General features: G+C 42.6%; 1 protein-coding gene and 1 non-coding gene across 4 annotated transcripts; both read right to left on the reverse strand.

The window, feature by feature from the left end:
- Positions 1-20,133: 20,133 nt before the first annotated feature.
- Positions 20,134-42,543, reverse strand: CFAP418 (cilia and flagella associated protein 418). 3 transcript variants are annotated; one of them, XM_060287320.2, is made up of 7 exons: positions 42,283-42,542; positions 38,275-38,362; positions 34,918-34,982; positions 34,320-34,385; positions 26,582-26,677; positions 23,042-23,215; positions 20,134-22,699 (listed from the first exon to the last, which is right to left on the reverse strand). In XM_060287320.2, the coding sequence occupies exons 1-7, from the start codon at positions 42,441-42,443 to the stop codon at positions 22,546-22,548; spliced, it is 804 nt and encodes a 267-aa protein (XP_060143303.1). In that variant the 5' UTR covers positions 42,444-42,542; the 3' UTR covers positions 20,134-22,545. The 3 variants fall into 3 exon arrangements, with proteins under 3 accessions (XP_060143303.1, XP_030718791.1, XP_060143304.1); XM_060287321.2 differs by having other exon boundaries at positions 22,562-22,699; positions 23,042-23,264; positions 42,283-42,543; XM_030862931.3 differs by lacking the exon at positions 23,042-23,215 and having other exon boundaries at positions 42,283-42,541.
- Positions 42,544-42,923: 380 nt separating this feature from the next.
- On the reverse strand, positions 42,924-43,005 carry TRNAS-AGA (transfer RNA serine (anticodon AGA)). The gene has a single exon. It is a non-coding gene; the product is annotated as a tRNA-Ser (tRNA).
- Positions 43,006-72,089: the final 29,084 nt, after the last annotated feature.

Consider the following 72,089-nt stretch of genomic DNA (forward strand, 5'->3'; position numbering starts at 1 on the left):
AATAAGTAAGCTATGCTGTGAGAAATGCTAAGAAGAAAAAGCAAGCAGGTGAGGAGGTAAGAAGTGTGTGTGTGTGTGTGTGTGTGTGTGTGTAGACGGGTGCTGACATTTGAGATAGTGTAATCACTGAGAGGCAAGCAAAGACTGAAGGGGGGGGTGCATGGCCACATGCAGGGAGAATGTTCCAGGCTGAAGGAACAGCAAGTGCAAAGGGCCTGAGAGGACAGCAAAGGTCCTTGGCCTGAGGCCTGGAGGAACACCCCAGAGTCAAGGTCAGAGCATCGTGGGGGGTGTGTGTGGGGGTGGTGGTTGTGTTAAGGCTGAGACCACAGGGTTTGTAAGGATTTGGGTTTTACTCTGAAGTGGGGAACAGGGAGGGTTTGAGCAGAGCATATGGTCTGCTGGATGTTTTACTCAGGCTACTGTGTTAAGAATGGGCTGAAGGGGGACTTCCCGGTGGTCCATACTCTGTGCTTTCAATGCAGGGGGTGCGGGTTCGATCCCTGGTCAGGGAACTAAGATCCCACATGCCTCGTGGCATGGGTAAAAAATTTAAAAAAAAAGAAAAGAGTAGGCTGAAGGGCAGAAACAGGAAGACTAGTTGGGAGGCTGTTTCAATAATCCAGGCAAGGAATAGCAGTGGCTGGGTCTGGGCTGGGAACGATGGAGGTGATGAGAAGTGGCTAAAATCTGCATGGGTTCTGAGGGTAGCGCCAATAGAATGATAATGTTGGGCCCACAGACTGGATGATCCAGACTCTGGGTACTGGTCCTTGTCTACTTGGACCATGCCTTCAGGTTGCACAGTCAGAGTGGGCTAGGGATTTTTTTTACCCTGAAGCAAATTGATATTCCCAGAGTCAATCATTATGGAAAGATGCTAATCCTGGGGTAGGAGTGGAGGCAGGCGCGGACTGGGGCTAGGGTGTCCATGGGGCTTGGATCCCCAGGTGTGGAGATTCTGGGGACATTCCTGGTGATGGTGATGGTGGTGCTGTTGGTAGTGGTGGCTTTGGAGGGGTGGCGGTGGCGGCTGCTTGAGTTAGTCCTGCCCTAGATGGGGCCTGGCCTGTTGAGGGACTAGGGTGCAGTGGGTTTTGTTGGTTTTCAGAGAAGCCACTTCGAATAGTGGTCAAACTTCACCTGCTTGTTGAACATTTGTTCTGTCAACGCAGACATCAGTGCCCTTGCTGGTGGGCCCTGGCGCCAGTGGGTCAGAGCTGGAGCCATGGCTCTTGGGTAGGCATGGCTCTGAGTCTGGGGGGTCCGCAGGGGCCAGGAGCGGGGAGGGGGGAACAGTGGATGCCACGTGGCCGCAGAGGTCTAGTTCAAGAAGTAAGTTCATGTAAGTAAGTAAGCTCAGGTGTTCCCTGGGATTGTGTGTGGGATGAGTCCGAGTTCCCTGGGAGTGGGGAGAGGCAGAGACAGAGAAAGCTGGTCCTGGTGACTCACCGTCACGTTCCTTTTCACTCCAAGCTCCTGTTGCCTGGGAAGTGTGCCTTCTAGTCAGCTGACTCCTGATCTCTCTCCAGGCCAGCCTTCCCTCCCAGTAACCGCACCTCTGGGCACCTTGGCTTCTGATAGCCAAGCTCTCAAACACAGCATGTCCCCTAATGAGCGCTTCGTCCCCTGACACCCTCTCTCCCTCCTGCTCTCAGTCTCCAGAGCTAGGCCCCCTTACCCTCCAGCCAGCTGCCCGGCCAGAGCCTGGAGTGCAGCTTGACTCCTTCTCTCTTTCTGTCTGTCACAGCCAATTAATCCTCTGACTCTGTGTGTCGCCTCCTAAACATCTCTCCACTCCCTCGTCTTTTTCCCAGCCTCGTAGCTCTGGCCAGAGTCCTGAGGTGGCCCCTGACAGGTTAATCTCCCCATCACGTCCTCCTCTCCATCCATCTCACCCCGCGGCCCCCCGGAGTGCTTCCCGGGGTGCTGGCTCCAACCTGCTCTCCTTTCATCAGTGGCTCCCCGTCGTCCTGGGGAGCTCAGCTCTCCCACTGCAGGGCACACGAGGCTCGGCTACCTGTCCAGCCTCGGCCCTGCAGCACTTCCCGGGCAGCCTCTCTGAACACGCGGTGGGTGGGAGGGTGGAGGCTCTGCCCAGTATCTTCTGTTTCCGTAGACCAGGAGGAATACTCACCAAGGGAAGGCGTGGAGGAAGCTGCCCTCCCCGCCGCCCTGTTCTCTTGGACTGGGGCTGGGCTCTCTGGGACCTGGGAGGAGGAGCCCAGCCCCCTCAGCGGGGGTTATCTCCCCGTTTGTCCCGCAGAAACATTCATTTGGTGCCGGTGCGGTGCCGTTTTGCCGGTGTTCATTGACTGGGCTGGGCTTTGCTTGGGGAATGGGGAGGCCTGAGGTTTGGGGTAGGAGAAATCCAGTTTAGAGTGCTATTTATTATTCTGCTAAAACCCGAGCCAAACCAGGCTCTCTCAAACCTCCATGCTTCAGCCTCTGCTCTTCCTTCCCTGAAATGGCCCATCCTCCTTGTGGCAAATTCCTCTCTTGTCTCCAGCCTCCCTCAGGCTCTGCATCAGCCATGGTGTCTCCCCAACCCCTTCCGCGCTCCAGAGCTCCTTTTCCAGGTGTCCCCCCACACTCGGTGCTTTCTTCCATTGTCACCAGTACCTAATGCTACTGCAGTGTTTGTGTGTCTAATGCAAATTGCCCCCCTACCCCCTTACTTCCTTCTCATTTTTGTATCCCTTGCTCCTAGCACAGGGTCCGGCACACAGTAGTTTGCTTGATAAAAGTTTACCAAGGGCTTCCCTGGTGGCGCAGTGGTTGAGAGTCCGCCTGCCGATGCAGGGGACACGGGTTCGTGCCCCGGTCCGGGAAGATCCCACATGCCGTGGAGCTGTTGGGCCCGTGAGCCATGGCCGCTGAGCCTGCGCGTCCGGAGCCTGTGCTCCGCAACGGGAGAGGCCACAACAGTGAGAGGCCCGTGTACCGCAAAAAAAAAAAAAAAAAGTTTTCCAAATAAGTCAGTTCAACATAGTCTATGCCACATATATTATGTTCTAGGCACTGTAAGGTAAGCACTGGGATACAAGATGAATAGATGGGGACCCTTGGAGTTGTACAGTCTACTGGAAAAGTGTACACACTTGCAATTAAGTCCTTATCAAGTAATACGATAAGTCCTACAATAAATCTATGAAGAATGCAGCTCTTGGGTAAAGAAGTATTGGATCTGGAGTTAAGACTGGGTTTAAATCTGCCAGCTGAAAACTGCCAATTGCCATCCGCCTCTACAAAGCTTGTCACTAACCACTGCAGTCTCTGACCTTCAACACAGCCTAAAAAGAGTTCAGGGTGGAGATCAGGAATGAGGCGCTCTGCTCTGGGAAAAACTGGCAGAACAGGCCTGCAGATAGTTAGATATTTTCAGAAGATTTTATGAGCCCAAATTCTTCCAGCTTCTCATATCTAGAGAAGCACTAAAATCATTAAAGGAGACGTCTGCTCCTCGTGACTAGCAGCAAAATGTGTGCATTCTGCCAAAATGTGTGCTTGGTTGCATGTATTCCCCTTCACCAAAATCACATATGTACTGACCTCACCCCTACCTCTTCGGAGCAGTTCCTCCGAGCTACCTGAGAAGCTGTCTCCAGGGCTCTGGTCCTCAATTGGCCCCAAATATAACTTAACTCACAAATCTCATGCCGTGCATTTCTTTTTTCAGTGGACAAACCCTAGCTCCATAACCTACTAGCCTTTGTTTTCATAACTGTACAATGGGAACAATAGTACCTATCTCAATAGGTTAAAGAGAAAATGAGATGTAGTATGTAAAAGCATCCTGCATAGTTACTGGGCACATAATATGTGCCCAATTAACATTTGCAGAATTGTCCCTGCTGCTAGAGCCTTTGATTTTGCCTGGGGCCGTTGTACAGACTTCGGGCGCTAGATTTGGGGAGGGCAGCTGTAAATTGCATTTCTGGACAGAGGTCTGGGAGCTGTGGGCTGTAACCTGGGGAAGCTGAGGCAAGGCATCTTCCAGAGGACAGGAGCAAGGGGATCTGTGGTAATGTGTCCCCGACCTGCCCCACAGCTGCCGAGTCAGGCCCAGGCCCAAAGGGCTCTGTTTTGTCTGAGGGAACGGGAGCTTGTTGCCGCAGGTCAGGCCTGGACAGGCCCTGGGTGCTGGGACTTGTGCCCAGCTGTTTCATGGGAGCAGCTCACAGCCTTGCCCAGCCCCTCCTGTTCCTCCCATCCCTGCAGGGAGGCCCCAGGGAGCCTCAGCCCAGATTCCTAGAGTGACTGCCAGCTGGGATTTAGAGTGGGGATACTTTTTCCTTGGGGCTTTAAAGTGCCGCCCCCAAAGCAAAGAACTCCTGCCCCAAGTGGTGGAGGTAAAGGTCAAGCAGCCCTGGGTGACATCCTAGCTCTTTGAGTTTGTAACCTTGGGCGTGTAGTCTGACCTCTTTAAGACTAGTTCCTTCATTTGTAAAATGGGGATAAGAATTCCAACCTCCCAGGGCTGCTACCAGAATTAAATAAGGAAAGCTGTACTTTCTTACTTTGCACAGTGAAGACCTTTGTACCTGGCGTTTATTGTTCACGGTAGCTGTAGGGGAAAGTTAAAGAAAGGACCTAGAGACTCACTCTGATCTAATCAATCATGGAGTCCAGAGAGTCCAGTGCTTCTCAGACTTTCCAGTTCAAATCACCCAGGGATCTATGAAATGCCAATTCGGACCCAGTGGGCCCGGGACAGCAGCTGTGAGCCTGCATTTCTAACCAGCTGCCGGGGATCCCATGCTGCCCGCCAGGACCACATGCGAGCAGCAGGGCTGTAGGTGCATCTCTTCACCTCCGCAGGGCCCTGCCCCGTTCTCCTGACTGGCCCGGCTCCTCCAGCCTTCCCCAGCTCCATGCAGGCTGCTTACTCTTGTCAGATGAATCTTCCTAAAGCGGAGGAGAAAACTTCTGACGTCCAGCCAAGAATGATTGCAGGAGCCGCTGCTTTTTTTTTTTTTTTTTTTTTTTTTGCAGTACGCGGGCCTCTCACTGCTGTGGCCTCTCCCGTTGCGGAGCACAGGCTCCGGACACGCAGGCTCAGCGGCCATGGCTCACGGGCCCAGCCAATCCGCGGCATGTGGGATCTTCCCGGACCGGGGCACAAACCCGTGTCCCCTGCATCGGCAGGCGGACTCTCAACCACTGCGCCACCAGGGAAGCCCCCAGGGCTTGTTTTTAAGAAGACTTTAAGTGGTATGAGGCTTAGCAAGAAAGGTGGCTGTTTCAGGCATGAGCTCCCTCTGGGTGGGGGATGCTTGCTCTTAGGCTCTTTGCTGGACTCAGTTTCTCTGTTGCGAAAGGGCTCAGCAGGTACCTGGAAGCCCTGGCTGATGGCGGTGAGGAGGGCCTGCGCGGGAAAGAGGCCAGATGAAGGGCCCAGAGCCGTCCTCTGTGCCCCATCTCCACGCAGCTCCAGTGTCTGCGGGGAGGAGGAGGGAGAAACAGTGGCCACACAGACATTCAGACAGATCAAGCCCTGCTTTGAAGAGCCGGCAGCCATCGCCTTAATGTGCCTGGAGACGCTCTGGAGAAAAGAGGAAAATGGGCAGAGGCGCTGAGGCATAGGGCTGGTGGGGGGCTCACGGCATTGTGGGGGGCTGAATCCCGCGGGAGTCTTCCCTCAGGTGGGAGGACTTCCCCGATTTTCTGGTAGTCACAGTGTCAGCCAACAAGAAGCTTTGAGCTGGCTTCACATAGTTCTAATGTCAAGAAATATAAAGTTGAGATTTACTATCCATACATTGCATGAAACTGAAGAAGGAGCCGTGCGCTGGCAGGGTCTGGAGTTGCGGCAGAGACTCGGCCGCCAGGGGTTGCGCTGGCAGAGCCCTAAGGTCGGATGCTAAGAGTAGGTCTGGAGGAGTGTAATTTTCGAGCTGATGAATGAGAAAATGCAGATGGCAATTACGGCACATAAACCACATTCAAGAGGACATTGGGGCCCTTGTGAGGCTTTATCAGCTTTTTTGTTTTTGCATAAAAGAGATGACGGGCATGAGCCTGGCTGGTCTGTTAGCTTAAACACAGATGTGCCTTTGCAGCTGTGATTACACTTGTCGGGCTGTCAGGAGGAAATTGTATATTGAGTATTAATGAACAACTGATTGAATAGAGGAAGCTGACTGTCCACCAGTTGCGGCTCTGATTCCACTTTGACAGCATAGATGTGAGATAAGGAAATGCTTTAAAACACGGGAGGGCCTGGAGTAGGTCTATAGTAAATTATTTTACACCTATGATGGCTCCGCGGGATTAAAAAAAACAACCCACTCTCATAATATTCTTCTTTCATTTATTTATTAATCTACTTCCAGAAAGTGATGGAGGCAACTTACAATTAAAAACACCTATGTAAACTGGGCAGCTTAAATATAAGTCAGAAAGAGCAGAAACTAGAGAGGAAATGGAGAGAAAATTCTGCCCAGAACCCAAGGTAAGAGGTACTGGGCATTAAATATAGGTCCGATGTTCTCTTGTCTTGCTTTCTTCACCTTCCTATACATAAGACTCTGAAGAAGTTGCATTTCCTGTGGCTTCCATCAAAGAAGTTATGAAACATTTCCCCAGGAGTTCAAAGCTGGATTCTGGGTCAGCTTGCAGCACGTTTCTGAGCCCAGAGAGCACTCAGGACCATCTTTTTGGTCCTGTGGCCCCCTACTCTGCTTCCCTCTCCTCACCCTGGAAGATTACTGCTAACTCCCCATGCTTGTTCTGGACCCCAGGTCCTGAGACAGCCGCTGTCTGGGCCTTAGTTTGCAGGGTGGGTGTCCAGTGGAAAGGCAGCCTCGGTGAGTACAGTGAGGCCAGGTCCTGAGGACAGGCTCTCAGCTGGTGTGCCCACCTGGCTGGATTCCCCTCCCAATACCCTTCTGAATTGGGGCCCGGGGGACCAACAGCGCAGGGAGAAGTCAAGAGTGGGAGAGACAGGAGGCTGGAGAGTGGGCGCGGCCTTGAAGGCGTGTTGAACCTGGAACTCTGTGTTTTAAAGCAGGGAAGTGACCTGCCCAGAGTTGTACCTCACATTCACGCAGCACTGGGTCTCCAGCTACTGTGCTGGGCGACAGGACTGAACACAGGGAATCCATCAGGCGTGGAGCTTGGCAGTGGACCATGGCTCGGGTTAAAGGTGGCAGGTCCATCCTGTGGGCTCCTTTCCCCTCCAGTGTCGGTCACTCCCCACTTCTGCTCTCTCGGCTCCAGTCATTTCGTAGATCTTTAAGTTCTGGGAAAGGGCTTCATTCTCTCCCGTATCTGGGCCTTCCCAAGATAGTTTTCCCTCCCATGAATATAAACCCATGAGCTTCACTGGCTGTTACCCGCTCCTTCCTTCGGGATAATGTCCCTGACGTCTCACCCTCCACGGCACCCTGCAGTTCCCCTTTGAAATAGTCACTGTGCTTGTAATTACATGGATGGAGTGGACACTCCCTATTTTTGTGGACCAGCAACCTATTTTGTATGTATGGCTATAGTACCCTTGTCTTATTTGGGGGTACCACCCCTCCTTCACTCTGGACCTATGTGCTTTGGGTAAAGTTGACCCCCGCCCCTGGGCACTGAGAGTAGAACATGTGACCTAGGCTAGACCAATCAGTATAGTCCATCCCTGTGGGCTTCAGTGATTGGTCCAGGAATGGGCAGGTGATCCAATTAAGCCAATCAGGGCTAAGGACACTCAGCCCCTGGATATTTGGGTTTGGGGCACTGACTCACTTCCACAGACCTGAGGCTGTGATGATGTGAACCTGAGTTTTCCTGGACCACCGTGACTGAGATTGAACCAACCCAGAGGGAAGACAGCCAAGAGATATCTCCTAGTGATATCGCTGAAGCTCTGAATCAAGCTGTACCTAAAGCCCGCTCTATCTTTGCACGTTTCAGTTACGGGAGCTAATCAATTCCCTTATAATACATAGACATGTTTGAGTTGGATTTTCTGTCCGTTGCAATTGAAATAGTTTAAATGATAGCATTGGTCTATGTTGTCTTCCTTTTGCCGTGAGCACAGGGACTATATCTGTGTCTCCGGGCCTGGCTTAGTGCCTGGCCCATAGGAATGTTCAACAAATGAATCAACCAATGAAGAGAGGGGTCTCAGAGCTTCCCCAATCTCACCCTTTTTTCCTTTCAGACCCGGAAATGAGGCAGTGGCTTGTGGTTCTTTCTGGGTGATGATTTTGTTACAGAGTCCCATTGCAACCAATTTTCTTTAGAGCTGGAAACTTCAGCTACAAGAAAGCAGCCACTTACAAGTCATGACAAAAGGGCGTCTGGGAAAGACCTGTTGCTCAATGAGATTTTCAAAGTGTCTAAAGTTCTACTGTTGGCAGGATTCCTTTGGTTTACAGTTCTGAGACCTTTTAGGAATTCTCTGTAAATACATATCTGTATCTGCTTATATGAGTATATAGAAACTCTGAAAAGATACACAGGAAACTAATGAAAATGGTTATCTGCAAAGACCTGGGATGGGAATTGGCTCAATGGAAGACAGGTGGGTGTAGGAATGAGAATTTTTACACTGTTTAAGTTTCGAGCCATATGAATGTATTACCTTTTCAAAAATTAAGAAAGAGAATATACATGAGAGTGCAGAACCACCAGAAGCCATTATCAGCTCTTAACAACTGGGGTGGGGGGCATTTATTTATAGCTTGTTTTTCAGCTGGTGCAGCTGGTTTTATTGCGGGAGGCCATGATAGACTGGGCAGGAGTGGTTTGTCCTTGTTGAGGAAGGGGAGTCAGAAAGAAGGATGAAGAATTCAGGGGACCATTTGGAGAGATTTGGCCTGGGCAGATCACACACCTGACAAGGTGAGAGGGAGAAGAATTAGGCAGGTTGAAGGGAGGGGTAGGGCATCAAGAATCCTCTTTCCCAGAGGCCCACCTGTCTCTGGCTGGACTTGATAATTTCCAAGACTCCTCTTATCTAAAAAAGTTCCTGACACCCCCATCTGTGTAGCTGTAGGCACGTCCTTTCAACTTTCCAAGCCTGTTGACTCGTCTATAACACAAAGGGGCTGGGGCTTCCCTGGTGGTGCAGTGGTTGAGAGTCCGCCTGCCGATGCAGGGGACGCAGGTTCGTGCCCCGGTCCGGGAAGATCCCACATGCCGCGGAGCAGCTGGGCCCGTGAGCCATGGCCGCTGAGCCTGCGCATCTGGAGCTTGCGCTCCGCAACGGGAGAGGCCACAGCAGTGAGAGGCCCACATACCGCAAAAAAAATAAATAAACAAAAAAAAAATAAAAATAAAACAAAGGGGCTGGATTAATGATCCAGTCCTAAGTCCTTTCCAGTTCTGATGATCTTATGCTAAGATGCTGTCTTCTCTCCCTGTGACCCCTGTGATAAAGCCCCACCCCTGTTCAGAAAAGACACAAGTTATAATCAGGGAATAACACATGTACCTTCAGGACATGCCAAGCTTAAACCCTGAAGAGAGCTTGCCTGTCAGAGCACCTAGCAAGCATATTCACGGTTCCTTCTTATGTTTAAATGTTGCTCGCTGAAGTTAAGTGAACGAGCAGGTGGTGAATCAGCTGACAGTGCAGTTGATGTGCTTCCTGCCCCACTCGCCCTGCATCCTGGGGACTCCCTTGCAGGCCCCCTAACGCCCTCGTGCTGCCGCGCGCTCGCCCACCGGCCAGTGGCCTTCTGCAGAGCTGAAAACCCGTGCCAGTGACCGTGACCCTTGAAAGGCTGCTGCCCCTCACCTCTGAGAGAACCCCCGTGAGAACGGGGAAGGCCCTCACCTTAGGAGCGCAGTGGTGGCAGTTGCTATGGTTGTCAGTGATCAGAGCAGCGAGGTGGGTGATAGGCCGCATTTGGTGATGACTGGAAGGACACTGACCTGGTGTGGGGTGATGGCGGAGCACCCAGGCTGGTCCGTGGGTCTGGAGGATGGGTGCCCCTCAGGCACAGGCTCTGTTGAGGGGCAGGAAGACAGGTGGCCCGGTGGGAACATTCACAAGGGCTCAGCTTTAGATTTCGATACGACAGCAAATGAGACAATAAATTCAGGGACACAGGTAGAGTGACAGGACTGAAAGTTGTTTGTCACATCACTGAAAACGGGCAGCTCCTGGCATCCAGACCTCATGGTAGGGCAAGAACAGTAGCAGCTGCTCACAGAGGGGCGGAGAGAGTGGGGGGCAAAGGTACCGTTCAAGCCCCATAGACCCTACTGCCTATAATGTGCTGTAAAAGAAAAAGAAAAGATATACAGTTTATATATTACATATGTGTCATTAAATTCTGTAATTATTACATGGCTTGTGCTTTTGTGTTAATACAGTAATTTGCTCAATGTAATCATTTAAATGATATCAGTATTTCTGTGACTTTGTTTGGAGCCTTCATTTCCTAACTGACTGGGAGTCACAGTATGTGGAGGTGGGCCAGGCTCTTCTTTCCCGGAGGCTCCGTGGGGAGCCCTCCTCTGAGGATGGTGGGCTCATGGTTGCCCAGGCAGCCAACAGGGAATTGGAACAGCAGCTGAAGAACTGACTCAGCTGTCTTCTGGCATCCTGAGCACAGGGCTTTGCCCTCCATCTCTTCACCTAGATCACCTGCCCCAGGTGCGGAGCATACCACTGGATGTCAGGTGCCTTTCTGTGCCAGGGGCTTCCGCACTGGGAGCTCCAAGTTCCTATCTCCAGGTGGATGGGACTGCATTGCCTGAACTCTCTGCCCAGGCGGTCAAAAGTTACACACAGATTTCTTTTAGGAATATGACTTTGGTTGGCTTCTCCTACTTGGCATTTCTCAAAGATTTTTCATTTCCCTATTTCTCCCTGACCTCCTCCCATGCTTAATCCTACCAACAGGAACCTCCTAACAACCTCATGTTCTCACTCCCTCCCAGCCTCATGTCCTGGCCCCCTTTCCCCATGAAGCCCTTTGCTGGTTTTGAAATTATGGCTTACGTCTTGTCAGCAGCCTCTGGTGGTGCCAAAGCAAAGGGAGTGGGGAGGAGAGGACCAGAGGACAAGCCAAATGTTTGTTCTTTTCCTTTTTTAGTTCTGTGGTCTCCAGAGGCTGCTCAGACAGTATGACCCAGAGTTTGAAACTTCCACTGCTATTTATCTGAATACAATTTGAGTTACACTGTGTGCGAAGGGAAGCTGGTAAATGAAATGAGTCTGGGCTTTGAAGTTAACCAAATTTGGGTTGAAATCTCAATTTAACAATTTAGCTGAATTGGGCAATTTTCTGGAGAAAAATAATTATTAAATTTGACGCAAGAAGTGATGAAAATATGTATGAACCACTAATCTCTGTACTTTCTCTGTACAGAGAAAGTATTCCTATTCTCTATACTTTACTGTATGTTTGAAATATTTCATAATTCAATATGTTTTAAAATGCTAATAATGATCAACAAATATAGAGTCTTCATCCCATTCCTTTAGGGAAGAAACTAGTCACCCTCATCCATAGTTCATACTAACATACAAGTTGAAGCAATCTTGTGAAAGAGTAATTTGACAATATCATCTAAATTAAAAATGTGCTAATTTGATCAAGCAATCTTTTTTTTTTTTTTTTTCTTAAAACCACCACCATTTAATCTCACAATTTTGTGGACCATGAATTCAGACAAGGCTTTGCCTTGGCAATTCTTCTGCTCCACATTAACTGTGGTCACTTGCTAGTACTGTATTTAGATGGCAAAGGGGCTGATTTGGATGGTCTAAGACAACTTCACTGAGTAGGAAAGGCGGGGCTCCACTGGCACCGTCAACCAGAGGGTCTATATACATGGCCTCTTTGGCATCTGGATATATCTCAGATTAGTTGGACTTTTTTTTTTTTTTGGCGGTACGCGGGCCTCTCACTGCTGTGGCCTCTCCCGTTGCGGAGCACAGGCTCCGGACGCACAGGCTCAGCGGCCATGGCTCACGGGCCCAGCCGCTCCGCGGCATGTGGGATCTTCCCGGACCGGGGCACGAACCTGTGTCCCCTAAATCGGCAGGCGGACTCTCAACCACTGCGCCACCAGGGAAGCTCTGGATCTGTTATTTGATGGACTACTTACATGACCTGGCTGCTCGAAATTTGGTCCATAGACCAGCACTATAGGCATCACCTGAAAGCTTGGAAATGCAGAATCTGACCAGAAATCCCATTTTTAATAATCTGTAGGAAATACTAGTAAGTGTACAGATATCTCTACAAAGATATTCCCTGAAAAAATATTGAAACAGAAATCTCCATAAATAGAAAAATAGTTAAATAAACCTTGGAACATCCACACCATGGAATACCATGAAGCCATTACAAATGAGATAAATCTATGTATACTGGTCTGGAAAGATGTCCATGATATACTATTTGGTAAGAAACAAACAAACAAATAGCAAGACAATATATCTATATCTATCAGGACTCCATTTTTGTTCAGAAAAAAATTTCAGGAAATATCTCTATCATCCATCCATGCATCTATCCATCCATCCAAAAGTTCAGAAGGATGGGCATCAAATGTATAAAATTTACCTTTCGGGATAGTGGAGAGATTTTCACATTTTTCTATATTGTATTTTAATGCACAAAAAAAAGTGAGAGTAGGAAAGAAGTTTTTATTTTCTGTTTTGCTTTCTCTATATTTAAATGAAAAAAACAAGCCTTAAAATAAAGCCAAATCACTGTATTTCGGGAACATTTGTGCTGAACAATCATGCTTAAAGGTCAGGAAGATATGGTTTCCCGGTCTCAGAAAGCCTGTCAGCACAAACACCCTCACCCTTGCAGTTTCCTCAATTGCTTTTGACAAGCCTGTTACCTTGATTTCCCATCTTTTGTTGCGAGGAGTCATTTCATTGAAACTCTCTAACTTTAGATCCTATTATATTCCTTGAAGTACTCAAGGAGTTGATTTTTGAAGTGAATCCGTTAGAATGTTCCACTTTTCTTCCTCACCTGGGTTCACAGCTCAAGACAAGTGCTTCCATGTAGAAAGGGCTGTGAAATATTCTCGGTAAGACTGATCTAGTGTTTGGTGCCTACCCTTTTCTCCAAAGAACAAAGACAGGTGGTTTAGACTAGGGAGGATTTCTATTTTCAGGCAGAGAAAGACATTTAACTCCACCACTACAAGATAACTTTAACAACAGCAAGCAGATTTTGATGAAAAACCGGAGTGCATGATGTTTGGGAATGTTCTTCTGGGTGCTTTTCCCAGAGACCAAAGCCCAACAAAGACATGAGATCCGGTCCTCAGTGCAGGTCTGCCCCCTATGGGCTAGATTCTCAATTTATTAGTTTCACTAAGTCAGCCTTACTCAGAAGAAGGGTCTTTTTAAATCACCAAGTAAGTCCCTGGAACAAAATTTGTCCCTTTCTTGTCCACTGTGATGAGCTGTTGCCGCGAAGGCTTCTTCAGGACTTCCTTCCTTTTCTGGTCCTTCAGGCCTCAGGGATGGCTGGTGTTGGGCTCATAATGTGGGTTGATGACTAGACAGCTGACCTGGAGTTGCAGCAGGAATTTTAGACTATGAAAGGGGAAGTTTAACGAAGTGCTTTCCTTTCTCCTTCCCTGGGGGCAGTGTATGTTTCTAGCACAAGCATTGACACATGGGTTAGCAGTTTCCATTTTGGTCACATTAGAATCAACGATGAGCAAACAGGGAGATGTCCAGCAGTGAATTTCGCTTGGCTGTGAAATCACCTCCCTGCACCAGCTCTGCCTGTAGATGTCGACACTTTGATGTTTGGTACCGACCAGAGTCAAAGACACCTAACTCAAAAGACCAGTTATCACCATTCATTAGGAAATGACCCATGTGTTACCAACTCTACTCCTGTCTGAAAACTATCACCTCCGGGCCCTGCTGCCACAAACCCGGCACAGTGCAGGCAGGCACTTTAGGTGAAACGTGCCTGTGCTTTGAAGCTCCTTTTAAACGGGTCGCTTTGGGTCTCCTGCTATAAGACAAAACTTGGTGGTACTAAAACATACTTAAGGCAAAATGGAGAACACTGAAGGAGAGGACCTATCTAGAACCATGGCAGAAAGTTATCTTTAAGGTGTGCATTTTTATATTGACAGAGATCTTAGCAAAGAATTCACACTTAGTGCCAGGCACATTAACCGTTTTATGTGGGTTATCTCACTCACTTCCTCTCAGCAATTCTGTGAGGTCAGCATTCTTACGGTCTCTGTTGCACAGGTCGGGGAGAAGGGGCTCGGGGTGGATTAGTGACCTGCAGAACACCATGTCCCCTGCATGCTGCACAGCCAGGATTCCAATCCAGGCCATCTGCTTCCAGGTCTGTGCTCCTTACCTCACCCACTTCAGCAGCTCATGTAGGGCACTAAATACTGATTAACTGGGCAAAGGCAAGGAGGCGCAAGGAGCCCCTTTGCTGAGGACACAGTGCTGGGCCACGTGTGTGCCTGCATAATCTATGCCTTTACGGGTGGAGCCATATAAATCCTTTCCTTCTCATTTCCTGGGTTTATTATTGGACCGGGTGTATTTCAGAATAAATGTGCTGGCAATTAAATTAAATATATAAACGTCTTCCACAGAAGCTGAGTGGAAAGAAGCCCGAGTGGTCTTTTGTGCATAGTCAGCTGCGGGGAGAAACCAAGAGAAGGGATCTGGAAGGCCCTTGCTGGGTCCTTCCGGGCTCCAGATGCTGAGGCTGGAGAGACTTATAATAGGCTATGCCTCAATCCACTGGGAAAAATCTTGTTTAATCCCCTATCCCTTAAGAAAAATGTAAAGGTAAAACATTATATCCTTTGAGAGCAAATCTTTCATAATTTCCCCTACACATCTTGTGGATGTCAATTTTAAAAGAAAAATCTTGAATACAAGATACAAGCCAATACATTGGCTTCTTAGCTCTGTAAAGTTTCTCTACTGACTTAAAATTGTCCTTCATCTCTTTTCTAGAGTCCTGTTTTCTACCTAATATTATTAGGGAGTGCTGCTCTTTGCAATGGAAGATGGTGCCAGTGGCTCACTTTCTGGAGGGCACATTTCTGAGATGCCTCTTCTAGTGGGCAAGGATCTGCACTGTCCACATTTGGAGGTTGCTATTCTTATCCATGTAAGACGAATGAGTCATTATGGGACTCAAATCTCAAACTCAGCACTGACCCCACGCTGTTTCTAGGTACTAAGAGAAATACTGATGACAATACAACCTGAACCCTATATGAAATAATTACTTTAAAATGCTTACATCATGGAAAGAGATCCATGAAAATTTAATCCTGGGACATTAAAAATCACTTAGTACAACCTCATAGTTTTATATTGGCAGTAAGAGCTCTTAGCAAATAATTTTTTTATTTTTAAGTGAAGATACTAAAGCCCAAAGAGCAATGAGACATGCTCAAGATCTTATCACTGCCAGTAGATTATCAACCCTGGCCGCGCACTGAAATAAGTGGGAGAGTTTTTTAAAATTACTGATACTTGGGCCTCACTGAAGACAAGAGTTTCTGGGTCTAGGGTCTGGTTACTGACACTTTTTTTTTTTGCTGTACGTGGGCCTCTCACTGTTGTGGCCTCTCCCGTTGCGGAGCACAGGCTCCAGACGCGCAGGCTCAGCGGCCATGGCTCACGGGCCCAGCTGCTCCGCGGCATGTGGGATCTTCCCGGATCGGGGCACGAACCCATGTTCCCCGCAATGGCAGGCGGAGTCTCAACCACTGCGCCACCAGGGAAGCCCTGGTTACTGACAATTTTTAAAGCTCTCCAGGCAACTAAACTTAAGCCAAAGTTGAGACCCGCTGAGGCTAGACAAGAACACTGGCCCTAATATTCTCCCAGGGTTATCAAAATTGGGGCAGGCTCTCATTTCTCATTCCTGAGCACATGGAAGGCTTGACTAATGAATTCTGGAACTCCTTCCTGCTGCGTCTAACCTGGCCTCCTTCTCATTGGAAGCTACCACCTGTACTTCAGTGTTGGGAGACGATCTGAAGCCTAGCTCCACCTGGGCACTCTACCTTGCGTCCTCTAAACAAAGTCATGGAAAATATCTGACAGTATTATTCTGGTAAAGCTGGGATTGTGTATTCTCACATCCAGTGTATTCATCAGTGAGTCGACCAGGGCTCTGCTGGGGAATACCAGGGTAAAAGCCCTGGGTTACTCAACTGAGGTTCTGCTTTAGCTCATCTGGCAGAAAGCAACTTCTCCTTTCCCTTTACACACAGATGGAGAGTCAAGTGGATCTAGGTTTGAATCCTACTCTGCTATTTACAACCTATGTGATTTTGGGCAAGTTCTTTGTGTCTCAGTTTCTTCATCTGTAAATAAGAATAATGATAAAACTATCTCCTGAGTCCAGCCTTCTTGCCTCTCCTCTGGTATTGATCTCTAGCAAAACTGAAGCCTGGGCCGGCAGGTCTTCTTTATCTGTCTGAATCTCGATCCTTTCAGGTCCCTGAAAATAACTTGTTTTGATAAACAAATCCTTGAGAAGAAAGGCCTTACTCACTAGTATTCAGAGTTCCTACAAATGGCCTTCTGATGACGATGACTACATTACAAAACATCTTTTCTTGGGTACTTTGTACTCTTCTAGGCAGAGATGAGCTCTGCAGTCTCCTAACAATTTGGATTTTATCAGAATCAGTTCTATTCAAACCTGAGAGTAAAGGGTAGACGGCTGACCGGATGCAAGACACAGCAGTCCAGCAGCCTGGGTCATCACTCAGGGACATGAGCCTATGTCATGCAGAGAAACCATCTTGCTTCTAGTTGGAACCAGAGTTTGGTTAGATCTGTGAGGCCAGCCAACCCCCCAGGTCTCTCTCCCTGTTGCTTTTTGGCTAAAATGTAAGTTCCTTCAGGCTCTCATCTTAACACTGCTCAACATCTCTAGCCATCCCCTACTCACTCACCTCCCCGCAGTGTTGCCCCTGGGCAACTTCATTCCCCACACCTTCCGGAATGCCCTTTTGTGGTGAACTCCACATGCCCTTACACTGCCTTAACTAACAAGGCTTTCTTGGAATGGCTCCCTGAGGTCCTTTCATTCTCAAAGTTTGAGATGTTATTCTTCTCCCCCTGAGTTCAGATGAGGACATGCAGTCCTCTTGGAAGGAAGGGGAAGATTAATTGTGAACAAAAGTTCCACACAAATAGTACGCGTCACTCGGAAGAAGTGTTCGTCATCTTTCTCCCTCGACTGCATCTTCCAATTAGTTCCATCTCATGGGACTACGTGGGACAGGTTCTTAATCCAATCCTACCTCTCCAGTGCAGCCTCTTATCTAACCACACCACTCTGCCATATCTGCGGTATAAATCAAGCCAAAGAAATTTACTTGCAGCTCTTTAAAAACAACTTAAGAATCATTACCTACAAGAAAGAAGAGGCTCCTTCCCTCCCACTTGGATTTCAATGCCTATGCTCTGTAAGGACGCTGTTTACTTCTCTCAGAGAGTATTCATGGCCTCAGCAGTCAGTGGTTCACTTCTTTCTGCCACTGACTGAAAGCTCCAAGGGGATGCAGATCATGCGTTTTGGAAACCTGCATCTCTCTGGCCCCAGAATCTGGGCTCTTCCTCACAACACGAACACCATCTCCCAACGTATGGCTAGCACAACACTGGACCCACAAGGCATTCTAAGAGGAACAGTATTCAAGTATCTCAAGCTGGAAGGAAACTCATATGTCATTAAATTCAACTCTCATTTTGAATTTGAAGCCCAGGACTCAGTGGCTTACCCACGATGCCCCAGGAAGTTAGTGGCACACGGTCCCAGATAGTTTCCCCTGTACCACTAGGAGATCATTGCAGACTATAAAGATACTGCAATCTAATCTCCAAGATGAATATAAAATAAGCACACAGATAATTATAATACAAGGCATTATATGAGAAATAGAAAGTTTGAGAGCAGATGGGAGGGGGAGAAATCACACCTTTAGGCTGGGGTGAGGTAATCAAGAATGTGCAACAGTCCTCAACCTTTTTGGTCACAGGACCCTTTTACTGTCTTAAAAATTACTGCAAACCCCAAAGAGCTTGTTTTTTTGTGATTATATCTATTGATATTTATATTAGAAATTAAAACTGAAAACATGAAAACCTATTTAATTAACTGAAATCCACTGCAAATCACTTGTTCGAATCACTACTAGTCTCATCAGTAAAGTCTCATGCTCAGATTGGTAGATACGAGTTTTCCAAAATTCTAATTTTTGCTTGAAGACTTACGTTTTATCATTGGCAACAAATACTAACCAGTAATTTTCCTGGAGGTGACTCACTTTGTTAATTTTTGAGAAAATGTATGCTAAGTAAGTCTGAATACCCATAGTTTGTCAGTTGTTCTTTCAAGCAAAAGTGGATTCCATGAAAAAAGTGGTTTGTGCAGCTCACAGATTGCACAGGTGCTTTTTGTGTACTCCCCATTAATCACACAGAATATTTAAAAGATATGCTTTATTAATCTTACTGCCTTTATGAAGGACATTCTTAAGTGAAACTGACTTTTTCTATTGCAAGTGCATGGTGCCACTGCTTTGAATCGTAAGGTGCCAGCAGTTTTTATTATTTGCACCACGAGTATAAATGTCAACAAAGTGAAAACGTGTAAAAGCACTAACGTCTTAGTGTTATGAAAATAGGTTTGACCATGTGCGCCCCCTGAAAGACTCCTGGGCACTCCTCTGTAAGTGGACAACACTCTGAGAACCACTAGTGTACAAGACACAGGCTTTGAAAAAATGAGTTGGATTTTGATAGAATAAGATGAGGGAGGGCAGGAACATTAAGACAGTAAGATGTGAAGTGTATCTAAGGAACAGTGGGGGGCTGTAGGTCTAGTTGGAAGAGGAGGGAAGAAAAGGCAGAAGAAGCCAAAAAAATACTGTGAAAAGCCTGGAAGGCCTTCATGAAGATCAACTAGGTTTAAACCAGACAGGAAGAAGAGGTTAGGGTGAGCAGGTGTTTTGTTTTTTTGTGTTTGAAAGTTATTTCAACTTATACAAAAATAAAGCTAGACATGTTTACATTTACTAGTTATAAAATAAAAGTGACAGCAGAGCTACCTTCCTCATATGGAATATTTAGGGAACGAATAAACAAACGTGGTGAAATGCTTTCCTATAAGAAACATGTTGTACCAATTAATTTAGATAGTATTACTTTTAGAAAGACGAATGAAGGAATTTATTAAGCACTTATTCTGAACTAAAAACTATACTGCTATATTATTTTCACGTTATATGATTTAATCCTTACAACAAGCTTACAAGAGAGGTATCACCACTCATATAGATGAGGCAAAGGAAACCCCAAAAGTTTAGTAACTTTCCACAGGACATGACTTTCAACTCTGATTTTGTAACACTTCATATTGTCACCCATTATCTTCGGGGAAAGTCTGAAAACAAATTTAATTATCAACCATATGTATATCTATATATTCCATGCAATATTTTTAAATAGGGCACATTTTGGTGTCACAAACCCAAATAAAAGTGATACAATGTAAAATCTCTAAAGAGATTGTATATTTTGAATTTTTTCTTTCCTTCTAGAATTACCTTAAACAGTATGTAAAGCTGATTACTAGCTGGTATCAGCTGATAGAAGTTTTGTTAAAACCTAACAGCTGAAAAAAAAAATCAACATTCGAGTTACTGTTGAGCTTCATCACAATACTTACTGGATTCAGGACCTTTTTCCCACCACATTTAAAAATATCAGATGAGTAAGAAAAGGAAGGAAGACGATTAGAAACCATAGTTTGATGCCATCTTCTTTGGCCCAAGAAAAGAAGTGTTAAGTGTACTGACATCATCGTACAGGTCTGGATGCACACCACCATATCAACATGGCTCCTTCCTGCACTTGGACCTGTTCTTTCAGCTACTACACTCTCTTACACGTGCATGTGCACAAATTCACGCTTACACCCACACTAAAACTTATGGCATGCCTCTCTTCCCCGATGAAAATAAATAAATTCTTTGTTCAACTGGATGGTTGGAAACATTTTGTTGACATTTTAAAGGAAATTATCAAAATTATATCAAATTAATCCCCAAATGAGTATTTTATTATAAAACAAAAAAATACACCTAAATACAGAGTAAAGCTACTTATTATTTATTCATTTCTAGGCAAGATAAGTGTCTGAGAGTACAATGCAGTTCAAATAAAGTAGCTACCTGGCTTGATAAAAAATACTCATTAAAGGTAGAAAATTATTATGAATATTGAAAATAAATATGCAAAACATCTTGAAAGTTTTACAGACTTTGTCCTTAAAAATTATAGTTGATTAGAAACTATACTGTTCTTCTACATTGATACTAAAATAGCTGCATTTTGGCTTAAATTACAACTGGTAATAATCTATACATTTGTATATAAACATAATACTCTTTCTACATTTTCGATTAAAAATTATACAATATTAAAAAGTTTATGAATTGCCAACAAAAATGTGAACTCATTTATACATTTCTGACATTAGAGAACTAATTATTATAATTATTATGTTATGGAATGCCAAACATGGGCAACATATCTAAGTTATAGAATAGTTATGATGAAATAATAAAAGAGGAAAAAAATTTCAAATCCATAATTTAGTAAATTTGCTCATTTAAATTAAAAAGAAATCACCATTATGATTAAATGTGCCAAATTCCATGAGGTTCTGAATGTGTGGATCTTGTTGCTTTGCTATTTTTGAAATAGGCAACTTCAATCCAAATCCCCATTTCCTTTTTTATTTTCTTTAAAAGGATCAATTTTTTTTTTTAATGTATGTATGTATTTATTTATTTATTTGACTGCATTGGGTCTTCGTTGCTGCACGCGGGCTTTTTCTAGTTGCGGTGAGCAGGGGCTACTCTTCACTGAGGTGTGCAGGCTTCTCATTGAGGTGGCTTCTCTTGTTGCAGGGCACGGGTTCTAGGCATGCAGGCTTCAGTAGTTGTGGCATGCAGGCTCAGTAGTTGTGGCTCGCGGGCTCTAGAATGCAGGCTCAGTAGCTGTGGGACACAGGCTTAGTTGCTCCGTGGCATGTGGGATCTTCCCAGACCAGGGCTCAAAGCCATGTCCCCTGCATTGGCAGGTGGATTCTTAACCACTGCGCCACCAGGGAAGTCCCCCACTATGTTTCCGACACAATTACACTGAGATAAAAGTTCAGGGGGTAAAAAATTTTTATTGAAAGATAAGATTGGTAAACATATTCTTAATACAAAAAATGTGAGCATCTGCCACAATGAGATTTATCCTGTTGGAATACTAGACTTACTGGAGCAAGTGATACACATATGCAAATGTGTCATGGTTAGGAGAAGGAGTTTAATGACCAGATCTTTCTTTGCCTGAGTAAAATGGCTGGAACAGATTCAGTATAAGACTACGCAGATCATAACTTTGCTTCAGTTCCTCGCTTTCAGCAAGCCTGTGTCATGCATTTGAACAATATATTAGACACAGGCGGTAAAGAGCTGCTGGCAAATTGGAATCTCTTGATGGGGCTGCGAGCTGGTAATTTTGAGGTAACCAATCTTCTGAATGTGCTGCTACTGTAGGGCTCCTCAAGTCTTAGTCATACTAAGAAGGAGCCCAACAGGCTACCTGTTGGTTCAGCTATGCTTTCTTTTTTCATGTACTCACCAATAAACAGTATGTCAACCTGATCCTACCAGAAAAATCTACAGGCTGCCTGAGAATATATTTTACTTGCTGTTCTCTTTACTTAATGGAGTTTTAGGGCATTAAAGGCAAGAAGGTACTTGGAAAATCCAAAACCGACCTGTCTGTATTAGGATTTTTCCTTGTACTTTTAGGTGCATCAAAAAAACCCACTTTTATATAGAAATGAATACTTGCTAAAAGAGCAAACTAAATAACTTCTGATATCTAAATGAACAAAAGGAGGAGAAATAAGCTAAAACTGGTAATATATACTTACTACTGTGCATAGTATTGCTTTGAATTGGTGAAGTTAGATCAGATACAGGCAGTGTTTTCACCTACAATATATACCTATACTCCCGAAAACCCTTCAATTAGCCACTGATCACATAGTTTCTGACATGTCTAAATTATGATCTTTGCTAACAACAGATTTGACTGGAAGAGGTGATGTGTACACCCCTCAATGACCTCTCTGCAGGGCCAGCTTTATCCCTTTTAACTGCTATAAAGAGGAATGTTTATGCTAAGTATACTAGCAGTCAGTAACACTGCAGTTGCTACTGAATGGCTATACATTTGTATGAAACTCCACAATGAAATTTCTATTTAACAGGGGACAGGCTAGCAAAGAAGTATTTGGATAACTTGTTACCTTACTTCCTAAGTGAAATGTCCATATATCAAAAAGGAATAATTCCAAAACATTAAAGCACATTATCTTCCCAAGTCCATTTGGTCTTTGAAAATTTATACAGCCATTAAATGAAATTTCCTGTCTTTTCCAAAAGGCATGATACTATGTACCTTTACCTAAATATTGTGACAGTTAATAGAGACTGTTCTCATGGATGCATTTGTCTGAATGTGGAAAGTCTGTGTTCTCAGTGTTTACCGCAAACCCAGCGAAGGTGATGATCCGTCTGAAGGTCAGTCAGCTCTTCAATGGTTCTCCAGCTGCACTGGCAGGCGTATGCCCGTGTTCCTTTCTTCTTTACCAACTTTGTTTTTAATTTGTGGAATTCTGGCATATTGTTCCTATTAGTAAAATAAGAAGGTTTTAGCATAGTAGCTTTGTTCAGTGCTTAATGACTTAAAAAAACAAAAAAGAAATTCTAACTGCTTTATTTTCCTATCTTCACAACATCCAAACGCTAAACTACCTGGTGCTCTCACATGAAAAACAGAAGATACACTTTGGCGTTCTCTTTCTGAGGATTTCAATGTTTTTAAATGGCAATCCTCTAGGTCTGTTTATTAAGGCTGTTGTAGAACACAGTGACCTAAAGAGAAGAATTATTGATCTGTCTTATCAGAGACTACATGATATAAGAATAGAGTGGAAAAGATGGTGGTTCATGTCCTACCTCAAATACTCACCTGTGCCATATTTTAAAAGCCTGCAGTGTGGAGGGGCTTCCCTGGTGGCGCAGTGGTTGAGAGTCTGCCTGCCGATGCAGGGGACACGGGTCGTGCCCTGGTCCGGGAAGATCCCACGTGCTGTGGAGCGGCTGGGCCCATGAGCCATGGTCGCTGAGCCTGCGCGTCCGGAGCCTGTGCTCCGCAACGGGAGAGGCCACAACAGTGAGAGGCCCGTGTACCACAAAAAAAAAAAAAAAAAAAATAAAGCCAGCAGTGTGGCAAATGGAGGGCATATAAGAGGCATAAAGATAACAGGCTTCTGATGGGTTAACTATAGAAATTTTTCATTAATAGAGAAAAAGTGCTTGTTATTTCTATGTGTTGAATTCATATTATATCTCATTTGTTTCAATGATCTGCTTATTTACGTACACTACCAGAAACAAAACAAATGCCTATCCTGAAATAAATGTCAGTAATTTTAACATAATTAAACCTATGCGCAGAACTCATGAAAAACGATAACCATCTGACTTGATGCTATTACAAAAAAGACTGCAGAAGTTAAATTTAATTAATAGGAAATCAATTATGATTTTCATAGTCCATGTACTGAATTTATGTAAATATTCCATGACAAAAGAAAATGAAAAAATTCAAAGTGAAATGATGAAAAAATACATAGTGAAATGATGAAATACAGTATAAGTACTTTTAAAGAAAGAAATACACTGTTAACTGTTGATGTCACTGCTACAGAAAGCAGGAAACAAAGTGCCCTCTGGTGGCCAATGGGCACCACATTCAGTACTGCACAAAATTCAGGCACAATTGAGGTTAGACCCTAACAAAACCTAAGAGATTTTCCAGGCCAACTGTCTGACTTCAGGAAACTGAGACTTTGACCAGCTGAACAACTTAGCTAAGGTTACAGTGAGATAGGGGAAGAACTGAATAAGTTCTACTGCAAAGAAAAAAGCCAAACAAAACTAAATGTGTTTAATGAAAACTAAATGGCTAAATGAAGGACTGTCCTTTATTCAATCTGCAATATATTTTGACAAACTTAACATGTCACACTTGATTGAATACTTAGAGATTTCAGGAGTAGGAATCATGAAAGCCAAGGAACTATCAATAATTAATACATTTCAAGTAGTGCATATTTTAAAAGCTGAGAAAGAAAATTTCATTATTTCCCATAAAGCAAACACAGTTTAATAGAAAAATAAGAGCATTTTATTTAGCTATCATGGCAGGATGGTCAAGTATAGCTTATACTTCTTTTAGAAAGTTCTAGAACTTCTCAAAGCTAGGATACACTTATTGCCCTCAAGTGTTTCCTCTCCCCTCTACTTTCAAGCAGATCACATCTTCCTTCACAAAATCAGGCAGTGAGATGTGAAAAGGCCTCCATTTCCTAGCTGTCCCCTTGAACACATCAGTATATGACCTCTTTCCACCCAGGCACAGAGGCGGCCTCTTCCTATCCAAGGCCCACTTTCCATCAGCACTCTAGACCCCAAAGCCTCCAGGACCTTGTTATTCACATAACCTTCCCTTCTCTTGTCTTCCCCACCCCCCCCCCACAATATAAACATCAAAGCATCTCCTATCTTTTTTAAAAAAATATTTATTTATTTATTTATTTTTGGTTGTGTCAGGTCTTAGCTGCAGCACGTGGGATCTTTCGTTGTGGCATGCAGGCTCTTCGTTGTGGTGTGCGGGCTTCTCTCTGGTTGTGGCACATGGGCCCCAGAGTGTGTGGGCTCTGTAGTTGCGGCATGCGGGCTCTCTAGCTGCAGCACATGAGTTTAGTTGCCCTGCAGCATTTCGGATCTCAGTTCCCTGACCAGAGATCGAACCAGCGTCCCCTGCATTGCAAGACTGATTCTTAACCACTGGACCAGTGGTTAAGGGAACCACTGGACCAGGGAAGTCCCAGCATCTCCTATCTTAACTAAATGATCCCTTAACTCTGCATTCACTGACAGGCTTCCAAGTCACCTTTCTGGGTAATATCATCCAGTTTCATGGTTTCATCTACCACTTTACAGTCTACATTTCTTAATCTGAGCTTCAGAGCCCCAAAGAGTACGGGCTCTTGACCTGGGATTTTGGGACCACACTAGGCTTTATTTGGGTTGGATACTATGAAATCTCTCAAATTGTAATTTTTCTATGTATCTGTATATTTGAATCTTTCTGTGTGTATGTTGAGAGGATTCAGATTTTCAGAACAGTTCTTGATGTGAAAAGTTTAAAAACTCTTACATTAACACTAGAGGAGACTCCTAGAGATTTACATGAGAATGGATGCCAGAGAGGTGTGAAGAAAGCCTCGCATGGTTTTCTTTATGCTACTGAAGAGTGCTGCAATAATTCTGATGACTTGTATCTGAAAATATAGTCTTTGCTTAGGCACAGGTTTGGGGGGCCAAAAATGCATGATATGTGTACTTTACTAATTTTTAGCCCTTAATTTTTATTTGAAAATGTGAATGTATAGTTCAGATACATTTTTATAACTTAAAAACATTAGGTATTCACTGAGTATTTAAGGATGTACAAATTACAAAAATATAAGTAAGACACTATCCCAACCACAAGGAGGGAGGCAGACATACACCAACCTAAGATATTTTCAGTCTTTTATTACAGTAAGTGCTATAACCGGTACAACATGCTGTGGACACACGGAAGAGGATGAGTTTACTTCCAAGTTGAGAGAGTGGTAAGGGAATCATAGAAGATGAGCAATGAACCATACCCTGAGGGACAGGTAGGGTTTAGGTAGATAAAATGGTGGGAAGGTAGCCCAAGAGGTGGAGAGTTTATACAAAGTCATAGGGAATGGGAGCATTATGGGAGCATTGTTTTTTTTTTTTTTTTTTTTTTGCAGTATGCGGGCCTCTCACTGTTGCAACCTCTCCCGTTGCGGAGCACAGGCTCCGGACACGCAGGCTCAGTGGCCATGGCTCACGGGCCCAGCCGCTCCACGGTATGTGGGATCTTCCCGGACCGGGACACGAACCTGTGTCCCCTGCATCAGCAGGTGGACTCTCAACCACTGTGCCACCAGGGAAGCCCCGGGAGCATTGTTTTGATGTAGCTAAAATCTTGCAAAGGTGAAAAGTATACCATGGAAAGACAAACAAAGCTGGGTAATAGATAGTTGGGGACTGGATTATGGAAGGTCTTGAATGCCATGCTGAGGAATTTGGACATTATTCTGTAAGCAGAAGGGTTTTGGGCAAGAGGATGGCATACTCAGAGTTATGCTTTAATTCTCAGCAAGTGAAGGGTGGTCTGGAAGAAGAGATTGTACACAGGAAAATCAGTGAGGAGGCTACTTCTGAACTCCTGTCCAGAAGTAACATGTCCTTAACTAGGCTGACAGCAGACAGATGGAAAGGAGGAGATGATGCGAGAAATATCAAAGAGGTGGAGGCCACACAATCTGGCCAAGGTCACCAAGAGGCATTACTGCACAGTAAGAAATATAAAGTTATATATTAAGTACATTTTTTCACAGAGTGAAGTTCTTTAGAAACATACCTGAAAAACAGGTAATCACATGATTTGTCCCACCCATAGTCATCGCAGCTTACTACCCAGAAATCACAGGCTATACAACGCAGATGGTCACATGCTCTGTTCAGAGAAAAAGAACTGTACGTTAGAAATTACTGTTAAATTTAAATATGAAAATATGCTGATTTATTCACAGACTATACCACATATTACAGATTACCGAGTAAACAACAGAAAAGTAAAGATGAATCTGAGTATAAATTTTTATACTATTGGTCTGATTACCTATTTGAACTTTCAGGTTAAATTTCTGCACAAACCTACCTATTTTACTAAGATCTTGCATACTGATACATATATGCACACATGTATATTTACATATATAAAAGAAAAAAATGGATGTGTAGATCTTTTAGTTCAATGGTTTTCAAATTTGTCTGAGGGAGATCTTCACTTAAGCTGCCTTCTTTACGTGTTTCCCTTCCTAATGAAAATTTCAGGATGCCTCTACCACAGAATTTGTCACATTGTATTGAAATGCTGGGACAATATCTTCTCTGTGCTGGGACAATAACTTATTTGTTTCTGTTTCCCCACTACTTGGCATTAATGTATTCATTCACTCACTTAAAAAGTATTTACTGAAAGACTACTATGTGCTGGCGAGATTCTGTCCTCAAACAGCTTAGATTCTAATTCGAGAAGAAATACTCATAAATTATGTAGCACGTTAGAAGGTAAAAAGTGCTTTAAATGAAATAAAAAGTAGAGTCGATAAAATTGAAAGTACTGGGAGGAAGTGTGTTATAATTTTAAATACAAGAGTCTGCATAGGCTTCACTGGTGAGGTATATCTAAGCAGTTTCTTTAAGTGGAGTGGTAGTTGGTAAAGGAAGTGGGGTTAATAGAAGGTTATATTTAAGAAGGAGAAAGAGTCGGTTTGTATACTGATGGCAAAGATGCAATGAAGGGAAAAATGCTGCTGATGAGAGAGGGTAGAACTGCTAGAACGATACTCAGCACATAACAGTTACTCAGTGACAACCTGAGGAACCAAAATGCCAAGCAAATCTCAAAATTCATATAGTACATAGTAACTTCAGGAGTAAAATGATAATATATGGTAAGAATTATGAATTGCTGCTGCAAACCATTTGATTTGTATAATAATTGTGATTTAAAGAAAACTTCTCCATTGTCTGAAGTATTTTAAAACTAGAATCAATGTAGATACATTTGATCATCTAAAAATTAAAAGGAAATAACAAGAGTTTTAAAGATACCAAAAACAAAGTGAAAAGACCAATAATAGACTGAAAGAAAACATTTTCAACACATAGTCAAATACTTATACTGATAAAGAGTGCTTACAAATGACAACAAAGAAAGAAACTCTAAAAATATAATGTCACTATGTCACTAATATAGGTAGCATAGATTAGTAGTTAAAGAGTGTAGATAAGATTGCCTACGTTCAAATGCTGATTCCCTAGCTGTGTAACTATAGTCAAGTAACTTAACTTCTGTGACTCAGTTTCCCTATCTGTAAAATGGGGATAATAATGCACACCTCATAGAAGAATTATGAGGAGCTAACCAAGTTAATATTGATAAAGTGCTCATGACAGTGCCTGGTATACAGCATTTATTAAAAAGTTAAAATACTACATAAAGAATTAAAATTTCAAGCAACCATGAAATATATATTTAAACCAATTAAGTTAGCAAAAATTAGCCCTCTCAGACATTTCTGGTGGGTATGTGAACTGCTATAACCTTTTGGGAAAAATCTTGGCATAATTTTACAATTAAAATTATACCTAGCTGCTGCACTAGCAATCCCATTTTGGGGAATATATTACATATAAATAAAAGCACCAGAGTATAGGCGTGTATCTCAAGAATAATTTCTACTGCAGTGCTGCTGAAGTGGCAAAAAACAGGATACCACCTGGATAGCTATCAAAGAGGGAAAAGACTGAATAACATTTGTACTATGGAATATTAGGCAGTTGATAAAAGAGTTAATTAGATTTAACTACTGACATAGAGGTGCACAAGGCAAGGTACACAATAACATATATAACATGATCCTGTCTTTGTAAAAACTACCCCACAAATTTTCCTGTATAGGTGTTTATAACAAGTTTGTAAGAACATGGAGAAAAATGTGGAAGGTAATATACCATGCAGCTATCACTGGTTGCCTCAGGAGGGGTGGGAATGGAGAGGAAGGAAGGAGAGTACTATCTTTCTCCTTATACATTTTGACTTTTTATCTTTTTCAAAAAGCATATAATACTTCTGCAATTAAAAAATAAAATAAAATCCATCACTATATTTTTTTTCACTTATTTCCCTCTAAAATTCAGATAACTTAACTTCAAAATTGCAAATATATTTTGGCCTGGAAGTTTCTTTGAGAATGAATGCTTTGTATTTCTAAAAACATTAATCACAACAATAATTAAACACTTAAAATCTTAAGTTTCATAAACAATTCCATATTTCCTTTTAAACTGTTAGCAATTTATGAAGTTGAATTTGTACATATGGAAATTCAACACAATTACATTTGTACACATTTGAACTTGGATTTTGAATGTACAAGTCAGGAAATGCAAAATGATGGTTCCCAAAGCTGCTATAACTTGCTTTCTTATGCATATGTATTTATTACATGATTGCACAGAGTGTTAACTTTAATGCCTTAATACATATGTGCAATTTGGCTGAATTACTGCTGTTGTGGGAACTATAATTTAGAATTTCCTGACATTCTGTATGTGTAAAATTTCAACCATAATGTTAAATACAGCTTTTTAATTTAAAATTTAGCAGTTTATTCAAATCTATTCACACTACCATATTTTCCTACCAACACTGTCCTTTGAGAAAAATAAAACTAACTTGCAGCTAAGAAATCATTCTGCTGCTACGATTCACTCTATTAGACCATTATTATACCAGTCTATGGAATAATCCAGGCTTGCAAGTAGTTTAAAAAATAACGAGGAGAGTAAAATTCAATTTGGCTTGAAAATAACACCTTGGTTTTATCTATATCTTATTAATGCCACCATGCTTTGCTACTGCTCTTCCCCTTTATACCAAGTGGGTAAAAGATTCAAATCTTTACACTCTAAAATCATTCGAGATTACTCTCAAATCAGAGCTTGATCCAAAAATTAAACAAACATAACACATGAAAAAGAGGCAGAACAGACCCGATTTCCTTCATGCCCTAGGCATGTAAATCAGTGCTTATTTTCAGGGCTTAAATATATTTTTCTTTTATAACTATATATAAAAGAATATCTAACATAAAGTCATGGTTCCAATGAAAGATAAATTGTCAGGTCTTTCCTCGAAAATGTGAGTAAATACAAACATGGAAGTGTCATCAACAGCTTTGTCCTTTTATCAGGCTAGTAAGTAAAATCTTTACTATTTTAAAGATGTTAGTGGTGGGAATGTCCCAAATATAGCCCAATATAGTCTTCTGCACAGACCCTGGTTCTCAGTCAAATCCTTCAGATCTACACAGTAGACTGGGGAGTCTTGCTGTTTGGGCAGCTGGAAAACAACAGCTGCAATAACAAAAGCGGCTTCCCTCTTACATACATTATAAAAGCGTCTGCAAATTGGTATACTAGAAGGAATAATGGACTAGGCGTAAAGTTACACGTTGGAGTCCTTGCCTTGGGCAAGGCACAGGGCTTGGGAGTCATTCTTGACAACTTTCTCTCTTGCCTCCAAGAGCCATTTAATCACTGAATTCTGTCAATTCTATGTTCTAATATCTCAAGTGTGACCCTTTTTCCCTACAGCCACTGCTACCACTTAGGTCACAGCTGCCATCCCTGTCTCTTTCCTGGACCACCGGTACCTACTGCCTGTTGACTGGTCTCCCTGTGTTCTCTCCTGTCTTGTCCCTCCAACTTCCAATCCATTTTCCATTCTGGAACCAAAATTTCTTTCTTTAGAAACACAAATATGATTATGTCATCCCTACCCGCTTAAAAAAACCCCCAAACAACCCAATGGCTTCCACTGCTATAGGACATATTTTTCTAAAATCCTCCAGGGGACCCCAAACCAAACGTCCCCTGACTACCTCTCCAGCCCCACCAGGAGCCATTCTTTCCCCCACTCACTACACTCCAGCTCACCTGGCTGCTCCCTGTTCCTCCCACACCCCTGGCTCCTTCCAGCTCAGGGATCGTCTAACGTGGTGGGTCCTCTGGCTCCAAGGCTCCCCTGTCTTTGCTTAATTCCTACTTATTTATCATATCATAGTCTGATTAAATGTTATTTGCTTAGGAAAGCATTCCCTAACACTTCATATTAGTTAGGATGCCAATTATCTATGCTTATAGTATTCTGTACTTACCCTTCACATTACATATCATGTGGAAATTAAATAGTTATTTGTGGAATTAAAGTCTCTTTCCTCATCTAGACTGAAAGCTCATTGAGGGCAGGGAAGTGTCTATTTATTTGTTCACCACAATGTGTTCACTCAAAACCTAGGACTAAGCAAGGACATGATGAATTAATACGTGTTTAATGAATTTAACATCAGTGCCTCAATTTGCTCATTTATAAAATGGGGTTAAAAATTCTTGCTCTACCTGCATCTTGGTTTTTCCCTGTGAAGCAGGTGAACCAATACACATATACTTACAAAAAAGTGCTCTGGACAGTATAAAGTACTTCATACATATAATATTTTACATGCACATGAGTATGTATGTGCTTATCTTTCTGTGTGTGTTGATCTATGCCATGAAGAAGGTGGTCAATGATTAGTATCTTTGTGATGGGTGAAGAAGATCTGTGAATATAAACATTTACCTGTGCATATATATGCAAATTGTATGTGTTTTCCCTTCTTGTCACTGTGCAAAAGGTAGGAATGGGGTTGAAAGATTGTGGTATTCTCATGGATCAATGTTATATAATAGGCATACACTGAAATTCCATCTGGAACGAGATTCTTCTCTGCTAGAACTAAATCAAAGTACATGTAAAAATATACTACATAAAAGAGAATCTTAATAAAATATTTACTCTTGGAAGTAAACCAGAACACATAGAGATATTTCCTGAGATAAAATGGAAAAGTAGTAGAATATAGGATTCTTGCAGCTGAGGTATAACACAATGAGAAGGCAGCACAAACAGACGAGAAATACCCACAAACAACTCCAAATAACTGTACCTATAGTAGCTAGCTGACCTGCAACATGGGCACAATTTTAATGTATTATCTCATTTAATCCTTACAATAACTCAGTTTCCTCACCCATAAAAACTAAAGTATTTATGGGTGAGGAAACTGAGGTTTTGTAAGATTATATCCCTTCTCAAGGCTTCACAGCTTGTAAGAGGCAGAGTGAATATCTGAACTTAGGTATTCTGTCATCAGAGCCCTTTTTCTTCATGCCCTGGGTATAATCATGTGTTTCTTTATCAGTTTCTCTACTGGCCAGTGTTTTACCTTTTTTGGTATCTAGTACCTAGGACATAGAGGGCATTCAATGAATATTTAAAAAAAGAAAAGGAAAAGGAAGTTCAAACAGAATGACAAAATGAGTCTACAGTAAGTGAATTAAGCAGGTAAGACAGTGGGGACATGCATTAGAAAGGACTGTCATTCTAGACAGGGAGTAAGTGTAAAAATATTCAGAGGTAGAAAAATATAAGTGGAAAGTAGAAGGATAACAAGTGTTCTAGTGGAAGTAGAGTATCTAGCCCAGGCTTTAACTGGAGGTGAAAGAACTAAAAAGAGAAGAGGAAGAACAACAATTTGGTAAAGCAAACAATGAGTTTAGAGTTAATATGAGACAGACGGCAGCTCTCATTTTCCTTCTGAACAGGGGAGAGGTGCTCAAAATGTTATGTTAGGTATATTTTCTTTAATGCTCTATGTGGGTGAGACTACAGAAGATGGAAGTGGATGGTAACTAGGAAACGTTTGCCGTATAGCTCAAGGATGACTTGAGGGAAGCCTGGATTCGAGGCCGAGTGGTCTGGCAATGACTGAGACAAATCCAACTGGGTAGACACAGTAAGTCAGGATTGATAAGCAGCCAGACTGTATTCTTCTCTAAGGGCAGTGTGTGTCTCTAATCCTTTGAATAGACAGTCCTCAACGCACGACGATTCAGGTGCTATCAACTCTTTATTTACAGCCCTCACAGCAGGCATCACCCCTGTGGGTTGCTATAGCCTGTCTGCTGCCTGGTGTTCCTGGTCTAGGCTTCCCCAGATTCCCAGTTTCCCTCTGGTCCTATAGCCCTTTTTTTCCAGGCCTCCTCGGATCTAGGCCAGCTCTACCACAACCCTCCAACAATGTCCTTTTGGATCCCACTTCCATTATTCAATATAATGGTTATCTCTCCTGAAACGTGATCAGAATGCAATCATACAGCTCAGTCTTTTACTTCTTTTATCAGAAAATGAAAAAGTGCTTTAGAAATAACTAGACAAAATATAATAATCTAGTTAAGTAGGCCTCTATAAAAATAGAACCAAACTTAACAGGACAGTAAAATGATTTGCTGAACTACTTACAACAGACAAGACATGGAAACAACCTAAATGTCCATCGACAGATGAATGGATAAAGAAGATGTGGCACATATATACAATGGAATACTACTCAGCCATAATAAAGAATGAAATAATGTCATTTTCAGCAACATGGATGGGCCTAGAGATTATATACCAAGTGAAGTAAGTCAGAAAGAGAAAAACATATGATATCACTTATATGTGGAATCTAAAATACAACACAAGTGAACTTATCTACAAAACAGAAATAGACTCACAGACATAGAGAACAGACTTGTGGTTGCCAAGGGGCAGGTGGGTGGGGGAGGGATGGCTTGGGAGTTTGGGATTAGCAGACACAAACTATCATATATAAAATGGATAAACAATAAGGTCCTACTGTATAGCATACGGAACTATATTCAATATCCTGTGATAAACCATAATAGAAAAGAGTATGAAAAAGAATGTATATATATGTATAACTGAATCACTTTGCTGTACAGTAGAAATTAACACAACATTGTAAATCAACTATACTTCAATAAAAAAAAAAATTGCTGAAAATCGATCTGTTTCCCCACTTTACGACAATGACAATGGAATAGGCTAGGAGTCTGAGGCTGATAGGGGCTTGGGGTAGGTAGCATCATGACCATAAGATTGCCCTGAAAGAGGTACTGAGTGAGATCCTGGGTGAAAGGAGGGTTGGGGAAGAGACAACAAAAGGAGGCTTTCTCCTTTTGAAATATGTAAAATCAAGAGACTGTGCTTAAGAACTCCTTGGGTACTAGAGACCCACAGCTTCTCATGCTGACTGGCCAAGGCAATGGGGGTGACACATCATATAGTTCACCTGTCCTACTCACTGGTTTTCACTGCCTGGAAGGAAAAATGGCAAGATAGAAGCTCAACTCCTGGTGTCTTGTGGAAACCAAGCTGGGATGGAAGTGATCCAGGCACTTCAAGTGGCTCTTAAAGAAGGGTGTCAACACAATGAACAACACATACCCAACACCATAGCTTTTAACAACTATCACCCAATAATAATCAGTATTTCAGTAAAGTGTTCTTACACTGGCTAACAAAATATACCTTTTATTATGAAACAGACTCATGCCAAGATGATAAGAACTATGTTTTAACAGGGTATCAATTTGGAAAAAACTAATTAAGAAAGTATAACATATTTCTGACATCTTACCTCTGTGAAGTATTTGTCCCAACCCCACATGGAACAGCACTTCCACCAAGGTATACTGGGCTGCAGCTGGACATGTTCAACAGACGGAAGAAAAATAAAATTAAAACATAAAAGAAACATGAGAAGTTAATTTGGCCTCATTGACTCTATATTCTTGTAATCAAATTGTATATTTTCCTGAGCAAGCCAACTATTTCAAGGAAGAGGTATTTATTTCAGGGTCAGTGTGTTATTGGATAAAACCTGTATATTCAGGAACACTCAAGGAGTTAAAATGAGTCACAGAAAAATGTGTTTGCCAAATAACGTAAGGGACAAAGTAAATACTGAAGAATATAACAGAACATTAATTTTGAGAAACATTCACACTTTTTTTTTTTATGCAGCAGAAAATTATTTACAATAGCAATAACCTCCCATTCAAGTTCCTTTACACTAAGGAGTCACAGACCATAAGAACACTGAAAAATGCTGCTGTTGGTCTGTCTCCTGAAAGCCGACCAGTGGTGCTTTGTTGCTCAATGTTGTTAAACGGTAACAAAATCTACTAGACCATGCTCACCAGTGTGTATAATTCACCAAAGCAATCCCAACTTACCTCTTACCAGGGCCTTGAATGGAAGCTCTGACAGATGTGTTACCTGAAGATTTAGATTTTAATTTCTGTTAAAAAAACAAAACAATAAAAGGCCAAGGGTAACTTAGAGAATTGTAACATGAAAACTAATATTCTTTATTTTATAACAAGGATATTTTAAAAATGGCTTAAAATTTCCTATGATTTTAAAGTTTCTGAAATGAAAACAATGATCAAAATCCTTTAAAGGCAAAAGGGAAGTAGACCTCCCTGAGGAATTTACGAATTACTATGCTAACGTTTAGTCTAGAAAATTGATATACTGCCATTATTAGCATGCTAAGATTTAGAGTCACTTTATAACTCTTCAGTTAATACTAGAGTTCAATGATTTAATATGAAGGAGCTGCTATTTAAAACTTCATCCTGGAAAAATTCAATTGAGGAGTAAAAAAACCTCAGACTCATTTTAAAGGCTGTGAATGGTACTCACCTGAACTAAAAATAAACTAACCAAACTCCTGGGTAACTTCAGGAATATTAATTTTGATCAGATGAAATGGTATCAACCATTAGATGTCCAAGGAAAATGTAGAGCTACCTAGTCACAATCATACAGTAGTTCCTATATGGTTACATAACATCATCATTAGCAAGCATTTATTAAGTGTTAACTGGTATAAGGTACCAAACAACATGGCCGACCACATACTAGGACCACCGCCAAGGAAAGGATGGAGAGAAGGCAATTTAAACTATGCAGAGACATGCCATCAATTTACCTAGTAGGTGAGGAAATTTAATGGAGGCAAAAATACTTTACTATTTCTCTTAACTCTTTTATTTGTTGAATAAAACTGATGTTAAACAGAACTGGAAACATTTTTGGTGCATAGCTGAAAAGTAATAATGTGCCTAAGTCTCTTTTTGTCTTTGGGAGCACGCCCCATGTGCCATCCAGGCTTGTGTTTGCAACTCAAGGCTGGCACACTGGGACATCTGCTGTTGTTTCTGGGCTTTCTTGTGTGAGTCTGCAACTGATATAATATTGTAAGTCAACTATACTTCAATTAAGAAAAGAAAGAAACACAACAGGACGGGCGAGCAATGGAGGAGGGACCAATACTCTCAAGAGCATCTGGCCTCTGAGGACAAGGTGGGCATATGGACGAGCAATTCAGAGACACTTCCTTTCCTCATCCAATCAGTGTTTTACATTGATCTGCTTTCCTCCAGAAGTTTACTTGGGTTGCTTTCTCCCCTGCAGGCTGGAAAACTGGATATAATAACTAACTTCAAAAAGGGAGCACACAGAAGAAGTGCATAAAAGCTTATTCTTCATGATTATAAGAGCTATTTTTATTTCAGATTAGTATATCTTCTCTAATACTTCTTTAGAGAAGTATTTCCTTCTCTTTCTGAAATGCCTTGAACTGAAGAGACAGTGCCTCACACACAGATACATACCCTGTAGTGTTTACTAAATAATGAACTGCTCAGATGATCAATGAATAACATCATGTAGTTTTTTTCCTACCACTAATTAAATTAGTATTGCTATTCAGCATTTATGATGCATTCTGTTCGCAGAGTATTCAACACCATGGTTATTGTGTTGACATGTTATTCAACTAGGCCATCAGCTTATTAATTTACCACAGATGAACTGAAAATGTTAAATTTAGAGAAATTAAGATTTTTTAAACTTGGTTTTATTTTTATTCTTTGTTTTTCTAATTGAAGTATAATTGACCTACAACACTATGTTAGTTTCGGGGTAAAACATACTGACTTGGTATTTCTATACATTACAAAATGATCACCACAGAAAGTCTAGTCACCATACAGAGCTGTTACAGTATTACTGACTATATCCCTCATGTTGTACATTTCATCTGTGACTCATGTATTTGTACATCCCTCATGTATTTCACTGACCTCTCCCACTCCTCTCCCCTCTGGCACAGAGAAATACAAAGCTTAAGATCTATACCAGTCACTTAAATTTTAGTCTGACAAAAAAAGAAGTGGCCCATAACCATAATCTTAACACAATCATTGCCTAGTTATTTTTAGTCCACTGTCTTGCTTTAATCTTCCCTACCTTAAAAACAAACAAACCAACCCTCTTTGGTATTATATTTATTTCTTAGATTTTTTTCCTTGTGGTCCTTGTAATTTAGACTTCCATTTGGTCTCTTTCTAACAAATATATATATATATATATATATATATATATATATATATATATATCTCTAACAAATATATTCTGTGCCTACCAAACTGGTAAAAATGAAAGTATATACATTCTCATCACTGCTGGTGAGAAGAATACAAATAAGACAGTCATTTTGGGAAACATTTTGGCAATGGGTAGAAAAGTTGAAGATGAGCACACCTTGTGACTTCCTAGGTTTATATATCCTAGAGAAACTCCTATACATGGGTTAAAAAAAAAAAGACATACAAAGATATTTGATGAAGCACTGTTTGTAAGAGCAACAACTTGGCATAATCAAAATGTCTAATCACCAGGGATGTAGATAAACTGCGGTGGAGTTACGTAAGGGACTGCTATACATTAGTTAAAATTGTTTATGGTTACATACATATGTAATAAAAGTATAAAAGTATGGATGGAAAGGCTAATGGTTACCTTTGGGAAGGAAGGCAGTAGAGTAAGATTTGGAGAGTTCTTAAACTATAATTTTTATATCTTTAAAAAAAGTCCAGGGAGTTCCCTGGCGATCCAGTGGTTGGGACTCAGCGCTTTCACTGCTGTGCCCTGGGTTCAATGCCCGGTCAGGGAACTAAAATCCCACAAATCACATGGTGTGGCCAAAAAAAAAAAAAAATCCAGAGGAGCAAATCTGGCAAAATGTTAAGATACGTTCAGTATGACTAGTAAATATATAGGTGGCTGTTATATTATTTTATGAGCTTTTATAAAGTTGATATAGATATATAAGCATTTAAAAAAATAAAATACTACCAACTTAACTGATTAGTTCATGGGATGAGAGCAACGGCAAAGCATTTGAGATGCTAAGCACATTCCTATAATGAAAGCTGATTTTGGTCTTTTAGAAAAGTATTCTTACAGTATACAAATAAATACAAGTAACCAACTTCATCTGCAAGTTGACTTTTGTTCAACAGCTTTTCTAATTTCTCATTCTTGCTGAGAAATAAAAAGCAAAACACAGTTTCTACTTTTTTTCTTATTTAAATCTAAGTGGAATAATTTCTTTAAATAATTGTATTTCTCAGAATTCAAAGGACTATAGATACTTGTGTATTCTAGTAAGTTTTCAGACTATTCTAAACATGTCTTGAGATAATGAAAGAATTACTGTACATTTAGAACATTTGACTTACAAAGCATTTTTTGTCAAAGTTGGGCTCTTCAAATATTTCGTTAATAAGACTGTCAAGATCATGTTCTTTTTTAAATGTTTCTGTTGATCTGAAAAAACAAACAACAAACAAACAAGAAAACAGCTGAAGCTTAAGTGCAGATAAAGTCAGCCAGCATCAGAAGAGTTTTGTTTAAATAAAGTCCATTACTAGAGTTGATAACAGAAGGACAAATGTGATGTTTTTTTTTTCCTACTATGGACATAGCCTAGGATTCTTGAGAAAAAGGATGTAGTTCATCAGGTACAAATTCCCATGTGTACTTTTACATACTTAAAATACAACGTTTAAAGCTGTACGTTATATATAAGAGAAAGGTGGGTATGCACTTTTCTAAATTACATCAACCATTTATTTAAGAATACAAAATATTACAAAATTATAAGTAGAACCTGAGAATTATAAACAAAGATAATTTTAATATGTCTAATTTTCCCCTAAGGGTTCCATTGTAAGTCAAATAATCATACCTCTTTACTACAGGAGCCAAAGGTTATATAACCAAATGATTAATTACACACATACACACAAAAAAGTGACATTTGCTTGACAGAGTATCTCTGCCTGTTTACCTTCTGCGGGTATAATCATCACAGGATTACTGACAAACTGTTACTGCATGGAACTCCTATTTAATAGCTAACATTTACTGAATACTTTACATAGATGAAGATATAGGGACTGAGAGATTCAAAAACTCGCCAAGGTCATATAAATAGTGGGAGGAGAGGCTTGGAATTGAGTCTAGGGCAGTCTAGACACCTAACACTAAATGAGATTAACTCTCTTGAGAGTTTACGTTACAGATGCTGTATATCATTATAACTTTATAACTTCATTGGATCATTAAATTATTTGTTTTAAAAGACAGGTTTTTTTAGACTAACTCTCTATTTCTAGAAACATATTTGCTCCGAAACTGTTAACATCAGGATTATAGCCCTCCTTTGATACTGCTTAGAGTAAGATAATTAACCTGATGTAAGAAAACGCAGAGGCTACTGCCTAACACTGAATGTCTGATTCCATCTATGTCCAGACTTTGCCTCTTCAGTTTTTCCCTTTCTAACTTTTACCCCTAATATCTTCCACTGTATACTGGTTTCTTCCCAAGTATGCTAAGTATGCTTTCCTCTTCAAAGAAACATTCCAAAACCCCTCTTGAAGCTGCCACCCTATTTTACTCACTACTGAAGAGTAGTCTATATCCATTATTTCTACTTCCTTACAAGTATATTGGATTTAGCATCTGCTGGTGATCTGGATAAGGGTTTCTTAACCTTAGAAATACTGACATTTGGGACCAGATAATTCGTTGGGGTGTGTGTGTGTGTGTGTGTGTGTGTGTGTGTGTATCACAGTGAGAGGGGCAGGCTATTGTGCACTGTAGGATGTTTTACAGCATCCCTGCTTCTACCCACTAGATGCCAGTAGCACACCCTTCCCCAGTTATGACAATCAAAAATGTCAAGACATTGCCAAATGCGCCTTGAGTGGTAAAGTCATCACCTGTTGAGAACTACCCACCTAGTTTAAATTATTTAACCTCTCTGAACCTCAGACATTTTATATGTAAAGAGGAAATCTAGACAACTATTTAAAACTTCTTCCAGGTGTAATATTCCATCTCTGGCCTCTATATCCCTCAACTATAGTGAAACTCTTTTTTTCAAAGTCACTACTGCCCAAATCACTATATTCAATGGCCTTTCTCGGTTCCAATTAGCTTTAATCTTTCAGAAGCACCTGACACTTGTGTACCAATTCCTTCAATTTCTTTTGTGACAGCAGGTTGCTAAGATGTCCTCTAGAAATTCTCTCCTCTGGTTTTCATGATGTACTCTCTGATGTACTCTGTACTTTCATGATGTACTTAGCAGTAGTTCCTGGCATCCAGATGTGTCATGGTCATTTATTATCTGCAGAGCTATCATTTTTAAGGGACAATTTCGGTATTTTAACTCTTTTAAGAAAAAGAGATACAGACTATATCACTACACAATTGGCAGGTAGTCTCCTATTAATAAATTCATAATGTAAATCAGTTCCTAACTTTTAGGTATCAATTTTGGCTCAGGACAAAATTTTAATATTTGACATTATATACTACATTTGTTATTAAGTTTAGGGTCTTTGTTGCTGGTTTTTTTTGGCATAATTTACAACTACACTGCCAAATGAAGTGAATGACAACACTTGAATTCAACACATGAATGACAACAGTACTGGTTTGTTACAGCTTCTATAAATGTATTATTGAAAAATCTGAGGTAGTAAGGTGGGATGGGATGCTACGAGGATTATGGATGGATTTTAGTAGTGTAACAACAGGCTACGGAGAGAGGTACAAAAGGACCTGTGCTTGGAGAGGATCCGTCCACCTTAGTAACCCTTTCCATTTTCAGCAGCCTGCTCTAAGACATCCTATCCCTCTGTGCTAGTTCTCCTAAGATGAATAGGCTCTGGAAGGCTCTTTGATAAATTTTCTCCATGCCCCAAAGGAATAAATAAAAAGAACAAAAGAACTTGCAAGGTAACATTGTTGTAGGATAGGAATGGTACATGTGCTGGGAATGAGTACATAAGAATGTCCAGCATTCAAGATAATAATATACAAATTAGTGAGAGTGCTATTTGCATAAACAGTCAAATGAGCGTTAGCCCATTCAAAGCAGTCATCTTTTTTGGCCGAGTCCCCACTAGGGATGAACCCATGCCCCCTGCATTGGGAGCTCGGAGTCTTAACCACCGAACCGCCAGGGAAGTCCCCAAAGCAGTCATTTTAGTTGGCTCTACAGTTATTTTTTTAGAATGCTGCCAAGTACTCGACTAATTTTTAGAACTTCTGCTTCTAAATTTTAGACTCTTTTCAATGTTTTTATCTTCTGAGGGTGAATTTTTATAAACAAATGTCATTAGAGGTAAGTCTTGTAAATTGGGTAGCAATGGTGTTGGGTTCTGGGAAATCACACGCAGGTGCGCAAAAACAAAACAAAACCCACAGATGCAGCCATAAATAAACAAGATTGACTTTCTTGGGTTGTTCCAAAGCTGCCTCTGTGTAATTCCACAAGCGTCTCCAAGAGATTCAAGCAAGAGTCACTGCAGAGGCTCCCAAGCCATCACTTTGAAGGACAATACTCACTCTGGCAAAAATTTTGTTTTTTTGCAATTGAGGGGGGAAGTGAGATAAAGAAGAAAGTCCTATTATTGAATAATTACACAGAAGAAAAATGACTGACAAATTTGAAAGATACTTTTTCTGGATCAAAAGCCAAGACTTAAGAAAATTCCCCAAATTTCAATTTGGATGCCTGAGATCATCTGGTACCCTTAGCTGGGGCCATGGGGAGAAGGAAGGTGGCTGGATTAATAAAGACAGTGTTACCAATAATTAAACCTTATAATCTTAAATCTAATCTCATTCAATTATCTGAGCTTAAAAAAAAATCAACTAATGATGGACTAGAATGGAATCGTTTTTTCCAACAATTGGCCCAAGAATAGTTCTGCCTTGGGAATGGGGTCCCAAGAGGACCAGAGGCAATAGGATGAGGTTCTCTGTGCGGGAATCTCAAAAGCGGAAAAGAATCGCTCACGCAAACGGAAGCCCGGGTCACCGTGACCCCCTCGGGGCTCAAGAGAGAGAGCCTAAGCTGCACCCCCTCTCCCGCATCGGAACCTGAGCGAAACCGCGGGCTCTAGAGGCGGGGCATCAGCGGGGCCAGTCCTCTGGGGCTTGCTTGGGGGGCGGAGTCGGGCCTTGGGAAGAGATGTTAGGATCCTACAGGCCGGGGAGCTGAAGTGTGTGCGGCCCCGGTAGTGGGGAATTGAGAGTCTGGGCCCTAGCAGGAAGAGGAGCTGGAGGTCGCGGGCGGGGGTACATTTCTTTGGGTCCGGCGGCGGAGGGGTGGCTTTAGGACCTGAAGCAGGCTTCACCAGAACAGCCCACCCCTCCCGCCTGTTAACCTGAGATTCTCTTCCGCCTCGGCTCGGTTCCGGTCGCTGCTGAGGATGCCACCGCCACCGCCTCCGCCTCTGGGCCGTTCGACCATACCCAGTCTCAGTGGGTCTGGTCTGCAAAACTTGGACTCGACCTCATCCAAGAGCTCGTCCAGGTCCTTCGCCATCTTGAATCGTCATGTCCTTCCCTTGCTCTGGTAGCTACAGCACCGTGTGGTTTCCAGGGGCAACGCGAGGATCCGCAGGGCGCGCTGGCCACCCCCGCGCATGCGCGAGCCATTCCGCGGCTGTCTTAGGAGCTCGCGATGCCTGGGCGCTGACGCGCTCGCGCGGAAGGATGCCGTGGAGTAGCCACGCTCCGGCGCACAGGCTTTCCCGCGGGGCAAGAGGTCTGACGGAACTGTCCATTCCTACTTCGCGACGCTTTGCTTTTCTTTGTTCCAGATTGTCTGGAGTGTTTTGTCCCATCTCCCTCTTCTGGACTCAAGTTGTAACCACAATCACACGACTGCCTAGATCCCTCATCCGCTCTTCATCTTGCCCCATTGGGGTCCCAGTTGTATTCCAGCAGTTCATAAATTCTTTAAATAATCTGTGGAGAAGTCTGCAAAAGGAAAACAAGGATTTGTACCAAAAGCTTGGTTGGTCGTAGTCGGCAGGATTCGAACCTGCGCGGGGAGACCCCAATGGATTTCTAGTCCATCGCCTTAACCACTCGGCCACGACTACTGTTGACGTTATCTTTGGCAATGAGATCTATGTAGTCTACACACAAGTATCTACTCCAGTAACAGGTATGTTTAGATCGTGAGGAAAACATTGCAAAACTGTTCTGCCAGATAAGAGCATATTTGAATGTTATGGCTCTAATAATGTTACCTTCTTGAAGGGCTCTTAGAGCATATCTCGTCCAACCTTTTACTCTCCATCAGAAAAAACTGAATTTTAGTAAAATCGCTAAAGTTAGCGTCAGAAAACAAGAGGTAAGGAAGAAAGCCTGGTGCTGCTGTACACCTGCTTGCAGAGGTGTGCATTTCCAGGAGGGAACCGGCAACCGTGGGGCCACCGACCAGCCTCCGGGCTTCCTTGCCGGGCTCCCAGCTCCACCCCTGCCCCTCTCTCTTGGACAAACAGCTCCCAAGGACTCTTTTTACCCACTAGGTACTAAAATGCTGTTGCCCACTGATTTAAATTCACTATGCAGGGCCAGACTGTCCCACAGTGCCGTAAAAACACTACTTTGAAAAGTGTGATACGTGATAAAATGCAAGGTATTGTCATTTCATGGTACTGCTGTAAATACTGTGCATACCTAAACCTGAACTTTGAGTATTTCTAACGTGGGATAGCAAAGAGGTTGGCAGCCTTGGAAACTCTGGAGCTAGTTTAATCGAGTTGAATTAGTAGCTCCATTTATTTGGTTTGTTGTTTGTTCAGAATATCTTTAATGTCCCTGAAGAGCAACATGAAGTGGTGTGATGGAGCGAATGTAGAGCGTACCTTTAAATATTCGACTTTTGGGAGACAGCTGTTAAATGCAACCATTATTAAAAAATTAAGTTAAATATATTAAAAAACGAAAGCAATACTCAAAATTCACTACAGTCTAGTTATTTCCCTACATTTTACTATAATTTATGCTGTTGAGGTTATTTACATCTATTGTATCTGAAATACTATACAGTGGGTTGTTATTGTGAATCTCTTCCTAACTTCCTGTTAGTGATGTCACTTGGGTAGCTTGGAATCAGGCTTCCTGAGTGTACTTACTCCAGGGAAATTGCACATGCTACAAAGTACTTTTCTCACTAGAGTTAGTTGTCAAGCATTTAACAGCACATCACTAATGTTTACCACCAGACCAACCTTGAATATTCCCAGCAAGGCAACATTCCACTTACCTGTCTGGCTGCCCTGGTTATACTCCCTGAAGTTTTCTTTGTTTTAGCTCTCAGAATCCTAGCATATTGTATGACTTCCCACTCAATATTTTAAAGTTTTGTTTTGTTTTTCCCTAACTTGCTTTGCTGGATGATGGTACTTGGAACTGGCCTCCAAAAAAAGACAGGAATAAGCCACTTGATACTGAAATTGCCCTTGCAATATGGTTCTGGGGGAGTTATGCATAGTTGCCATACAGTTTAATAGGCTTAAATTAATAATTTGATTTTTCTCTAGAAAAGATGAAATCTGAGGTATACCACCAGTGGCTGAAAGAATCTTTTAGCATGTAGAAGATTTGCATGAAGGACTATGAAAAGATAAAAGAGGAAATGTTTCTAGTTGTGTGTTTTGTTTACATGAATATTGGAAAAAATTGGAGCTTGTTTCCTTCTTCCACTCCCACTCCGGTTTTAATAGAATATCATGTGTAGATCATCCAGAGGTTTGGTGTTTTGAGAATTTCACTTACAGCTTGTTCAACTCTTCATTGGGTCTTCTGACCTCAGTTGTGTTGTCTTTCTGGTTTGCGTTAGAGTGAGAAAAGTCAAGTTCAGTGTCTACAATGAGAAACGCCACATATCACATATGTGTATGGCTGTTCGATAAATGGGATGATGATAGCATACTATTAAAAATCTGCAGGGAGTTCCCTGGTGGCCTAGTGGTTAGGATTTCAGGCTTTACTGCTGTGGCCCAGGTTTAGTCCTTGGTGAGATAACTGAGATCCCACAAGCCACAGCGGCAAAAAAAAAAAAAAAAATATCCAGATGTCAGGAGCGATACCAGGTGAACTTCAGCGGCCTCTAAGTAATGGAGGTGGAGGTACGTGATGAATGTATACTTGGCTTTGGAAGAGTCTGCGTTCGTGCAAATCATATTAGAAGATAATTTAAAAATATATTATATATTCCTTTGGTCTTTTTGTTTTCCAAAGTGAAGAATCTTATTTATTCTCTTTATAATTGTTAATATGTGTAGACAGTGATGTGAATCCTTGTCCCTTAACTCTTTCCCAGTCTTGGAAAGCATGCCGAGTGTCAGATGTTTCATAAAGGAGTATAGCCAAGAGTCTTCAGACAATACAATTATTAAACACGGTAAAAGTGGCGTGCTGTGTATTATTGCATTTACTTAGCATTCCAAGCAAGTATTTTAGGGAAAAGGTGTCCATGATAAGAAAACAAAGCCCTGTTGACTTTCCCAAGTAAATAGATAGATAAATAGATACCCACCGCTGGGCAGTGACAGTGGCGTGGGTGTGAGGGAGGAGGCATCTTCACAGAACAGTCACCAGCTTCCCAGCAGCTAATGCTATAGAAGAAATGGAAATAGCATTGGGGGCAGCTCTGATTCTTTTAAGTCGTCCTGAGTTAGGCCTTGATGCCGTGTAGGTAAATTCAGTCCATAACACGCAGAATCTTTATTGGAATTTGTACATTCATCTCTCACAGCTGTGGAGAGTTTAGACTAGTCACAACTCTCACTGGGATACTATCATCTTTGTAATTTGAAAAAGGATCAGGAGCCTGCAGGCTTGGAACATCTTGAGAAAGCTCTGGCCCTGAAATACATCATCACACGTGGGGGATACCACTTGCGGCATCATCGCAGAGAGCTTAGGAATGCCGAAATCAAGTACTTCTCTGGCATGATTTCAAATGGCCTGAGAACTGTTTTTTTTTTTTTAACTGCAAAACAGATTCTTTCCTCTTCCATCAACCCCGTTGCTGTCAATGTGTCCAGTGTTAGGTGCCAGAAATGAGCGTAGCCTCTTAACAATAACAATGACAAGGTTAACACGGCCGCCGGGGGCTCTCTCAAGAATCTGTTAGGGTGTATTTGGATCCACAGGCACGTTCTGAAGATGTGCACCTCTTCAGTCTTTCTAGCCTAAGTACATTTCTCTTCGGCAGCCTGGACAAAGCCTGTCACTTTTTTTGCCAGACCTTCTCATGCTTTCAGGCCCCTCGGCCACTATTTTTCATGGACCCCCATGTGTCCATATGGTAGGGCTAGGCTCAAAGTTGGTATATGGGAAGCAGCCTCTGACAGCGCAGAGGCCTGGCGAACTATAGTCATTTGTTCAAAAGGCCAGTACTCACAGATGTGCTCTAAGAGGGTCATACAATTTTTGATCCCACCCAAATGGACATTTTATTACCATGCACATAGCAACCAACAAACAGATCAGCCCGAAGAGGCAAGTGCTAATGTATGTGGCGCAAACCCACCGTCCCTCTGAGGAGTCAGTAGTCGAGCCTTTGTTTGAGGCTTTGACATTAAAATAATTTCTTCACTTCTGTAGTTCTGTGAGTCCAACTCCCTCTTCCCTCCTCCTTGTTTCATATCATGTTTTGCTTTATGATTTTCAGCCTTCAGAAAGTTAAACCTGATTCAAGCAAAAGAAAAAAGGATCAGTTGAGGAACCATGTGGGGCAGTAGGAATTGCAGCTAGGCGTTATAACGAAAGCAAAGTGAGAACCAAATGGATGGAGGCCATCAGAAATGTCTCACAGGCCGGGGCTTAGGGTTTAGTGCTGCGTAGTCTTCTGTGTTCCTGATTGGCCATAGTGCCTCATAGGAAGGAGGCCCGGGTTTTAAGCTGACCAGGTTGCTCTATTTCCTCAGTCACACTTCCACCTATCAATCAATCTTTATAGTTTTAAAAAAGATGCCTGTAGGTTTCTGAAAATCCAAAAGCTCTCCACCTACCTGAAAAGCTCACAGAAGTCCCTAAGGATAAAGCCAACAGAACTGTCTCCCTTACAGTGAACTGCCCAAGGAATATTATAGGGGGATGGAGAGGACTTTAGTGATTGTGTATAAAACTCTTTCGTTTTACAGACGAAGCAGTTAAGGCCAGAGAAGTGAAGCAATTTAGAAATTCTTTAATCAAGAGATTTTCATTGCAACCATTACATTGTCTTAGTTCATTATCATACTGGTTATCCTGGATAAGACTGTTTTTAGTGGCTATAAAATTAATGATATAAATTTAATATCAGATTGCCACACTTTGGAATCCTTTCATTCCCGGATTGACCGTATCAATAAAAGCTATTTTACCCCCTCTAGTTCTTTGTCTCTGATTGTCTGTGTCATTTGGAGGTACCCACTGCTCTGTAGTTTTAAGTGATTATGTCTAGACCTCATATTGCATATGAGGACACAAACTCCTGAAGGACAGGGGCTGGAACTGATGCATATTTGTTTCTCCTGTAGTGCCTAGGAAGGTGGGGGAGAAGTGTGGCCTTTGAGAACATTTAAATTGAAATCCTCTTATTATACTACTTTTGGGGACTAGGAAATCCCCACTGTATGCTAACAGTGAGGCTGACTCAACGACCTGTGAATTAGAAGCCTGTAGAGATGCTAAGGTCTTCCTTTCCCCATTCCTGCTGATATGGGCGCAGAATGGTCTGTTCAAGCCACAGAAACTCTCAGCTGAAGGAGAATGAGTCTTTTGAGCGTGCAGGGAGGTCTCAGCTCCAGGAGAGGCTGTGGAACTACAGAGAGACCTTGAGCTCACCTCTGCGCCCCCAGTGCTGGCATGGGCCTGGCCTTTGAATGAAGGGGCAGATTCCTTCCATAGAAGGAGCAGCATATTTTCTGGCCTTTGGGTTTTTTTCTTATGAAATGGACATCATCTCAGACTGCACGCAGTCATATTCTGTGAATTATTTATCATTTATTGTCAGAACGTCTCTGATTGCTCTGTCAGTTCCTGTTTGCCCTGCTTGGTTGTGGGTACTGAAATATCCCATCTGCAGGATGAACCCTCACCAGCCCCTGAGCTCTCCCAGGAATTGCTCACTCTTCTTCATCATGGTTAGATCTGGAATTAGTCTGGGATGGCCTAAGTCTGATATCCAGGGAGCAAAATGCCACATTGATGTCTGCCCCGTGAACCCCTGTGTGATGGACTTCTACTTTTAGATTGAACTCCATTTCTGTTCTTGGGCTGAAACTTTGCCCAAACCCCAAACCCTTTTCCAGGGCTCTAGTAGTTTCCTAGGGCTTCCAAAGATAAATTGCTACAAACTTGGTGGATTAAAAGAACAGAAATTTATTCTCTCAGTACTGAAGGCCAGAAGTCTGAAATCAAGGTGTGGGCAGGACCACACTCCCTCTGAAGGTTCCAAGGGACAGTCTGTTCCTTGCCTCTTCCAGCTTCTGGTGGCTTTTAGCATTCCTCGACTTGTAGCCTCATCACTCCAATCTCTGCCTCCGTCTTGACATAGCCTTCCCTGTGTGTCTTCTCTGTGTGTCTATTTTATGAGGATCCATCTGACTGCCTTTAGGACTCACCCAGATTATCCAGGATAAGCCCCTCCTTTCAAGATCCTAAAGTTAATCACGTCTGTAAAGATCCCTTTCCCAAATAACGTAACATTAATAGATTCCAGGGAGTTGACATGGATATCTTTTTTGGGGGGGTCATTACTTAGTTTACAAAGGCCCTGATAGCTCCTGGCCCATGTTGGCCCCTCCTCCTGGGAGATGGGCCCCTTGTCTTTCTTGTTTCTGGCTAAGTTTAAGTTTCAACGTGAATGAGTCTGTCTGGAATTCTGTCACCCACTTGACAGTATCTCCACAGCTGTGGACACATCTTGCGAGTATCTCCACAGCTCCCATGTTCTTACTGCCTTTCCGGGCCTCCAGTTCTAGCCCCTTGGGTATAAGTGTCAGGCTGGATCAGATCCAAGCTTGCCTTTAAATAATGTGATTTTGCCTGGTGGACTCCTTTCCCACAGATAAGCGCAAGGGCAGGTCAGTTCTCTTAGCCTGAGTCGTACTGGAATGGTTTCCATCCTCTTGTCAACCTGGCATTGAGGTCTCAGAATGCCTCATGGCAATGCCTGTGTCAGGTATAGTATTCTCATGTCTATAGTATAATTTATTGCACACCTGCCATATTCTGAGCTCTTTGTATAACTTATTTTATTGAATTGTCACATGTGAAGAAATAGGGACAGAGAGCTAAAGTTACTTGCCCAAGGTCAAACAACCTGGGTTTTGAAATTGGGTCTAACTGCAAAATTCATGTTCATTTTTTTGTGCCATACTATATTTTATGTGTTTTCATTATTTATCTTAAGGTTATCTTCTCTCCTCTCATGGCTAGTGATATCCTTAGCTTTCTATGGTACAATCAACTAAAATAAAAATTTAAAAAGATAACTTTCTTAATCTAAAGGAAACATAATTTAATGAAAGGCAGCATACTAATGGTGGTGAACATGTGGCTTTAGGAGTCACATGGGCCTTGGTTTCAGTCTTACTTCCCCAGTTTACTAGCTGAGGATGGGGGTACTTGAAGGCATTCTTTATCTTCTCTGTCAATTTCTTCATATGTTAAAAAATGGGGTTAGTAATACAGTAGTGGCTTGGCAAGGTTGTTGAGAGGGTGGAATGGGAGCCCAAGGTGGAGGCGACAGAATTGCAGAGCTACTGAGAGAGCAGGACAGCCTCTAACAATGAGCCCAGTGGAAAAGACCATCTTTATGGCCTAGCACCTCTCTGGGCTTGCCTAATGTTTTCTGTCCAAAGTCAGGGCACTGCTTTGTAACAGACAGATTACTGGACTAAGTAGAGAGGAGTTAGTTTCATTCCTTTAAAACAAATCTACACATCAAAGACTACTTTGCTTGAGCCCTAGGGAGGGGCACAAGATGGAAGTTAAGCCTCCTGAGAGTGAGGAAATAGTCAAGTCTGAAGGGGCCTTTGAGGGATCCCTAGTGAGGGCAGAGAGAACAGGTTAATGATGTTCCAGTGCAGATTAAGTCCGAGAAAACATATATCTGTTGCACAAAATCCTTTCTGTTGAATCCTGCTGCTACTACCCCAGTTCAAACTCTTGTCCATTACAGAAATCTGCAAATATCCTCTAACTGGTTTCCCTACCCCCAGGCACTCTTCCTCCAATCAGACCTGTATACTTATACTCCTGGCAAGCTTCTTAGAACTGACTCACAGTAAGAAATTCAGTTTAGATGACAGCACAGTATACACATACATCTCTCTGCTGTCTATCTAGTCATCTACTTCCTTACCTGTATGTTATCTATCTAAAGTGAGACAAAAGTTTTATGAAATTGTATTTTAATCTATGTGAGATGCATTCTGATATATTCTGTTCTCTTCCATTCCATTCCATTCTATCCTTTTATTTGGAAAAAAAAATGCTAGTCAAAACCTACTTAAATTGATTCCTAATAAGTAGTGACCCATGGTTTGAAGTGTTCTGTCCTTAGAGCATTACTCTGATTATGTCCTTAGTTTCTTACTAAAGCTCTGATGGTCTTACATTGCCTTCCATATGAAGTCCAAATCCTTAGCCTGGAAGGCTCCTAGTGCCCCCTCAGATCCCCCTGGCAGGAGGCAGCAGACTGGGGGCTTTGGAGTCAGGTGGGCCAGAACCGAAGGCTGGTCTATGGCACTCAGAAGTACTGTGGCTGTGGACAAGTTAACTTAATTTTTTATATCCCTGAACCTTCCCTTGTAAGAGGCAATAATGATGCCTACCTCACTGGGCTGTTGTGAGGGTCAGATGAGAGTACACACAGTAAGTGCTCAGTAAAAATGAGTGGTGAGGTTTTCTGCCCAGTATGTGCTCTGGTTCCCAACATACTCCACTTCTGGCTGTTTTCCAGAAGAACTTGGTGCCCTCCTATATCCGTGCATTTGCTCATTCTATTACTCCTTCCCTGACCTGACTGCCTTTTTTGGGGAAGTCTAATCAATCTTTTTTGACTCAGCCAAAATGTCACCATTTTAGTTTCAACTGATTGATGAATGAAAAGTGGTCCACTCCTCCCTTGAGTATCTGTAGCCCTATAACCATGTTGTGGCACTTATCGTCTGTCATAGTTATTTCTAGTGTCCCTTACAAGAATGTGAGATGCATGAGGATGGGGAATGTGTTCACCCCATGTGTACTCTCCCAATGTGCATCCCCTCAAAAGACTTAGCACAAATAATATATTGAATGATTAAGTGTGTAAAATTGCCACTTGCTGTAGGAAGCTGGGATGAATATGGCTCTAAGTTTTCTAGTTAAAATAGAATGTTTGATAACTGTGTATATAACTGAGGATGTCTTGCCTATCCTATATTTTTAATTCCATCAGAAATAAAAATAATCCTTGGTTGATCTGAACCTTTCATATATACATAGACTGCTCATGTAAGTGACCGGCTTGGGCTGTTTTTTTTTTTTTTGGCTGCATTGGGTCTTGTTTCTGTGCGTGGGCCTTCTCTAGTTGTGGCAAGCGGGGGCTACTCTTTGTTGCGGTGGCTTCTCTTGTTGTGGAGCATGGGCTCTAGGCACGTGGGCTTCAGTAGATGCAGCACGTGGGCTCAGTAGTTGTGGTGCGTGGGCTCTAGGGCATGCAGGCTTCAGTAGTTGTGGCTCGCAGTCTCAGTAGTTGTGGCTTGCGGGCTCTAGAGTGCAGTCTCAGCAGTTGTGGCACACGGGCTTAGTTGCTCCGTGGCATGTGGGATCCTCCTAGACCAGGGATTGAACCCATGTCCCCTGAAATGGCAGGCAGATTCTTAAACACTGTGCCACCAGGGAAGTCCCTCAGGCTGGTTTTTTATCAGTGATATCAATGTGGTTAATGACCATTCCCAGAATTAGCTTGTATGCCCGTGTCTGTGTGTGCTTTAATTCTTATATCAGTGCATGGTAGGGGAAAATTAGTTAGCAAAATAACAGAATGGTATAGTTCTAGAAGAAATCCTGGCTTAGGAGTACAGGGTGGTGGTTATGAGTACAGGCTCTGGACTTAAACCTCCTGAATTTAAACACTATTTAAATAGAATTCATCTATTTACTGGTTGTGCTATTTAATCTATTTAATCTCTCTATGTGTCTATGTCCTCACCTGTATAATTGGGGGCTAATGAGAGTACCTACATTTTTAGGACTCTTGTGAGGATTAAAAGAGTTAATACATGTGAAGTACTTAACTAGTATCTGGTCAGCATCTACCCGTTGAACACTATGCATACCCTATGTTCTAGAAATTCCGCTTCTAGGTATATACCCAATAGATATGAGTACATATATTTACCAAGAGACATTTACTGGAATGTTCACAGTAGCATGATTTATTGACATAATAGCCCCAAACTGGAAGCTACCCCAATGCCCATCAACAGTACAATGGATAAATAAATTCCATTATATGTAAATAATAGGATGTTATATAGCAATGAAAATGAATAAACTTTATGTGCATGTGACATGGATGGATCTCACAAACATAATATGGAGTAAAAGTAGCCAGGTATGAAAAAGTAAATACTGTTTATGACTCCTTTATATAAAGATCAAAAACAGGCAAAACTAGAAAATAGAATAATGACTGCCCTAGTTGTGGAGAATGACTAGAAAGTAGCATGAGGAGAGTATCTGGGGGTGCTGGATATGTTGACTTTTTGTTGTGGGTACTGACTATGTGGGTGTGCTCAGTTTGTGAAAATTCACCAAGCTGTATACTTGTGATTTCTGTACTTTTCTGTATGTAAATTATTTTTAAAAAGTTTTTAAAAGCACTGTTGACCTGAACTTAATAGACCACTAGATATTTCTCCAGCAAAGATGGGTTTATTCAGGATTGGCAGAGAATTGCAGTTTTGGCTCTGCAACCATGGCAAGCCATGTGCAAGTCCCCACGCGACAATGGAAGAGTGCTTTCACAGAGGGAAGAAGTAAGTTGGGAGGGCTATGGTAAACAAAAGTCCATGGCTTTTCATTGACTGAGTCCTTTCCAGGGAAGAAGAGGAGTCATTCTTGTTCGTTTTGGGCTCTGCTATCGTTGTAGGGCATGGGAATTCCCTCTTTTGGTCTCCCAAATCTATTTAATTGAGGTTTCTGTTTATTAATTTTTTATATTACCCCCTTTTGATCAAGATCTTTCTCTGAAAGCATCCCTGATCAAGAGTCAGATTTTCAAGTTTCAGAGGCTTTTTGTCTCTCAGTGTTAAGAAAGATGTAGTGTCTCAGGCTGGAGGGAAAGTGGACAGATTGGAAACTTATTAAGGTCACATTCGAGACAAGGAGGGTTGGAGGGAGAACTCTCAGGCACTTTTAATCTAAAGTCTATATGTTATCAAGATTATAGATGTTAGAGATCATCTGAAGTGTTGTACAATCTCAAAGGTTTGGCAGTAAACTTCCAAGAGGCCTGGTCTAGATATCTTGGGAAAGCTGTGTCGTCAGTTGTCTTCTCCTTCAATTCCAGGCAGTCTTAACTTTCAGGTCATCAGATGATGTGCAGGTCGAGTCACGTTTCATTGCTTTATTTAGGTGTTTCATGTGAATCCAAGAGTCTATTCCCTAGAATTTGGTGGCATGTGGGTTACTTAGCAATACCTGAAAGGGGCCTTTCCAGCAAGGTTGAAGAAGGTTCTTCTGGAGGCGTCTTTTCTAATAACCAAAATCTCCAGGTTGCAAGGTGTGGCACTTAAGGTCTTTATCTCCCGACATATTTTTTTTTTTTTTTTTTTGGTACGCGGGCCTCTCACCGCTGCGGCCTCTCCCGTTGCAGAGCACAGGCTCCGGACGCGCAGGCTCAGCGGCCATGGCTCACGGGCCCAGCCGCTCCGCGGCATGTGGGATCTTCCCGGACCAGGGCACGAACCCGTGTCCTCTGCATCAGCAGGCGGACACTCAACCACTGCGCCACCAGGGAAGCCCCCCGACATATTTTTAATAGAAGCAATTAGGCCTTTGCAATATTAGACTATCTCTACTTTTATCAGTTGTGGGTCAGAAGAAGCAGTAGCCAAGTACATTGGGCATCCTATGACTATCTCAAAAGCTGAGAGTTTATGAGTTCCAAAAGGTGTGGATCTGAGATTTAGAAGAATTAATGGCAATGTTTTGGCCAAGTTATTTGAAAGACCTCTACAAATTTTGCCAATTGAGTCTTAATAATGCCATTAGTGTGTTTGAAAAACCAGAGGATTGAGGGTGATAAGCATAACAAAGGTGTTATAAAACCAGAAAACAGTGCAGACCTGTTGAAGTACATGGCCAGTAAAATGCATTCCTCAATCACTATGAAGTTTTCGAGGAGTTCCCCAGATAGGGATAATCTTTTCCAAAAGGACTTTAGCCACAGGAGAGGCAGTAGTCTGAAAGGGAAGGCTTCAGTCCAGTATGAAAACATACAGACCATGACTAAAACAGATTTATATCCATTAGACAGAGAAAGTTGTATGAAATCCATTTGCCAGACCTCTAGGCTGTTTACAGTGTTTGGGAGCAGTATGAACAGGCTTCCCTGGTTTGTATCAGACAAGTGGAATAGTAAGGTAGGCACTTTTTGTGGCCTGGTTAATATTTTCCCTGCAATATTGGTTCAATAAGGCTATCATTTTGTCAGTAGACCAGTGGTTTAATGCATATACTGGGGTGAGGAGTGGGAATTTTAGTCTCCAGTAGGACTAGGTTGATATTTGGTCTAAACCAGAGTTTTCCCTTTTTGTCAAACCAACAGTTGTTGAATTTCCAATCTTTTTTTTTTTTTTTCTGAGGCCAATTGTTGGGCTTCTCTAAGTCAGTTTTTCTAAGTTATCATTTGGTGAACTATCCCTCTAGACCATGACAGAGGTTTGGCTGTTGTTGGTCCCTTTAAAAAGGCAGCATTCCTTGTGGAAATATTAGCAAGGCAATTTGCCTTAGCTTCCAGAGAGTCAAGTTTAGAATGCCTTGGAATCTTAAAAATAGCTAAAGTGGCAGGTAAAGGTATTGCATTCAATAATTTCTGAATGTAGGAGCCAGTTTTAATTTAATTTCCACTGGAAGTAAGAAAGTTACGTTGCTTCCACAACATTCCAAAATCATGAGCTACTCCAAAAGCATATCTACTATCAACAGAAGTATTGGCAGTTTGGTCCTTGGCTAAAGTACAAGCTTGTGTAAGAGCAGATAATGCAACCTGTTGGGCTGGAGTAGCCATAGGTAAAGATGCTGACTCAACAACATCAAAAGGAGTTGTAATAGCATACCCAGCACAGTATTTGCTATTTCATCTTTTAAATAAGGGACGTGAGTGAACCATTAGAAGTCAGCATTACCCAAAAGATTTTCCTGCAGATTATCATGAGGAATCAGGAAATGGTCTGTTAGGCAGTGGTGAGGGACTTTGTCAGTGACAGAGGGGAGAAGGGTAGCTGGGTAAGGTTATTACATAAAAGAGTTATGTCAGGAGCAGTTTACAAAAGGACTTCATAGGAGGTGAGGCAACTAGCTGAGAAATACTGAATATGAAGAGCATTCAGGAGGACTTCTACAGCATGAGGTACAAAAATGGTTAAAGGGATCCCACAATGATTTTCTCAGTGGCCTTAACCAAAAGGGCAGTGGCAGTAATGGCTCTAAGGCAAGGGGTGTATCCCCATGTCACAGGGTCCAGTTGCTGGTCCAGTTGGTGGGCCTTGTGTTTTTAGGTGAGTACCCAAAGGGCATTTCCTTCCTTTTCCTATATAAAAAGGAAAAAGGGAATTTGATAATTGGGATGCCAAGGGCAGGTAGGTTCATCAAACTCTCCTTTTAGGCACTGAAGTCTGTGTCTCCAGTTCTTCCCATAAAATTGGGTCAGGGTTGTTATTTTTGAGTAAAACTTGTAGAGGTTTGGCCATAAAAGAGAAATTTGAAATCTAATTTCAGTAATAACTAACTAGCCCAAGAAAACCTCCAAGTTTTCTAAGTTGGCACTTAGTTTTGGGAAACTTAGGACACCATGAAGTCTATCTGGATCTAGGTGTAACCCTGTTCTGATATCAGATGCTCTAAATATTAAACCTGGGTTTGGACAAACTGCAATTTTTCCTTGGCGACCTTATATCCCTTTAACATGAAAAGCTTTATCAAGTGGATGCCGCCTTCCTGAGGAGGCTTGAGAAGGAGGGCAGAGAAGCAGATCATCTATATCAGCAGTCTCCAACCTTTTTGGTACCAGGGACTGCTTTTGTGGAAGACAATTTTTCCACAGACCAGGGTGGGGGGATGGTTTGGGGATGATTCAAGCACATTACATTTATTGTGCACTTTATTTCTATTATTATTACATTGTAATATATAATGAAATAATTACACAACTCACCATAATGCAGAATCAGTAGGAGCCCTGAGCTTGTTTTCCTGCAACTAGATGGTCCCATCTGAGGGTGATGGGAGACAGTGACACCCGAAGTGTGTTGCTATGTCCAGTCTACTCTGTAATCTCGTTTTGGTTGCTGTCACTGCAGAAAAACCCTGCCTCACAGAGACAGGATGTTGGAAATGGAAGCAGGCTTTTCAGTGCTTTTGTGGCAATCTCAGGATATTCTGCTTTGACTTTAATTCGAACATGTGGAGATTTGAAGTTGTCTCAAACATACTTTTAAAGGCACCGTCATTTGCGATCTCAAGCAGTTGATCCTCTTCCAGCACGGGCAAAGTCAATTCACCTGGCTTATTCACAAATGGGTTGCGGATCCATTCCTTCCCAGTTTGGGGATCTTTTGTGGTTGGGAAATAATGCTCAAATTCTTTTGAAAGCTGAGGTAGGTGATAGCTGGGAGAAAGAAGGCCCTGGCTCAATCTCTTTCCAAATCTCTGCTAATGTTTTTTTTTTTTTTTTTTTTTTTTTTTTGCGGTACGCGGGCCTCTCACTGTTGCGGCCTCTCCCGTTGCAGAGCACAGGCTCCGGACGCGCAGGCTCAGTGAGCCATGGCTCACGGGCCTAACCGCTCCGCGGCATGTGGGATCTTCCCGGACCGGGGCACGAACCCGTGTCCCCTGCGTCGGCAGGCGGACCCTCAACCACTGCGCCACCAGGGAAGCCTTTGTCTTTTAAGGTAGGGTACTTGGTCTCCACGTGGCAAAGCACTTTTGAAGGTTTCATGGCTTTGTTGGATAGTGGGCTTGGAGAATGTGAATCACCTGTTGCAATGAACCTGTAATTTAAGTAGGACTCTTGGTATTTTCTTTTAAATGCAGCTTTCTTTTTGTTGGCACTCTTAGTATATGTGCTGCCGAAGCGAGCACTTTGTTGGCACTCTTAGAGTCTTCTGCTGCCTCATCATTGGGTCTTTCCCCCTTTTCAAAGAAGCTCTCCAGCGACATTTGTTTTTTACTCATTTTGGCTAGGGTTAACTTGTGGGCTTACCATAACTGTGACTGAGACAAGCGCACAGGGTGGGAAAGAGGCGCGGACAGAAGTGGAAAATAAAATAATGCGTGGGCCATGCACAGACAAAAATAAGTGTCGGATTCTGACTTAAAGCCTGCCACCAGATGCAGGTGTACAACTGAAGTTCATCAACTCACTTGCCACCATAAAGCCTGCTACTAGCAGGCTTTTTTGTCTGCTTTTTTTTTTGTTAATGCAGCTTGTCACTTGCCACTCACTGATAGGGTTTTGATATGAATCTGCAAGCAATTGATTTATTATTATGTTCTCTGTGCCGTCAAACCTCTCTGCTAATGATAATCTTTATTTGCAGCTGTTCCCCAGTGCCAGCATCACCGCTCAGCTCCACCTCTGATCATCAGGCATTAGATTCTCATAAGGAGCATGAAACCTAGATCCCTCGCGTGTGCAGTTCACAGTAGGGTTCACGTTCCTCTGAGAATATAATGCAGCCACTGATCTGACAGGAGGCGGAACTCAGGCGGTAATGTGAGTGATGGGGAGCGGCTGTAAATACAGATGAAGCTTTGCTCGCCCTCCGCTCACCTCCTGCTGAGTGACCGTGTTCCTAACAGGCCACGGACTGGTACTGGTCTGTGGCCTGGGGGTTGGGGACCCCTGATCTCCATATTGCAACAAAGTAGAATCTCTAGAGAACTTTATATCATCCAGATTAGCCTTCAGGATTTGCAAGAAATAATAAGGACTTAGTAAAACCCTGAGGCATTACTGTCCAGGTGAATTATTTTTCTTCCCAAGTGAAGGCAAAAAAAAAAAAAAAAATTGGCTAACTTCATCAACTGGAATACTGAAGAATGCACTGCATAAATCAGTTACAGTAAAGAATTTGCCTCTTGTGTAGATGGATGTTAGTAGTGTTCGAGGGTTAGGAATGACAGGGTGTCGAGGGGTAACAATGTTGTTTACTGCTTGGAGGTCCCGGATAAACCTACACTCTTGGCCCTTAGGTTTTCTCACTGGTGAAATGGGAGTGTTACAGGGATTACTACAAGGGATAATGAGGCCTTGAGCCTTGTAATCTTCTAGTATGGGTTTTATACCTTGAAGGTCTTTTTTTACTTACAGAGTATTGATTAATTTTGGGGAGAGATTTTGAGGGGTCTGTTTGAATCTTGGGGGGAGGTACATCATGAATTTTGCCACCGTCAGTTGGAGATTTTGCCCGATAGGAAACTGGTAACTGATTCAATAGGGACAGATGATCAGTGTTTCTAGAATCAGCTCTAATATCATCAGAGACCGAAGAAATAAAAGATGTCAAAGGTATCATTTACTTCACCTGGTTGGTTACTTCCATGACTACTTTAAAATTCTAGATTTATTTCCCCCTTTGGGAGAAAGAAATTCCAGCATGATACATCTCTAAGAAGTCTCAGTCTAATAAATGGATAGGGGCAGAGGAACTAAGGAGAAAAGGGTGTGTATCTCAGAGGGCTCAGAGGCAGGAACCTCTTGAGGCTTATTGGAGATCCCCACTATTTGAATTATTTGAGTACTCCGAGGCAAGGGCTGTTTTATAGTACTGGGCACTGAGAGTGTGGCTCCAGTGTCAATTAGGACTGGAAGAGAAACATTTCTCTTCCCCAATCTGGAGACATGTTTCTCCAAGCTGATTAAGAGGGAGAATTGGGAAGAGCCCCTGCACTTCCTTGGAGGTCCGTCATTGAGAATCGGGAGGATGTTGGAAAGGCTGGTTAGAGGGCTGAAAGTGCCTAAGGTGCTTACATTTGTAAAGATCTCTTTTCCAGTACCCTAGATCTTTGCAATAATAGCAGAAGCTAGGAGGGTTTGGTTTCATTTAGCAGGCTTCATTTGCTAGAGGTGAAGGTTAAGAATTTTGGTGGTCTTCCTTTGAGGACATTCATCTAGGATGAGAGAGAGCTGGTTTGCCAGATTAACTAAATCTGGCGGGAGGTAGTTTCCCATTCCATTCTGGTCCTTTTTACTAGAAGGGAAAGGTCTCAGTTCAGTCCATAAATAAAAATAGAGCAAAAGCTAGCCATGTGAACTCAACATCTGAAGGAAGACCAGAATTTTCCTTAAAAATAATCTGAAGTTGAGTGTAATAATCACGAACACGTTCATCAGATTTTTGTGTGCAAGCGTGAATTTTATTCCAATCAACAGGCTTTGGAAAAGCCCTAGGAATTGCTCAATGATGTCGCCTAGCAGTTGCGCAAGCCTGACTATGATAAGCAGGCCAGTCTCCCAGTTGTAATTCTAGAGACCTTTCAGGGTTTTCCCAATTAGCAGTTCCCATCCAATGTTGAGCCTGGCCTTTACCAACAAGCATATGAATTAGGTGATGTAAGTCAGAGAAACCAGGTTGATTAGTTTGAACGACTGTGTTAACATTTCTCAGCGAACCTGTGAAGATCTTTGGTTACTTTGGGAAAATCTTTGACTATGGCTTGCAGTTAGGCTTCAGTCCAGAGAGTATAAGAAATTAAGGGCTTAGCCTCTCAATCCTCAGGACGCTTAATTTTAAAGGGACAGGTTCTGAAAAGTTCAGAGGAAGAGGGAGTGGGGAGAATTTCAGAGAAAAGGGGAAGTTGGGTGAGAGAATTAGTATGGCAGTATTGAAGTTGAAAAGGAGGTGTCGGCAGGGTAGAAAGGAGGGAGGAAAATGGCACTAGAGGCAGAGTCTGGGCTTGAGGAGCAGGGGAAGAGAGACAAGGTGGCTCTGGAGGCAGAGCCTGAGACACAGAAGCCTAGGAAGAAGAGCCTGAGGCTTCAGGGCCACTTTATTTTTCTTAAATCGATTGTTTGCCTCAGTTAATCTTAAAGTTTTATTTTGCAGAGAGGCAATTTTAGATTCCTGATAACACTGGGAAACCTCAAAATCCAACTGAAACAAGCATTCCACTAAATTCTGGAAAATTTTGAGCTATTGTAGTCCAATTTGGTTTTAAGGAAATTAAGTTTGAGGATTTCAGAAAGTTCCCCATAATGGCCATTGATACTTTAGCTTGCCTTTGGTCAGGTTGGTCCTTTTAGTTAGAAATGTGCATGAGGAAGGACATAAAATTGGCAGGAGTCATTGTGTGGGTGCACCCTCAAAATATTTAGGTAACTGGGATCCCATTTCTCAGAGGTTTTTCTCTAGTCTAAAAGAACAGTTTTCAAATGGTTCAAATAGCTTACAGTTCAAGTCCAACAGCTTGCAAGCCTGAATACCAGCCAATTCAAAGGCAATAGCCTTGTCCCGGAGGAGTAGCCAGGCTGAAGTCTTTTTCAGCCAGTTTTTGGAAGATAGCCCCTTCCTGAGGAATAGGCTGAAGGCTGAATGGCCACAGTTTCATTTGAAGCAACTTATTCATGAAGGATGAGCCAAAGTTTGTTGATACAGTTTGACCTCAAGATCAGACCAAAGTGCTAAATGAGTACTCATATACAAAACAAGGCCTTAACCAGAAAGATGAAACCTTAACATAGAGCCCAAGTAAAATCTGGAAATCTTTGAATGAAAGAGGGAGTGAGCTTGGATTGAGGATAAAGATGTACCTTCAAACTGCAGGGTTGGTGAGAAATGTAGTGAGCGACAGTGGGCTCGCTTGTGGGTATTGTCCCTGTTTGCTCATTCGACCCAGAGTTGTCAAGGGTCTTCTCTGGTTCCCATATGGGCCACTAAGATGTTGACCTGAAATTGACTGCTAGACATTTCTCCAGCAAAGATGGGTTTATTCAAGATCAGCAAAGAACTGTAATTTGGGGACTGCAACCATGGCGAGCCACATGGTTGGGAAGGGAAGGAGAACACTTTTATGGATGGGAAAAGAAAGTTGGGAGGGCTAGAGAAAATGAAGAGCCCATGGCTTTTCATTGTTTGAGTCCTTGCTGGGAAAGAAGAGGAGTTGTTCTTATTCCTGTTGGGCTCTGCTATAGTCACGTATGGGAATAGCCCCTTCTGGTCTTTCAAGTCTATTTAATTGAGGTTTCTGTTTATTAATTTTTTAAAAAATTTATTTATTTTGGCTGCGTTGGGTTTTCATTGCTGGGCACGGGGTTTCTCTGGCTGCGGTGAGCCGGGGCTACTCTTCACTGTAGTGCGCGGGCTTCTCATTGTGGTCGCCTCTCTTGTTGCAGAGCACAGGCTCTAGGCACATGGGCTTCAGTAGTTGTGGCACACAGGCTCAGTAGTTGTGGCTTGTGGGCTCTAGAGCGCAGGCTCAGCAGTTGTGGTGTACAGGCTTAGTTGCTCCGCGGCCCATGGGATCTTCCCAGACCAGGGCTCGAAACCGTGTCCCCTACATTGGCAGGCGCACTCTTAACCACTGTGCCACCAGGGAAGTCCCTGTTTATTTTTTTGAAGATTTTTTTTTGATGTGGACCATTTTTAAAGTCTTTATTGAATTTGTTACAATATTACTTCTGTTTTTTTTTTTTTTTTTTTGGCTGTGAGGCATGTGGGATCTTAGCTCCCCGAGCAGGGATTGAACCTGCACCCCCTGCACCGGAAGGTGAAGTCTTAACCACTGGACCACCAGGGAAGTCTCTGTTTATTAAGTTTTTACAGTATACAGTGAATAAAACGTGCTCAATAAAGGTTATTATTTTTCTTGTTAGCCAGAAAGACCAGGTTTTGAATCCTGGCTCTATGATCATTGAGACTAGGGGATTTCTTAAACTCTCCATTCTTTAAAACAATAAACAGAGATGATGATGATACTTGCCTTGAAGAGATGTTAGGTGTTATTGAAAACTGCTGAGATGAGATGTTTAAAATGGTGCCAACCTCTTTAATAGCCAGCAACAGCCTTGGAGCAGAGTTATTAGAATAGGAAAAATCACTTGAGTTAATCCCTTTGCTGTAAAAATGTAAGGCCAGTAGATATCTCTTATCCCTGGGGTGATATTATCAAGGGATTTTTTTTTATGGTCTGCCAGAGGTAGCCCCCTCACCATAGCCCTTGGTATATAGAACTGGTCTTGAGTAGGAGTTGGTAATTTTTCCAAGTAGCCAAGGAACCCCCTGGAAGCAAAGGGATAAAGTCCTTGGTCCTTCTCTTTTGAGAGTTAATGTCATTAGACATTGATGTACTGGGCTAATATTTGTTGGAAATAAAGAACACCAAGGGGCCTAGAGTGGAATTCACCATGGGCATATCTAGCTTGGATTCAGAATCTGGGTCAGGGCTTCATGGGGCCCTTGGACCGTGAGAAGGGGTGGTTCTACAGCACTTGGGTGAGGCAGGACCTTTCTACACCCAGCCAGCTGGGCATTGTTTCGTGCTTAGAGATGATGACTGAGTGAATCCATTTGACTTGAAAGGATGGGTAGAGGCTTGACGGTGGCCTGAGCAAAGCAAAGACTTCTCCGTGGCAGAGATAATCAGCCTTTGGACTGGGTGGGACCAGTGTCTGGTATGACCATGAGGTAGCCACCAAGCAGTGGTACTGGTGAGCTAGTAGACACTTTCTAGTTATTTCTCTCACCTGGCATTTGGAAGTACGACTGACTCTTTAGAACTGAGAAAGGCCCTAGGATGTTGTACTCTATAGGGATGAAAGAATGGATAAGGCCTCAAGGAAGGAATTTCAGACTTCATGCTGGTAAGGTCTCTGGGCCTTAAGCAATTTACTAGAAGGATAGAATAAATGATATAATATTTGTATTTTAAGCTTGTGAAGCATACATCCTGGTTAATAATAATAGCTGTAATAATAGCTATCATTTATTGGGCATTTTATATATGGCATGGAGACTGATCTGTGTTCACCAAAACTTGTCCTCTCCTTCTTCCCAGACATGATTAAAGTCGCTATCCCAATATCCTTTGAGTCAGATGTGGTCCTGTGACTACATTCAGAAAAGAAACATTGTGTAGCACTTCTGGTCTTAGGCCTCAGGACAATAGGTTTTCCTACAGTGCTCTCCTTCCCTGCTGCTGGTTGGAACCCAGAGTGGTCCAGTTTTGACCAGGTCGATGTTAGCAATGTCCTAGGGGATGACAGAGCAACAAAAAGGAAGGAACCGGGATCCTAAATGACTGTGGGGAGGAGGGCTTCCCTGCTACCCTGGACTGTCAGCCCCGTAACTATTCTGTGAGGAAAAATAAGCTTTTTTTGGGTCATCTAAGCTTACGTTTCTCAAATTTTAATGGGCACATGGCTCACCTGGAGATCTTGCTAAAATGCAAATCCTGATTCAGTAGGCCTTGAATGGGGGCTTGAGTGGGGCTTGAGATTCTGCATTTCTAACAAATTCCTAAGTGATGTTAGGGATGTTGGTTCAGGATCTATAATTTAAGTCTCTCTCCCAGGAATTCTGATTTAATTGGTTGCAGTGGAGCTCTGGGACAACTGGAAAAAAAAAAAAAACCTACCCAGGTGATTTCAATCTACAGATAGGGTTGAGACCCACTGCATGGGAGAACATTTTCTGGGGATGCAGGAATCCTTTCCTGGTGCCCTTCAGCAGAGGAGACAATTCCTTCTAGCTTTTCTAAACAGCCTTGTCATCCTGTCTTCTTATTTATTAACCACTTATGGATAATGCTTCTGGTTGCTTGTGTGCACTGCTGGGAGTACTTGTTTTCCTAAGCTTCATTTCAGCCAGAAAGTTCTTTTTTTTGACTTCTTGTTTGACATCTTGTTTGGGACGCTGAGCTTTGTCTTTGAACAAAATAATTCAAGATGATAATGTATAGAGAAGCTGATTGTTGGCTCTTCCCAAAATCTGTCTTTAGGGACCACATATGGAACATTTGATCTTCAACACTACAGCCGTGGTTTAACTTGAGCTTTCAGCCCTAAGACAGACAGACGCTCACCATTACTGAGATGGATGATGTAATAATTAAACTACTATTTTGTGCAATCAGTTTCACTTGACGGTTTCAAAGCCTTAAGAACATCTGGTGGCAATTTGTAGTTAACACAACATTATTTTGCATTTATTAAGTGTTGATAATGCAATAGGTGTTGTACAGAATACAGTCCCTGCTCAGAGGTCAGGAGAGGGCAAATATGTCCCAAAGAAAGAATGTGAGACTTATAATAGTTAAGGATTTTTCCTAAAAACCCCATGTTAGTTGAAACTTTATAATTTTGGAAAAAGCTGTCACTTGTATAACTTTTCTGCAGTTTATAAAATGCTTTTACATAGATTAGTTTAATCTTTACTTTAGCCTTGTTGCATTGTGATGTAGTCAGTAGCTTACAGTGACTGGTTTGGGTTCCTGGACCAAAGGAAGGGTGGGGTTACTGTGACTGGCATAGACCAGTCAGGATCCTCTCCCGGAGCTGGGCTGGGAGTCAGTTTCCCATGGGCCACGTGGAGGGGGTGGATGAATGAACAAAGTCAGGTCTCTGTTGGGAAATAAGCAGAGGGGAACGGACGCTGGTAGCACTCAACAGGGTTTAGTGCCAGTATTTGGGGCTGATTTATAGAGGAAAAACCTGAGGGTTATGGAAGTTGAATGACTGCCCAAGATCCCACAGTTAAGTGGTGACAGAACGGACACTTCTAATTGTAAATCTGTTGTCCACTTTAGCAGTAGAACCATCCAGGACAATAGTCAAAGCAGAGCTTTGTCTGCAGCACTTCCCTACCCCCTTCTTCCCCTCCTTTCTTATCCTCTTTCCCTTACAATTTAGCAAAAAGGACTCACTGGCCTTGTGTGGTCCCAGCCCATTGATAGTGATGCTCTCTGCCAAGAATGCGCGCGGCACTCGGCAGGCCTGACCAGCATTACTTGTAGGGAAACCCCCAAAGATATTGCCCCAACCCGGGCCAGTGTTGTGGGTGGACCAGCCCTTGTGGTTCTTACTGTAGTCGCAGGAGGCACTTCAGCCAAGCCATCAGGGAACTGTGCTGAACAAGATTTATTACTCGTGAGTCCTGGAGGGTACAGGGCACACCTGATGGCTACACAGCCAAGCTGGGGGGTGGGGAGAGAGAATGAGAGAGAGGACCTGGGGCTGTGCGTATGTTAGGGCCCAAGGGTGGGATGTTGAGGGTTTTGTAAGTTCACTATTGGCTAATTTAAAGCATAACAAAGGGAATTAGGGCACAGGAAGGGAGAAGCGAAGTCACTCACGTGGTCAGTTATCTAGGTTACCCAGGGCTTTCTGAAAGAGGGACCTTCATGGGTGAGGGCAGCCTAACTCCTTATCTGATTTTTTGATAGTAGCGGTGTCAGACAGCTGGTAATATAATTATTAAATGTGGACATCTTTGAAATGGATGCCTTGACAATCAAAAGCTTAATATCAGGCACTTACATTAGAGTAATGACGATACCATTTCTGCACTGTCCTGAACCCTAGAACCTTGGCCACACTTATTTTGTTTCTTTGGGCTTCTATTCTTCAAGGAAGGAATTAGAACTGTTGTGGCATTTGCTAAGAACTCTAATTTTCATGAATTTTACAACTCTTTTCTCCCTCTTCCCCTGTTTCCCCTGGAGCCTCTTCTTATCAGTGGTTTCAAACTTTTTTGGTAAATACACACAGTGAGATGTGTATTTTCTGTAACGACGCACATACACTGTGAATTAAAAGTATCATTGAACAATGTTTACCCTCGGTACAGAATGCGATGCCCTCTTCTAGTATAATCTACTGTAGTCTATATCTTATCTCAACCTTCCTAGCTTATTTTATTTTTTAAAATTCTGCAGAAAAAGGACTACATTGATTTCATGACCCTTCCATGGATCTCAACCCTTAGTAAAGCTGTCAGGGTCAACCTTCAACTGACTCTTTGGGCCTTAGCTAGGCAAGTCTTCAATTCTCCCGATCTCCCCATCCACTACCCGACCCCCAGTAAAATTTCTCCACCTTACATCTCATCTCCTTGGGATCCTGGCTCCTGCTTTCCCCTGTGACAGTCGTCACTTAGATATTCTGACATTTAGCTCAGCTGTGTGCTAACACTCTTTATTCTGCCCAACCCTCTCTGGCCCAAGCGATTATGAAATCTCTTAGATCTAGTGACCTCAGATTTCTGTACAATCAGATTCTCTTCTCTTTCTACCTCTCCCTCCTGTCTCTCTCCCTTCCTCCCTTCCATCTTTTCTTCTCCTCAGAGTGAGGTGCTCAAGTCTAAGACTTAGTAATGGTTCGTCCCACTTAAATACTAAACCTCTTTACCACAAATGTTTGATGTTAGCTCTGCCCATCGAACTGTAGCTCTGCCCAGAATCCCTGCAGAAATGCTGAATTTGTGCAGGTTCACCAGCAACTTTCACCCCCAGAAATCAAGTCCAGTCTAGCTCTTCATAAGTACATAAATCATTTTAGGGAAGGTGAAAGTTCATCTGGCCCAATATTTCTCCTCTGTTTTTGGTTTATCTTAATCCCGTTTTGCTATTTTTTCACCACGCCCTCAATCTTGTCTGTCTCCAAAAGAAGCATAACTGCCCCTCCTCAACTTTTACAAATTCTGTTAGAGCCACTTTCTTCAATAACTTATTCCATATGTTGCAGACATAAGCTCCATCAGGATCCTCCCTCCCCCCGCTGCTTCCTCATTTTTGTCTGGCATCCCTCAGTGTTTGAATCATTACAAGTAGAAGGAGAAGATACTCTCCAGTCTCATACGAGTGGGGCCTTTCTCCTTGGTGCTTTCTGTGTGTTGCCTCATTTCAAAGGTTTTGTGGGCGTTTAACCCAGTGAGAAAGAGCTGCTCTGCCTTTACTGTCCTTTTTCTTCCCTTGAAAGCCCCACGTGGCTTGGGCGATGCTGCCCTTCCCTGCTCAGGACACCGTGCTTCCTGGGATAAAGGTCAAAAAAGGCCTCCATCTTCCTTGGTGGGGTCCAATAAGAACTCTGAGCAGACACAGGACACCTCTCTGGTTTTCCAGTCAATTTCCTCTGCAGACACGCTCTCAGATTTTAACTGTTTCTAAACAGATTTTTTTCTTTGTGTAAATAACTCCACTTATCTCCATTCTAGTTATTTTTCTGATCTGTGCCCAGATTTGACTGTTTCGTGAGAAACGTACTCTTGTTCTTGGTTCTCTGCTCCCAGACTAATTATTTCCCTTTGCACTGATAATAATTACTTTTACCTTTGTTGACCTGAAGTGAATAGACTGCCAGCTATTTCTTCAGCAAAGATGGGTTCATTCAGGATCAGCAGAGAATTGCAGTTCAGGGTCTGCAACCATGGCGAGCCACATGCAGTTACCCCCATAGCGAGGGAAGCAGAACACTTTTATATAGGGGAAAAGAATGTTGGGAGGGCTAGAGAAAATGAAGAGTCGTGGCTTTTCATTGGCTGAGTCCTTGCCAGGAAAGAAGAGAGGTCTTCTTCCTTCTGGTCTTCCAGCTCTATTTAACTGAGGTTTCTGTTTTATTAATATTTTTATACCTTTCAGGTGGCTATAGCTTTTCTTTGTGATGAGATCCTTTCTGTGCACCCACAGGCTTTACAACCTTTTACCTTTTTCCACATCTCTCTGAAACCAGAGAGGGAGCCTTGCCTGCTTTGCCCTGGGGTCAGGGCCCCACAGGCGCTAGGACCTGTAAACAGTTCACAGGAGGGAGGGCTGCGGTAGGGAGTTGCACGTCATTGTTGTTGATTTGTAAGTTTGACCTTTCTTGCAAAGGTCAGCTGCCAGGAAGCTGCTTTAGAGTGTTGGCCATGCCTCCGAGGCACGGCACCCTGTGGATGTGGTGTCTGTGCCAGCGTCCGTGAAAGGGAGAGTGTTGCATGCTGAGTATTTTTTTTTTTTTTTTTTTTTTTTTTTTTTTGCGGTACGCGGGCCTCTCACTGCTGTGGCCTCTCCCGTTGCGGAGCACAGGCTCCGGACGCGCAGGCTCAGCCGCCACGGCTCACGGGCCCAGCCGCTCCGCGGCATGTGGGATCCTCCCGGACCGGGGCACGAACCCGCGTCCCCTGCATCGGGAGGCAGACTCCCAACCACTGCGCCACCAGGGAAGCCCCTGAGTATTTTTTTGCAGTACCAATTTCTTCCTTTTTCCCCCCTTTCCAGTCTTTTGAAGATGTCATTGGGTTTGCTCCACAGCTCCAAATGACCACCTCTTTGCAAACACTGGCCTTATGTGCACTGACACCTGTCGTTGGAGGCACTTCTAAGCCAAAGGGGACTTGATAGATTCCGTTGTCTCTCATTTGACCCCATAGTGCATTATTTAAGGGGTTTCTTTGTCTCGCCCCATAATGTAGTATTCAAGTAAATAAACTCCGATGCCATACTGCCTGGATAAAATATTACAGCTGAGCTACCTATTCACTGTGGATCTTGGGGAAATTACTTAATCTTTCTGTGCCTCAGTTTCCTCATCTGTAATATGGAGCCGATAATGCTACTCTCCTGAGAATGAAACGAGTTAATGTATGGGAGTGCTTAAGAAGAGTGCCTGACACATTGTAAGCACCCAGAATATATCGGCTTTTTTTATTTGGCACTTCCATATTCTGACTCCATTCTCCAAACCCCCCCACCCTTGGACCACTTCTATGAATGGACAGTTAGGAGACATTGGTCCTTGGAACTGTGTTCTTTTATTTATTTATTTATTGCGGTACGCAGGCCTCTCATTGTTGTGGCCTCTCCCGTTGCGGAGCACAGGCTCCGGACGCACAGGCTCAGTGGGCCATGGCTCATGGGCCTAACCGCTCTGCGGCATGTGGGATCTTCCCGGACCGCGGCACGAACCCATGTCCCCTGCATCAGCAGGTGGACTCTCAACCACTGCGCCACCAGGGAAGCCCCCTGTATTCTTTTTTTAAATCTCTGGTTTTATTTTGCCAACTTCTGAGATCCTATATCTATGCATAGAATGGACATAGGATTTTTGCATTTGGAGCTCCTCTGATGGACACAGTGACTCTCAGCAGGGAGAACAAAAGAGGCACCCCTGTCTGTGCCTCTCCTGGGAAGACAGCTGTATCACTTCCCCGAGTGCCTTGAGGGAATCAGTAGGAACCAGCTCCATCCAGTTGTCCCTTCCTTTTTTTTTTTTTTATTAATTAATTTATTTATTGTTGGCTGTGTTGGGTCTTCGTTGCTGCACGCAGGCTGTCTCTAGTTGCGTCGAGTGGGGGTTACTTTGTTGCAGTGCACGGGCTTCTCATTGCAGTGGCTTCTCTTGTTGCAGAGCACCGGCTCTAGGCACGTGGGCTTCAGTAGCTGTGGCATGCGGGCTCAGTAGTTGTGGCTCACGGGCCCTGGAACGCAGGCTCAGTAGTGGCACATGGGCTTAGTTGCTCCGCGACATGTGGGTTCTTCCCGGACCAGGGTTCGAACCCATGTCCCCTGTGTTGGCAGGCAGATTCTTAACCACTGTGCCACCAGGGAAGTCCGAGTTGTTCCTTTTTTATTGCCCGTATTACCTGCTCCGATTTAGCTATCACTTTGGTATTTATTAATTATGCTGTGGCTGACCTTTAAGGTATGTCTTTTTTTTATGCAACTTAGCCAAAATCACATTTTGGGGCAACACTAATTATAGTAATACTGGCAGGTGCTATTACTTGGCTTTCTAAGCTCTTTCCATACCTAATTTTTAGCCCGCATTGGTAATTTTATGAAATGGGGTAATCACTTTCTAACTCTTGTTATCTTTCCCTGGGTGAACTTTCATTTTAATTTTTTTGGCAAGTGAGCTACAGATAAAGCCTGGGATTATAGCAAAACATATTTAAACACTTTGAATTGAACACAAAGTTAACTGAATCTTTTACTAAGTTGGCAAGTTAATTGAATGACTGATTAACTGGTTCCTTCAGTCAACTTTCTTGAATAGTGGGTCTGTTATCATATAGGTAGAGCCTGCAACAGTTTCACTTCCCTAACCCTATGCAAACACAAGTATTATTTTGCTGTGGTTCTTTGTCAAGCAGTACTTGCTCTTAAAACCCTGCTACTGGGGATATTTTCAGGTAACATTACATGGATTGTCTTTGCAACTCTTCTTATTCCATGTGTGAATCAGCTCAGCAGAATAACAGATTTGTCTGAACTCCCAGGTTGTTTCTGTGCCTTGAATCACTTGCCAAGTGGTTTTGACCTTGAAGGGCAAAACTTAGTATTGGTTTGTGTCCCTTCTTTATCACCAAGCAGACCGACAACCAATTCCGCAGGGCCTTGGGGGGCAAGAGACGTCTCAGAGGCTGGTTTATTTCTCAGCTTGGGTCTGCTAGTGTGGCAGTCCTTGGGGGTAACTCATTTCTTATAGTTACAGGGTCTGCCTCCTAGATATATAGGCTTCAACATTTATTTTATTAATTTCCAGGCAGTAATATAATGACTACTACGTAACTCTTACAGCGTGCAGGCTCAGCTCTAAGTACTTTAGATATATTACTCCACTTAATGCTTTCAACAGCCCTATGAGGTAAGCTCTCTTACTACACCCACTTCACAGATGAGGAAACAAAAAGCGCTTCAGAGCGATGAGGTTCTTGCCTGAGGTCCCATAGCAAGAGAGTGGTAATATCCAAGGTCCCAGAGCTGGTGACGGTAGAGGATTTAAAAAACCTGGTTCTGGAGTCATAACTATTATACTCTACTGAGGATGGACTTTAACTTTTGCTGAAACCAGAGTGGAAGTCGGTTTATTTACAACAAGAGATATAATAACCACGATAATAAACATGGATTATTTTCTCTGGTCACTCCTTCCTACTTAAGTGAGCAAATCCACTTAAAAGTCCAAATCATGATCAACTGTTGTTAGATGAGCATAAAACCAGCACAAAGAAATTTAAAAAATTAATCAGATTGTGTGGGTAGGGAACCAGGGAGCATTGTTGGTCCCTCTGGGCTCCAGGTTACACGGCCTCAGCCATTGTATCGCAGATACATCAGTGTTTGGAGCGGAGAGGTGATGCCTAAATCTTGCTCCATGATGTCTTAGGTCAGTGTCAGGAGTCTGGGGCGCAATTACCAGCTCCACCATGGGAAATAAGCAGAGAAGGAGCCAAGATGAGATGCCAAGAGAACCGAGAACCATGTGTGATGTGTGGGAAGGCTCCAAGCAGGCTATGGGGAGGCATTCCGGAAGAATTTCCTGAGCTAGAGTCCAGTGTTTGCCATGGATTCTTATGTGTGCCTCTGGTGTGGGCATCCTGGGAAAAGTTAAAAGAGCCACCAAAGAGGAGGCTTGATTTCTAGGACTCTAGGAAGCTGCATAGATCACCCTTTCTCCTTCTAGGGATGTGCTTAGAACTCTGACAGTGCCAAGAATCAGCCTGCCTTCCATCTTGGGTGGATCAGAGTCACAATAACATTCTTAACTCTCAAATTACTTAAAAAACTCTTTTTATTTTGAAATAATTACAGATCCATAGGAAGTTGTAAAAATAGTGCAGAGAGGTGCTTTACCCAGTTTCCCCTAGTGGTACTCTTACCTAACTAGAGTACAGTATCAAACCAGTAAATTGACATTGGTACCATCCATTAGAACTTTTTCAGATTTCACCAGTTTTACATGCACTTACTTGTGTGTGTGTGTGTGTTTGAGAGAGAGAGAGAGAGAGAGAGAGAGAGAGAGAGATAGAGAATAGTTCTATGTAGTTTTTTCACGTGTAGATTTGTGTATTATATCACCACCGTAATCAAGATACAGAACTCTTCCGTCACCACAAAGATCCTTGAATTCCTTTTAAAGAAGAAAAATCTATTCCTGAAAGCACTATTAGCTCAAGTTGCTACAATACAATTGAGCAGGTTAGAGTTTTCTTTA

Source organism: Globicephala melas, chromosome 17 (assembly GCF_963455315.2).
Source record: "Globicephala melas chromosome 17, mGloMel1.2, whole genome shotgun sequence".
NCBI lineage: Eukaryota > Metazoa > Chordata > Mammalia > Artiodactyla > Delphinidae > Globicephala > Globicephala melas.

Excerpts from the sequence above, each read along its gene's own strand:
- CFAP418 (XM_060287320.2), bottom strand. The coding sequence starts at position 42,443 with ATGGCGAAGGACCTGGACGAGCTCTTGGATGAGGTCGAGTCCAAGTTT. Across the intron at positions 23,216-26,581 it reads TGTGATTACCTGTTTTTCAG|GCTCCGGACGCGCAGGCTCA; the intron begins GTATGTTTCTAA and ends TGCGGAGCACAG. Across the intron at positions 22,700-23,041 it reads GCTTTTAAAATATGGCACAG|GAACAATATGCCAGAATTCC; the intron begins GTGAGTATTTGA and ends TTTTACTAATAG.